Consider the following 65,121-nt stretch of genomic DNA (forward strand, 5'->3'; position numbering starts at 1 on the left):
AATAGTAATGGATGAGGCTAAATTCATTACAACACACATTACACATTTACATATTATAATGTGAAAGAACTTCCTTTTAGCTTCTCATTTATTAATATCTTAGTCTATATGACTTAGACTATCATTGAATTAAGGAGATTTCTATTATAATATAAATGTTTTTACTTAATACACAATTCCAACTATGATTTATGTATCATCCATATTTATAATTCCAAAATCATGCAATTCTTATCATTCTCAACCATCATTTTTCATACAACATAACTCATTTAATCAAAACTACAAATCAACTAAATATACTAATTAAGATTATATTTACATTTATACTATACACTTACATTTGATCCATTACAAAGACAATAGCAGAAAAAGAATATTTGTTTACCTTGAGCAAAAACAATTTTGCTTAAGTGAAAATTGATTCGCTTAAGCAAAACTTTATTTGTTCGAGCAAAAGTACAGTCAAGAATAAAAGTTCGGTTTCAATTATATTTTTCCTTGAGAAAAAAAATCCCTCACTTAAAAGAAATAAGATTAAGAAAGTTTTTGCTTTTCTTTTACTTGATCGAAAATCCTTCATTTGAGATAAAAATATTACAAAGTCAATTTCAAGTATTAGAACCAAGTTTGTTAACAAGTTTTACCCAAAAATCACTTTAATAAATATAACTTCAAACAAACTCAAAACATCAAACAACCACAATATCATCCTTCACTTATTTCATTTAAGCCTTGATAACCCAAATTGAATATATATGTTCATTCACATCAAACTCATAAACTAGTATATGAAAAAGTTATAATAAACTAACTTTATCCATCTAAACCATATTCAAATCACAGTTTAAGAACATCTTAACAAAGAGTATCATATTCAAACATATTAAAACAATCATCTATTATAACCAACAACTTAAATGATATTATCACTCAATTTTAAACCTTTAAATGGTTTTCAAACAATATAATTCATGCATGGAAATAAAACATATTGTAATTAAGTCACATTCACGTCCAAATCATCTATCATAATATTCTATAAAAAAACATAAATAACTTCTCTTGTAACTCCTTACCCCTGCAAAATCAAGCAAAAAAGATTTGGAACAATATATCCAAACATAACAAAAATTCATATAAGCTAGGCCAAGTTAAGAGAACCACTTTTCTCAATTAACATCACCAAGATTGATAACAAATTCAAAAGAAAGAAAAATAAAATAAAGAATATTCAAACCACAAAGGAGTTTACTCTAATGGAAAAATTAATCGATTAAAAATAATATATCTTAGATCTCTAACTACTTGGAGATGTGATCAAACTTTTAAAAAGATAAAGTTCAAGTGATAAGGAGAAAGGAAAGTTAAAAATAAATTATTAGAAAGATAAATGAATGAAAAATGTGTAAAGTTTATAGTATTACTAAATGTATAGAAAACACTATATAAATATTAAGAATAAAAAAGTGATATATTGTGAATATTTTAAAAAAGTTCATATAAAAATATATTTAGTTATTTGTTTTATAAGCAAAATTTTTGGATTGAATATAATTTGGAATGGATGGAGAAACATTTGTTTCAATTCTTTCTAAATTCTAATATAATATTTGTATTATTTTTTGGTTATACCTTATCATTTATATTTATCAAAATATTTTTTTAGTATTTTGTATTTTTTTTAAATGATTAGAACTTTTAACAATATTGATTTGAATTTTTATCTATCATAATGTTTTGATAGTTTTTAGACAAATGTATACTAAGTAAGTGGAATCGATAAACTTATGTTAAATCAGTCGATTTAGAATTTTGGTGTGGAATTAAATTTAAGTTTTAGTCAAATGATTGAAGTTCTTACAAGGTTAAATTTATTAATTAAGGGGAACTCAAACTTAGTTTAAATATGTTGATTTGAAATTATATTATGGAGCGATCAAGAGTTGCAGATAGAGATAATCTTGTTGTGGGGGAAGAGGCAGTCAGAGTGAACCTTCAAAAGGAGGAGTTTCAGACTAATTTTGATAGAGTAATGAAGGGAGATTGACACACAACACTATTCCAACTTTCAGAACTCAATGAAATATTTTTTTTTTGTTTTACTGCAGAACTTTTGCATTTAGTAATATTATGCTTTAGTTTTTTTTGTTAGAATGTGATACCTTATGCTTTAGTTGTTTTAGGTTAAAATGTACAATGTCACTTACTTTTTGCCTAATATTATGCACAAAGCAAATACACAACTAAAATTTGTGCTTTTGGGAATTATAAGAAAATCTTTCTTGAGAAAATTGGTTAAAGAGAAATCAAGTTTCAATAAGTGTCCTAAGATAGTACAACTAAAAAAAAAAGGAAGGAAAATTTTGGTTTAGTCCATAGTTAGATGGGATTAGGATATTAATGCTGGATAATTGGTTAAGACAATCAATTGTAACAACAAGTGATATACCAAGGAAAGAAACCAAAAACAAAACTTAGTGAGTGTGTGAATCCTTAAATAGTTTGAGAGTTTCCACTATTTGTTGTTAAGTTGGTATTGCTTGAGTTTTCATTTGGATACCATCACACTTGAAGCATGGAAATGATCAAGGTAGTTTTGTTGAATTTAAATAACTTAATGCCAAACATCCAACCTGGGAATAATCATCCTTTTGTGATAGTCCATTTGAGCCTAATTGCTTTGAATTATGCACCTTAACCTCAACTTTAACTAATATCCTTCCCCTTTGCACACTTTAGGGTTAGAGAGCATATGTGCATTTTATTCAACTTTAAAATGGGAATTGATTGGTGGAATTGTACTTAGAAAATAAAGGAGTTGAGTATTTTGTACTAGAATTCACTCCTTAGTATTGTATAGAAATGTATTTATATTAAAAAAACAAGAAAACGAAAGAAGAAAAAGAAGGAGTGAATAATGAAGGAAAAAAGAAGCATTGGGTTTTGAGGTATGGGATGAAATGAAATGAGAGTAGAAATGGAAGTGGATTTAAAGTGTAGTTATGCTCTCGTTTCTAAAGTTGAAAAACCATAATTTTTGGAAGTCCAGTCTCATTACACCCTTTAAAAGACCTTAAGATCCATGCTGATTTTATGTGTGGTTTGATTGAAAATGACTCACAATTTTAATTTGTTCAATTTCAGTGGAAAAGGAGAGAAATACATCCTTGTAAGATTCAAGAGAGAATTTCTTTGGTTAGAATCAATGGTTCTTACAATTGATTGTCTTGAAAAATTTATTGCACTTTTATACTGCTTTTATTTGACAATTGAATTCACCATTTGCTTCTGATTTTGAATCTGTAGTTTGGAATGTAGAAGTTGTCTTGTAAGGACTATGAAATTGATTTCTCAAATAATCAATTTCAAAGTTTGAGTTTTAAAAAACTGTTGGGATCTTATTAAAGACAAATAAGATGCTATATCGAGAGAGTTGATAAGTGCAAAAAAGTAATAAATTTTAATATGAAATTTTGACACTTATAATTTATTCATAACTTATACTGAATCAACAATAAAATATAAAATAAATAACATCTCATATCTCTAACAACAACATTCTCATTCTAAAACCAAAACACAACACCAAACCCATATATTCAATCTACAAACATTTATGAATATCGACGAACATAAACTCATCTTCATTGCTAACGATTTTTAATCACTAATAAACAAACATTCAACTATAATAAACTCATATTCACCATTTCTTCGATCTAACATTTTCAAATTCTTCAAATCCCTAATTTTGCAAACCAAAATAACCTAACATCAATATTTTATAATTTTAACCTAGTAAAAAAAATTAAAATTACACATTATAAACCGTGAACGATTTGATCTTATTTATTACATATTTTAAAAACTAAAGACTTAATTGAAATCAAATAAAAATTTGAAAACCTATATGAAATTTTCAAACATATGAAATATCAAAGTATTTTAACATAATTTTTTTATAAATCTCTTACCAACATATGCATGAAAATTATTTATAACAAATCTTTTTCAGTGAGTCTAAAAATCCTTTTTAAGTAATTATCTAAACGTTCTTAAATATATTTTATTTAAGATTATTGATATTTATCATCAACCAAACTGTTTAAGATGCTAATCAGTAAAATCAACATCAACATCAATATTAATATAATTTATTAAAAAATAAATATTGATTAATTAATTAACGAATAATATAAATACAGGCGTTGGAGACCAAACTCAGAGTTCCGTTCTGTCCTGTTTCCTCTTTTCTTCCTTTCTCAATTTCTTTGTTCTTCACAACCAGCACCGAGTCACAGACTCACCGATCTTCCGATCCTCTTTCGTCTTGGTTTATGAGGTATCTATCTTCTTTCTCTTTCTTCTCTTCTTCGTACTTTCTCTTTCAACGTTTCTTGTTTTGCATTTCACCGATCTAAACCACCGCATCGCGACCCCTTTATCAATTTCCCTCCTCGCCTCTTCTGGTAAAATTATTAGATCAACAATTTTCGCTGTTTTTCGTCGCGATTTTAGCAGATCCATAGCCTATTTCCGATTTCCTTTTAGGAAATTTGTATCAATTTACCTTTTCACCATTTGCCCTAACGCCGTCCGATCTACCCTCACCGATTCGATTTCTAGCCATTTTTTTTTCATTTTATTAAACTATTGTCCTTACTCTAATCTAGATAAGGATCAAAATTATTTCGGTTGCTAATTCTGATTTTTTTTTTTTGCAGCTCGAAGGAGAGACCCACTCTTGGGTGAGTTTCGTTCTTTTTTGGCTGGATTTTCTTGTTTTCTTGGTTTCTTGTTTTCTTGTTTTTTGCTTCATGTTGCATGGCTGAGATAGGTTATGTTCTTTTAATGCTGCATGGACTATACTTGTGTAGTATGTGAACTATGCTAATATGACATACCTTCAAGTAAAGGGAAATGATATTAATCTTGTAATATTCAAAATCATTTTTTTTTTTGGTTTTTCTTGCCTTCTTTTTCCTTCCCGACATCCTCAGCACGTCCTCAAAACCCTTTTGAGAGCCTGGAAGGAAAATATTTGTTGAACTAAAAGGGGGAGTTTTATTTATTTATTTTATTTTAGTGCTACCTTCACTACGTTTTGTGTTGTCTTTCAATTGATTCGGATGCTCTTGCATTTCTAATTTACCCTCTCACAGTACTGTTGCACTAAAAATGAACCACGCAATTTTTTTATTGCAAAGATGCTTTATAACTTTTGCAGCTAGCGAGGTCTTGGTTATTTTCATCTTAATAAACTGTATTTTTGTTATTTACAATGATAAGCTATTCCATGTAACACGTATTGTTTTTTTTTTTTCCCATTTTTTCAAGTCTATGTTGGGTTACTTATCCTTTTCTTGTTTATCTCCATCCCCAGTGGCACGCGGATTAAGACCCGCAAACGGAATATTGCAGCGCCCCTGGACCCTGCAGCATTCTCGGATGCAGTGGTCCAGATTTATTTGGATAATGCTGGTGATCTGGTAATGTTATAGGTGCATTTACAGTCTTCATTTGTTGTCTGTCTGCATTGCATGCACACTGTCTTGCTTTGATTTATTCATGCAACTGATGTTGTAATTTGTGCATGCAGGAACTTATTGCTAAGAGCATTGAATCTTCAGACCTTAACTTCTCAAGATACGGTGACACCTTTTTTGAGGTAAGCTTCCTAAACTAACAGAAAACCTTTGTTCTCTCATTGTTGATTTCAGTACCATGCATTCTTTTAAGCTATTTTGAAATCTTTTTACTTTGGATTTTTTTATTACAGTGAATTGTATGCATAATTCGAGGAATTATGGCATTTATTTGTTGATGATATCGGTAACTGTAATCGCGTGGCATGTTTAGATACTGTCTACTTTACGAAAACTTTCTCATTGTTTGCGCTTACACATAAATGTTACTTTATTTTTGCTTTGCTCTTTCTATGGGAAGGGAGGAGATTTGGGCTTTTGCTGCCACTGATCCAAGGCACTGTTATTATTGAATCCATGTCCTGATATTTTTATTAAATAATCTTTTGGATATTCTATTTACTAGAGCATTAATACAATCATTATATTGTTACAATGTTCTTCATGCATTCTGATTTTTTAGTGTCTGTTGATTTATTTCATATACAAATGTTCTTCATGTTTAATTTTGCATCACTTTAGGTTGTCTTCACTGGGGGTCGTACTCAACCTGGAACTACCAAGCCTGATGAAGGGGACCGCCATCCTTACTCCATAATAGAGTGTGAGCCTAAGCGTGAAGTCATCCTACCATCTGTAATCTATATACAAAAGATTTTGCGGCGAAGGCCATTTCTCATCAAGAACCTTGAAAATGTCATGCGAAGATTCCTCCAGTCCTTGGAGCTTTTCGAGGAAAATGAGAGGAAGAAGTTGGCAATCTTCACAGCCCTTGCATTCTCCCAGAAGCTGTCTGGTCTCCCACCAGAAACTGTGCTCCAACCACTACTTAAAGATAACCTTGTGGCCAAAGGGCTAGTTCTGTCATTTATGACTGACTTCTTTAAGGAGTATCTGATTGACAACAGCCTTGATGATCTTATTTCAATTCTGAAGCGGGGAAAAGTAGAGGATAATCTTTTGGACTTTTTCCCCCCTACAAAAAGATCCAATGAAGCTTTCTCTGAGCATTTCAGGTCTTATATCTATATAGAAATAATATTCTTTACAATTATTGCTTCTTACATCGCTGTTTGTGTTACTTGTACAGGCGATTGGATTCTATTCTATTTTACTTTTGGCAGTTCCAACAGCCTTGATTATCTCATTTTGTGAACAACTATTTTTGTAGAATACTAATGCACTCAGATCTAGTTACTGTTTTTGCTGAATATAATATTTTAAAGTACTGTCTTTTCATTATTGTCTTTAGTATATGACCTTAGTTAAACTTAATTCTTAAATATAATGTTAGGAAGACTTGCAACCCTTAGTAATTATCCCTGGGTTTTGTTAAACATTCAAGCTTTAGCGCAGCACATGCTGTATATTTTCTTTTTACCAGAGAAATGGAGTTGAATAGACTGCACAAGGTCTGAATTACAGCCTTATAATGCTAATGGCCAATTACCAATTTTGTTATCTGAAGTGTGTAATTATAGATCTTGAGTCTGCTGAAGCATGTTGTCATGGGTAGCGAGTTTTTTTAACCAGTTTAAAATTCTTCGAGGATTGATTGTGCTATTTTCATTTAGTTTTTCTGACATTTGGCTTGATGTTAAGATAAGCTAGTGCACTGTGTTTTATCATTCCCTAATGTTCTGTTACCTACTATGGAAACTTATATATTGTTGACAACTTTTTTAGCAAGGAAGGACTGGTGGCCTTGGTGGAATATAATGAAAAGAAAATTTTCGAGGTGAAATTGAAGGAAATGAAGGCTGCTTTAACAACACAGATAACAGAGGAGGCTGATACATCTGAAGTCATTGAGACAGTGAAGTTGCGGGTTAGGGATGCTAAATTGCCAGACATTGAAGTGGTGCGGGTAGTGTGGGATGTTTTAATGGATGCTGTTCAGTGGTCAGGGAAAAATCAGCAACAGAATGCAAACGCAGCCCTCCGACAGGTTTCCTTTAGATATTTTTTATCTATGCCAATGTTGTATTTGCATGGTTGAGAATTTTCATGTCTGTTATTTGGGACCCTGTGGACTCATGTTGATGGGGTTTTTAAAACTTGTATTATGGCGGTGCTAAACTGAATAGGTTTTTCTTTTTAGAATCTATATGTTAGTTATTTACCTCTGTTTTTTAATTTTGAACTTTCATTGTCTAGTTTCAAAGAACTGCTGATGAGCCAATGGATTTGTGTAATTACAGGGTAGCTGGGTACTGCTAAGATGTTCTTAGTATAGGATATGCTGTTATCATATAGTTTTAAGAGATGCACAGTTGGATATGTTTTAATTATATAAACTTTTATTGAGTGTATTTGACATGTATTTGCCTGATAACTCGAATTACATTTTATGCTTGACTTTATCCGAGTAAAAGTTGTTGACGACACTCTGTATTCATGAAGGTAAAAACTTGGGCAGAACTGTTGAATACATTCTGTACTAGTGGGAAACTCGAGCTGGAACTGATGTACAAAGTACAAATGCAATGCTATGAGGATGCTAAACTTATGAAGCTGTTCCCTGAGATTGTTAGATCTCTCTATGACCAGGATGTACTGGCTGAAGATACAATTCTTCATTGGTTCCGTAAAGGAACAAACCCCAAGGGCAGGTATGCAATTTTTCCGAGGACACGTATCCCGTTAAGATAGTAATTTATTGGTTCCTCCTTATGATGTCTGTAGATTTTCCTGCCACCATACGTGTTGTGTTGCTTACTACTGCTGAACTGGTACAGGCAAACCTTTGTGAAGGCGCTGGAACCCTTTGTTAATTGGCTGGAGGAGGCTGAAGAGGAGGAGTAAGTGTGATGTGGAGGTTCAGGGCCGAAGATAGTAACTTGTCTTCAGCTCTTGTACCATTAAGATATTAGCACGTATTGCCCCAAGTTCGATTCTTCGTAGTAGTACTTTTAGCCTATTTTATTTATGTTGTGTTTGACTATGCTTCATTGTACCCTTGGGGACATATCACTGTGCCTGCGCCACTCTGATATGTTATACGGGTGCATTACTGTATCTTGAGTGGTCATTTCAATAATGGGTGTACTGTCCCTGTTAACTTATCGTTTCTTCAAATCATTAATGCAGCCGTTGGACGTTGAAACTTTCTCCTGGTTGCTTATTACCTTTAATTCAACGTGAATGTGCTTTCTATTTTGTTGAAGGGAAGAAGGAAAGGCAATGTTTTAATTGATAGTAGATGGGTTTGCTATCTACTTTTTCCCGTTTGTTTGGCTGGTAGTCACGTTCTAGTTAATTGAAAGGTATTTCAACACGCAAAAAAAACATTAATATTGAGTTTGATGTGATTAATGTAATGGAATAATGGATTTTATCTTAAAGTCCCATGTCAAAATCACAGATTAAAATATTATAGGTATAAAAAAAGTTTATCGATTATAGAGATGAACAGTGGGTTTTTTAAATATATAAACAATAAGAACTTAAAAATGAGAGACAATCTTTGAATAAAGAAAAAAATAATGTAAAACAATTAATCGATCCTAGTTTCACGTACTTATAACTAGCATTTGTCCGAATTTCTACTATCAGGATCTATTTATTGTTAAATGAATTAGAAATAATAATAATAATAAAAAAAAAAAAAGGTGAAAAAGGTAGATGATGGATGCATGGTGTTGATATGTTGTATTGTGATTTGGGATGGAGGCATAGCGATTAACAGGATCCAAACACAAACATCCGCATGTTGGTCCCCGAAGTCTAAAGCCAAGCAAACGAAACAACTCACTGTTCAAATATGGCGTTGTCGTGTCTCACTCTCAGCGCAAACCCTTCTTCAATGATCTGGAAATGCAGAGCGTCCCTTCCCACCTCACCACACGCGCTCGTCGCCACCTACATCCGACGCGCCGCCCACCTCGCCGACAAATCCGCCGGCTTCACTTCCCCCCACCCTAACTTTGGCTGCGTCATCCTCTCACCCGCCGGTCACGTCGCCGGCGAGGGCTACCTCTACGCTCAGGGTACCGCAGCCGCGGAGGTCCAGGCCGTCGACGCCGCCGGCGAACGCTGCCGAGGCGCCACGGCATACCTGAACATGGAGCCCGGCGACTGCCACGGCGACCACAGTGCTGTGTCTGCTATGATCCAGGTTCTTCTTTGCCTTTCTTCTTTTTGTTACCGAACCCGCATGTGTGCCTTATATTGTTGATGTTGTTGTTGCTCACGAATACGATGTTGTCTGGGCTCTAGTTTGTGTTTTGTAGTTGATAAATGATCCTACCCTGTCTGTGAAACCAAACTAGGGAGGGGTCAAAAGAGTCGTGATTGGAATGAGGCATCCCCTGCAGCATCTCCGTGGCAATGCTGTGCGTGCACTCAGAAATCAAGGACTGCATGTTGATGTTCTTGGAGAGGATCTCACTGGTAATCTCGTTGAGGTGTGTCCATGCTTCAATACCTTGTGCTTTTTGTTTCAATCTAACAATAAAAGCGACATAGCTCGACCAAGTGTCTTAATCAACTGACACAAGTGTTCTAGCTTAGTCAATGGTATCAAGTTCAAGTTCCGAATTTGAGTCCCAAGCATGCAACCGCGTAGAAATCTTGGAAGGAGAGCTTTGTTGCTCGTAATAGTCTTATTTTGATCCAACAGGAGGACCTCTTGTGAAGAATATATGTGGTCTCATACAAAGAAAATAAAACTATTTAGGGTTTTTTGTTAGACTTGTGTGATCGATTGATTTTTTTTATTCTATGCATGCATTGTTTTGTTCCATTTGCAGGATGCACAGAAAGAGTGTCTTCTTGTCAATGCACCTTTGATTTGTAGAGCTGCTTCGCGTGTTCCCTTTTCTGTTCTCAAGTATGCTATGACCCTTGATGGTGAGATTGATTTGCCCTTACTTGACAGAAGTCAAACATTGATGCGTGTATCTGTCTGGTTAATTTTTACCCTCCTTTTGATGCTGCAGGAAAAATTGCAGCAAGCAGTGGCCATGCGTCATGGATAAGCAGCAAGCAATCTAGAAATCTGGTGTTTGAGCTGCGGGGTAGAAGCGATGCTGTTATTGTGGGAGGAAATACCGTTCGAAGGGACAGTGGGTATCATTATTATTGTCTTCAAATTTCTCTGAATTTGAATATTCATAGCTTAACTCCTTTGAAACTCAACCAGATCCAAGACTAACAGCCAGACATGGAGGAGGGCATATGCCAATGCGCATTGTGATGACCCAGACTCTTGATCTTCCTGAGGAAGCAAACCTATGGGACATGTCTGAGGTTTCTACCATAGTCGTAACACAAAGGGGTGCAAGGAGGAGTTTCCAGAAGCTGCTTGCATCTAAAGGAGTTGAGGTTGTGGAGTTTGACATATTAACTCCCCGAGAAGTTATGGAGTATTTCCATGATCGTGGTTATCTTTCAATTTTATGGGAATGTGGAGGAACATTGGCGGCTTCGGCTATTTCATCTGGAGTAATTCACAAGGTGTTGTTCATACTTTCGTTTTCTTCTTCTTTGAGAAAAATTTAAGTTCTACTTATTAGCATAGTTGGATACTTTTCAATGGTTACTACTTATTTTCTGCTATATAATAAGATTATAGGCTAAAACTAGATAGGCAACAGAAGGGTTCACTGAATGCTTTCCTATGTTTTGATCGTCAACCCAGATGATAAGTAATACCATATTTCTTGGCCTTTTGAGAGTGGGAAGTGCATAACTATTGAGCTAAAAGTAATTTTCTATATGCTTAACTTGATCATGATAGTTACTTGTTTTTCTTGCAACTGACAAAATAAAAAATAAAATTTTATTAGAATTAAAAGTACATACAAGAATGAAAAAAATCTTTGATATGGGATGACCCCCCTTCATTTCTATCTAAATTTTCTCGTTCTGTGTTGTACTTCTATAGTCATTGTTTTGTTTCTGCAAGGGGGTTTCCATTGTGAATATTCTGCTACCTTTACCAATTTTTCTATTGGTTTAGATGGATGCACTTATCGCCAATTCCTATTAGAACTTATTTGATGTGATTAGCTTATCCTGTTTTGATTATTTTTATGATATGTTGGACACTGGTGATATTTATGCTCTTCAGGTTTATGCTTTTATTGCTCCTAAAATTATTGGTGGAAAGAATGCACCATCTCCTGTGGGAGATCTTGGGATGGTTGAGATGACACAGGCTTTAAATCTAATTGATGTTTGCTACGAGCAGGTTAGTAGGAGTCATTTTGTCTTTCCCTTGTAAGTACTGGGTTTTGTCACCCTTTCAGAAGATACATGCTTTGATCTAAAGTTTACTGCGAATCTATGATATATCTAAGGAAAACTTTATGTGATATCTCTAGCATTGGATATTTTAGACAAAGTGATTTCCCAATTGAGTTGCCTTGGTCTTGATATTTAATGTATAATGTCTTTACATTTCTTTGAAGAGGTTGTTTTACTGGATACTGTAATGCAGGTTGGACCCGACATGCTTATTAGTGGATTTCTTCAGCCCTTACCCGACGTGATACCTGTAATCCCATCACGTGATGAAACTTTTGTTGTTGATCCTACTGTCTCACCATATGAGTCAAGTATCATATTTTTCTATAAAACATGGGATCTTTACGGTGCATTGTCAAATTTCTCTCCTCATCCCATTCAAATACATGATGAAGACGGTGACTGTGTGACTTGGTTGAGTGTTGAGCATTACTACCAGGTACTTGATTTTTTTTTATTAGTTCTGTTTTCCTTTGCTGTTTTGTGGTAATTCTTATACATGTAATTCAATGCGTAGGCGCACAAGTTTGTTGGGGTGGATGATACTATAGCACAAGATTGTGTTGAAAGGATTAAATCTGCAAAAAGTCCAGAAGAAGCTGCAAGAATTGGACGGTCAATGCAAAAGCAGAAACCTGATCTGGTATATTCATCTGTGGTTTTCAAACTTTTCTCAAGCTCTTAATCGGATCTTGACCTACTGGCTCATGGACTTGATTGACAACAATATTTCCTTTCTGGATTGTCACTAATCTATTCTCTCAAAAGCTTATTGTTTGGTTGGAGGGAAATGGCATGAGGGAGAGGGATTGTTAAAAGATAGCTTGATCGATTAAGATAGTTGATGGGAGAGGAGTGGAAATAAAGGGGCCAAAATCTCTCCCCTTTCACTTCTGTATTCTCTCCCAATATTGGGGAGATTTGGGAGGGAATAATACTAAAAGCTTGTAAACTTTGTTGACTAGATTATTCTTAGTTTAAATTTGTGAACTTAATGATTTTACTAGTAAATAACCACATGCATTAACTAATGTCACTGTGTCCAAATTATGTATGCTGATTTGGTTCCTTTCCCTTTTCCTTGTAAGAGGACTGAACCTTTCTTTTTTATTGGGCACACAGATAAGATCAGACTGGGAGAACATAAAGATCGATGTCATGTACAAGGCACTGAAGTGCAAGTTCTCAATCTACCCGCATTTGAAAACTTTGCTGCTATCCACTGCTGGTTCTGTTCTAGTTGAGGCTTCACCACATGATCTGTTTTGGGGTGGAGGGCGAGAGGGAGAAGGCTTAAATTATCTTGGCAGATTGTTGATGAAATTAAGATCAGAGTTTCTTGGGGAGTCTTCATCATCAAGTGAGACCCCTAGTTTAACTGTATAGTATTTTCAAAGAGAAGAGTTACAGTATTTGATATATAACTACCAAAACTGTTTGTCGTGTCACATCTTGTTAGTTTATTGATCAAGCCTTCTGTTTTTCTTAAGGGGGACTTTCATCCAAGTCTTCAACAATGTTATATGTTTTTTTTTTTGCCTCTTTTTCTGGCGTTTTCCATTTTAACCTGTCTCCCTTAATTGCACTTTTCTTACTAATCTATTTCTCAAGTTTGGTCTCTTGTTTTTTTCTCTGAAATTAGGTGTCTTCATTTCTTTCATGTCAATGTGAAACAGAGTTTTCATATGGGTATTTTCATTACATCTTAAATGTAACGAATAGGTAAAAAAAAAATGCACAACCAAAAGATTGGGAGATCAAATTTGCACATAAATAATAATTCTGCTTTTATGGGGATCACCGAATCCAAACACAGTGAAAAAGTACTATTATGCGACTTTTGGGTTTGAAGAAAATGTCTGCAATTATATATATGTGGATTATGATTGGTATTATTGGCAGCATAAGGAGGCCCTAGATGGGTCAGCCAGAGATACTGTTGAATAAAATATTTCCCAAAGTGATAGGAACATGACTTGGAAGTTTTTCAACCCTCTAAATAATTTTCTAAGTGGATCTCCTTGCCAACCATGAAAAGAACACAATTGAAGTAAACTGATTGAAAGCCATAGAACATAGTTGTTCTTTATGATGAGGGATAGATAGAGAATGACGACAATTCAGAAAGGGTAAAAAGCTGGTGTTTGTCAAAGATATTGAAGTGAAAGTACTAACTCCCATGATAACGGGGAGTGTCATTGGTTGATGTGAATGTTTACTCAATCATGGTAGTGACGAGTCTAAGCAGCAACCACTACTTCCTGCATTTATTATCCCAATCACTCAAACTTGAACCAATTTCAATCATAAAAGCCAAACTGTCCCTTTGTGTTTCAGTAGAACTAGGATCTAAATTTTCAAGCCTATAGCAGCTGCAAATTCAGCTTCTCAGATATTGAATTTTCAATCTATTTTTGTTGTTGGGGTTATAAGATCTATTCCAAATATAGTGTTTTGTATTGAGTTTTAAAGGGGATTTAACAACCTCAAACGTTATATAGTTATACTCTGATTTGTAATCACGAAATGTTTCGGTCAAAACTTCCATAGAGTTCGGCTTTTCAGAAAGTGAATTTTAAGTGGGTTTCATTATTGATGATACCAAAAATAAGTAGAAAAATTGATTTATTATAGGCTTTGATATTAGGGGTGTTAAGAGTCCATCTAATTTTACACGGATTGATTTATTACATGTTGAGTTAATTTAATGTAATTTACTTTTTAGCAAGTTAATTTTTTTGTAATTCAACTTAGTAGATGGATTTAATTAAAGATTATTTGCTCTTTCGATTTATTTTATATGTTTATTATAATATAATAAAATATATATTCACTTGATTTACTTTTTTTAATAATAATATAATTAAATTGTTCACTTATTTTATCAAACGTTATTATAAAATTGTAATGTTAAATATTTAAATTATTTAAATATTATAAAATAATATTATAAAGTTTAAAAAGATCAAGTTGTTAACATTTAATATGGTGATGAAGTAAATTTATTTATGTTGTGAAAATATAATAATATATGTTTAGATCTTGGAGAGAGTTTGTAAATTGAAGCGTGTAGAATTGTTGTTGGCGGAGGAAGACGATAGATATGTGGTTTGCAACACGTACACGTTTAAACAAAATCTTCTACCTTCTCATTTCTCCTTTCTTTGCTTTCCCTTCACATTTCCGCTCAGATCCTTCCCTCACCTTTCACAACTTCCCATATTATAATAGTAGTTTATGATTTATGTCTGATTGTGAGAATAATTATTAAAAATATTAATTATATTTATATAATTAATTTAATTGGTCTCTTTAACTCTCCATATCTCCAGTGAATTTTATGTTTAACTTAATTCTACAATACATATATACGTAAAGAAAGTAATATTTAATTCTAAATTCACTTTATTTTTAGTAAATGTGAAATTTTCAACACTTTTTCTCATGTTGAAATATATACATTTCAAATGTTAGACTAGACAATAATAATATAATAGATAATAACATAATAATAAATAATAATCAATTTATCAAATTATTAACATTTAATTATAATACGTGAATATAACTTAAATAATCATAAATTAGATTAGATTTGAAGTTTAAAAAAACTTATTAAGTCATATTTTTTAATATATCTATTAGTTCGGATAACAACATAATTTATGATACCTTATTAAATATTCACTCGGGTTTGTTAACGTATGTACGTATGTTTCAATTGGTATATTTTAACAATGTCTACCGAATTATAGTAGACAAAAATATCCTCATATATTATAGATTCTAAGTTTTAAAGTCAAGGATATTTAAATAATTTTCATTTTAAAAAAAAAAAAACAATTTCTTACAAAAAAAATGATTTTATAATGAGATTTCATTTTATAATTTTTGTCTTATATAATTTTCACAAGCATAATGACATATAAAGGAATTGGTAATTCGTCTGGAAAAAATCAGAAAGACTCGCTATTAAACAATTTCTTAAAAAAAACGATTTTATAATGAGTTTTCATTTTCTAATTTTTGTCTTATCTAATTTTCACAAGCATAACGACATCAGAAGGAATTGGTAATTGGCCTGAAAGTTTTTTAAGAGATGACGATTCAACATTTGCAGATGATGAAATTAGAGAGGTTAGTGAAGATGATGAAATTGAAGAAACCTTGAATGAACTTTTGCCTGAAGCGAATATGCCAATGACTCAACTCTTTACAAAGGTAAATTGTTTAAAGACGAGTATTTCTAATTTTTTTTTAATTGGGGCTACAATAGAGATGACAAAGAAAAGGTTGGAGTGAAACAGATGAAAAAGAAAGGATTGAGAGGAATGAGAGAGGTGAGTAAGGGTTTGTGGTTTCTTTTTTTTAGTTTTGAGAATGAAAATTATTTAAATATCTTTGACTTTAAAACTTAGAATCCATACTATATGAGAACATTTTTGTCTACTATAATGTACCAACTGAAAAATAGGCGTACGCGTGTTAACAAACCCTTTTATATATATATATATATATATATATATATATATATATATATATATTTATATTATTTGTAAGATCAAGATTTGTAATATTGTAGAACCTTTAATATTGTCATACGATAAAATAAAGTAGCTATTGTCGTTGGTTTGTGGTCATTGTCCGATTTATGAGTCCATCCATCTTAGTGCTAACATTTATGGATTTTTTTTTCTCTCTTTAGGATTAAATGTTTGTTAAAGATAAATTTTTCATATATATATATATATATATATATATATATATATATGGGAATTCTTTTAGAAAAAAAGTTACATGGGCTTTCATAATATGATTTATCTAATATTGTATTCTTAATTTCTAATAAATTTAGTTTTAGATAATTTAAAATTTTGTTTTTATTATTTTAAAAATACTTTCTGAAGATTTGTCCGAACATATTTGTAAAACCGTTGATAGCTTATTCCGTAAGTAATTTAAACCAACAATTCATAGGTAAGGAAGCATCAAACTTAACATAAAGAAGGAGAAATTGTATTTATTTTACTTCAAATTGTATTAAATAATACTCACATTTCCTCTTGTTTTGAAATTAACATTAATCCTCTTTAATATTTTTGATAAAATAATACTTACAAATGTTGTTTTTTAATACATATTTATCTTATTTTCAAAATAACTTTAATTATGCATATCTATGATGAATTTTTTACTTGATTTCTGGTTTTGAATAGCCAAATTTCGCTTTGAGGAAGCATACATACAAGTTGGATTGGAAAACTATTTTATTTCATTGATAATTTTGGTTTATAATTAAATAAAATTTTATGAAATTCAATAATTTGTTATAGTTTTGCATAATTTGTTTAAAGGGGGAAATTTCGTTCATTGAAATCTCTTTTAGAGAATAAAATGATTAGATTATTTAAGGTAAGAAATTTAGAATGATATGTTGAGTTAATTTACAATTTGTAGAATTAAACACATGAACCTATTATTAAAAGGACATGACTTTGTTTGATTAACGGTTAAATGAGATAATTAAGAAATTAGGTGGTGATAAGTAAAGGGAAGACTTCCAACATCACCATGCTTGGTTGTATGGTTATTTATGAAATGAATTTTAATAATATTTAGAATAAATAAGGTATTAATCTTAAGTAAGAAAATTTTAATACAAATCTTTCAAAAAATATTTGTTTCATATATGTTATATTATTTCCATTAAAACAAATATTTATAAATTAATACAATAACAGCTAAGAAAACTAATAGAACAAGACTTTGAAATAAATAAGACGAAGTGTGATATACCCTCAATTATAAATATTTTATATACGATTATGTATTATTTTAATGTTTGATAATTTAATATAAATAAATAATATTACCGGTGGTATGAATTCAGAATAAACATTTTTAAAAAAACATTGTAATTATAATATTTATAATGATTTTTATATTTTTAATAAAAATATTGTATTAAATTTTGTCTACATTGTATTTTAAAACAAAAAAGAATGAGTATTATTTTATTGAATTTTTATTTCAAACAAATAAATATAAATTATTTTATTAAAAATATAAAATGTGAATATTTATTTTGATAAAATATGTTTTTGATTTTTAAATTTAAACGTGAAATTGAAATTTGTATTTTAAACTTTTGATATATTTTGGTATCAAACTTTAATTAATATAATAATTTTTTAATTTATTAATTTTTTTTATTTTAAACCATGTTGAATGTTGATATTTAAGTTAATATATATCAGATAGTAAAAATAGTCTAAAAATAACTTAAAAGACAATTTGATATGTAAAAGAATTTCACACAACAATAATTATATTTATTTATTTTTAAACTAAAGGATCAATAAATTTTGTATCGATGTTTAGGGATTAAAATAGTCCTATTTTAAAATTAGAAAATTTGTGTAGCATTTGAAAGAGATAAATACAATTATCCTAAAATAATAAGTTTTATTATTATTTTTGGTCGACCGGCACAAAATAGAAAAGTAAAAGAGGGTAGGAAAACAATACATTAAAACGCCCATTTAAAACGTTTCCAATTAAACCTAATAAAATATCTGTGGGTGGGAAATTATTAAATCCTTGTTTTATTAATACAACTTTTTTGAAATTTTGACTGAATCATTTTTAAAAAGATTATTCTACAGAAAATTACATTTTACTTTCATTGGTTACATTAGAATCTAGGGGAAGTTATTCTAAGTTTATATCATAGAATAAGCTTTCCACCACCAGAAAAAAGCACTTTTATATTTGTATAAAAGTGCTTTTTTTTTCATGACCTTGTGTATAAAGTGCATTCTATTAATGATTTTTAATAATAAAAATTTATTCAATTTAGAACAACTAATCTCACCTAATTCCAACCATACTTTTTTTAAAAGTCAATTAATCATTTGTCAAAAGCCAGACAAAGTTAATTGTTTGGTTCAACATTTTTCTCAACTTCTTATTTCTAAACAAAAAGTAAAGCCGTTCTTTGTTTCTTTTAGTTGCTATATTTTTCTCACTTATAATTTATAATTCTATTCTTAAAATTTTTAAAAATGTTATATATATTGATAATATATATAAATAAGTTCTCGCATTTTAGGAAGAAAAAATTTATTTTGAAAGAAAATATCCACTAAAAATGATACCACAATATATATATATATATATATATATATATATATATATATATATATNTTTTTTTTTTTTTTTTGTTGCCTAAATCAACATCAGGTGATAAAACTAAATAAAACATTTTTTTTTTAAATAAGTGATTTTCATAAATAGACTGGTTGTTGACTGATTAAAATGTTTTCATAAAACATTTTGTCTTTTGCCTGATTTTTTTAGATATTATTGAAAGAAACGAGTAAGTGAATAATTTATCTTTATTACTATTATATTTTTTATTATTACAATTTCTATTTTTTTTCTAAATAACTATTTGATTTCGTGGAGAAAATGAAAAAGGGTTCAAAATTAACTAAAATCTCAAACTGTATTATCTAAACACGTGCTTTTATTTACAAATAAAAATATGAAGATTCTTTTTCTATATTTTGTATTAAAAATTTCAACAATTAACTTCTCTAAATATATCTAAGTCTAATTAATGATGGCTTAAAACTCATGGTATGGTATATGTAGAATACAACAAGTCTTCTATACATAGATATGCTTATTTTGAAAAATAATAAAACAATATATACATATTAAAAAATATATAAAATTCTTAAAAATTGGATAAATATATAATTTTTATTGTGTAAATGCAATCTAAAATTAAATATATTAAATGTTAACAAAATGAAAAAATTGTAAATTAACAAAATCATATATTACTTTGATAAATATTGATAAAGTATTATAAAATATCATAATACGGACGTTACACAAATGGAATAGGTTTTTACTTAGATGTATGATTATCCTATTTTTCTTGTTCGATGTATGGATGATATTTTATACTTGTATGTGATATATAAGTTGAACAAATGGATGATATTTCTCATTAATATTCTCTTAATATATAAAAAAAAAATCATAAACTTGACATGAAATTTGCTGCCAGATTTATTAAAAAAATATCGTTGGCAATTGAAATTATAAGTTACTAACAAAAGTATATGTTGGTAATACAAATTGTAATTTACTAAAGAATTTTGTTGACAAATTTTAACTACAGATTCTTTATTGAAGAAAATATTCCTTGGTAAATTAAATTGTAAAATTTGTTGAAAACTTTGAGTTTATCAATGATGGTGTAAACTTTGGTTGAAAATTTTATGTTCATTGGACTTAAGCCTCAAAAGCTCTAACATAATACTGTATTAAGTTTTAAAAGAGTTATTCAATTGTGTGACTTATTGATAAATGTACCAAGTCATTCTTGAAGACGAATTACATATTTCAAATTGAGTTTATGTATTCGAAGTTTTGTCCATACAATCTGTATGCTCCAGATTGAAGGGGAGTGTTAGAAAATAAATCATATCCCGAGATTATTGAGAGAATATATTGTTATTATTATATGTGATTTGCAATAATAATATTACATTATTATAAAATATTTATAGGGATAAAATAGCAGAATTATACATTCGCTCTCTTGTATAACAAAAAAAATTGTGTTGAAAGTCTCACATCGATGAGAGATAAGGCCAATTTATAATATATAAGTGGGGTGCAGACCTCACCTTACAAGCCGATTTTGGGGGGTTGAATTAGGCTTAAAACCCACTTCTAGCATGGTATCAAAGCTATGGTTAGAGTCTATCCTAGCGATATTTGTTGGGCATATTGTTCCACCCTCTATTGGGCTGTTATCGGACCACCCATTAATATCCAGTCTCACGCTCAATATGTATATACCTCGGCGTGAGGGGGGTGTGTTGGAAGTCCCACATCGACTAGAGATAAGGCCAATTTATAATATATAAGTGGGGTGCAGACCTCACCTTACAAGCCGATTTTGTGGGGTTGAGTTAGGCCTAAAACCCATTTCTAACAAATTGTAGTGATCTTGTTGTCCGTGGTAGATCTAGATCCATTCTTGTGGTCTAAAACCTAAAGATTTAATGTCTAATGTGATTCCTCCACTCCTAGTTGAATCAATCATTATCTTAAGTGCAAGATTTTACATCCTGCCCTCCCTTTAGATCATGTACAAACCTCTAACAAGAATGAGATGATTTAATTGCACCACAGTTTAAGACTAGTCTTTCAACTCGATTCAAACTAGTAAAATAAAGGGTTAAATATGTTTTTAGTCCCTATACTTTAGGGCGATTTTGGTTTTAGTCCCTCTTTCAAACTAAGGTACAATTTAGTCCTTCCACTTTAGAAAACTTTGATTTTAGTCCTTTTTACCAAATTTTTTAAAATTTATTTGTTGTTTCAAAGAAGGACTAAAACCAAAATCGTCCATAGAAACTAAAAACATATTTAACTCTAAAATAAAATGAGCTATTAATTCATCTAAACAATAAACACAAATAAAACAACAAACATTTGAACGAAAACATAAAAAAAAAAACAAAAAATATGAATAAAAAGAATTAAAATTAATTATATCCAACCTCAATACGAGAAAGTTCAGTTATTCATAATTGTAATACAATTCCAATAACATTTAGACATAAAATTTAAATAAGAGCATCTCTCTAGCTTTGCAACACTGTGTTACTACTCTACTAATATTTATTTACTTCTTTACTCAATGTCTAAAACTGAGACATAAGTTCTTTATTTATAAAAATTTCCATCAACACTCAACTCCATTATTTGACTGCAAAAGTTTCGAGCAAGGTTTTTTTTTTTTCTTTGCCACCTTAAGTGTTGAGTGTCATTTTCTTGTGACTCAACTATGCAGTCTATTTGACTTTTCTTTAATCGTTTTTTATTTTTCTTATTAAGTGTCTTTAGTGTTCAACACCATTTTCTTATGAACCATTTGCTAAAAGTCGTATTTTAAATACTTTTAAACAATATTTCTTTCTGTACAACAGTAAATTTTGGAAATCATTTACATCATCCTTTAATTCATTAAGAAAATAGTTTTAAATCAACAAAAAAAATCATTAATTTCAAGTTTTTCTAAATTTTAGTACCTCATTCCTTTTTTTAATTATAGGATTAAATCACCTAATTTTTTCTATCAAATTCATGCAAAAGAAAGAAGCGTACAAAATAAAAAAAATTACATAAATTAGACACTTATCAACAAACAAATTTATTACCAATAGTAATTAAGCAAATACTTATATTCTTACAGGACATGAACTTACTCGGTTTTAAAATATAATTAATTAAAATGAATTCTTAAATTCTTAACTAAGACAAGATGTAATATAATAAGAAAAAGGAAAACTAAAATAGAGAAGATAAATAAACTAGAGATAGAAAAATAATTTGAAATGTCATTAAGGTCATGTTCATTTGAGTAGATTTGAGGGAGAATAGTTGAGTGGATTTGAAGATAATTTTTTTTGTTATTTATTTGACTGAATTTGAAGGTAATTGAGAGTGGATTTGGAAGTAAATTTTTTTAATCCGTCACATAAATTAAATTATACACTAATTCTCACAAACTTTACTTTCAAATTCACTTTCGTTTACCTCCAAATTCACTCAAATAAATAAAAAAAAATGTTCAAATCTTCTCCATTCCACTCAATTACTTTCTAAAATTCACTCAAATGAATTCATGTAATTCTGCCATATTTTCCTTATTTCCCTCTCCAATCAATACCCTCACATCTCTTCATGCCTTTAATCATCCTCATATATAATAAGACACACATACATATTATATTATTTTGGAGACACACCAAAAACAACGTAAGATACCATTATCTTATCTTCACATGCTCTTTGCCACATAAGTCCATGTCAATGCAATGTTTCATGCATACTGCAAACCAAATCAAACTATCACATAATAATTCAACTTTTTATCATTGAAGAACCATCAAATTAATTACTATATATAATATGACCAACCGATGTTCACGATTCCATACGATTCGATTATTTAACTAATCTATTGAATTAAAAATTAAATTAACACTAAAAATAATTACATTATCTCTAAATTAGACAATTATTGCTTAATACTAATGAGAAGTACTAGTTACATTTAATATATATTTATTGTCGCAATCAGACTAATATTAATTAAAAATTCATTTTAAAATCTATAAATAAGATTTCGTACTATTCAAATATTGATTATATAGATTGTATATTTGTTGTCATTATTGAACTTAAAATTTAGAGATCATATAAAGAAATAAACTTAACATCGACCAAATAATAATTAATATTATAACCTAACTTTTAATTAATTTTTCAATTACATACTCAAACTGAAAAATCTGTCCAAAATAAATATTCAAGATGAAATATATTGCTGTCACCAATTTCGCACTGTTAAAGCAGAAAAACATCAATCAAACAGCTGTTGGGATCCTTATATATATATATATATATATATATATATATATATATATATATATATATATATATATGCATGACATGAAATATATTTAATATTAGAAACTATGGTCCAATTCCAATTTAATATGGCAGTACATTTTTGCTTTTTATTCATACTTCGATTTTATCTGATTTTAGGTTATAATAAGTATGTCTTTTTTTTTTCGAAACTTCTTATTAACGTATTAAAGTTATAAAAGTAATTATATAATTTAATTGATGCTTCATTATTAAAAAGATAGGAATATGCGTGCTTCACGTTTTGAATGTCAGACTCAATGTGGGCCCCTGATGCATCATCCTTCTATATTCACTAATAATGCTGCCAATTGCAAATTAATGTATAAAATATGTTAAAGTGTTCACGATTATAAGATTATAGTTAAACCTAAAATTTCTTATTTATTTTTATTACATTCTTCCTATACTAGCTATTATGTTCTTCAATAGTTTTATACAAATGAATGAACCATAAAACTATTTGAAAAAAAATTAATTTTTCATTATTATTTTTATCAACTTTTAGTCGAATCGAATGCATATATGGTTAAAAATGATAAATAAATCAAACATATTTTTAGTTAAATAAACTACTATAATTTTTGTAAACATGGACAATTTTTTTAAAATTATTATCATCAACAAATTTTATCACCAATTTTTATAATTTTAATTATTTGTAAAAATATTCATTAATAAATTTGTTAATTAAAATTTATCAATAACACCTATTATTTTATTATTGACAAATTATTCTATTTCTACCACTCATGTGTCTCTCAATAAATTTTATTAATAAATTATAATTGTTATTATTGATAGATTTTTCGGTTGATAAGTTGTCTATAAAATAAAGAGTAACACACTTAAATTTTATTAACACTTGAATTTTTTTTTTCTCGTTAGATGGTGTTTTAATACCAAACACTTAATAAAAGACAGAAGTTAATGTTATATATGTCATTAGTTAGGGAATTAATATTATCATAATATAAAATATATTGAATAATTGTTTTACTTAGCTTTGAAGTAGACAATATATTAAAAAAAAAAGTGAAGAGAATTTTTTAAAGAACATGTGTTGTACTTAAAAGACGTCAAATCACTTTCTCAACCATGTTAAGTTTCTCTTTATTTGTACATTAAATTTAATTTAACCATGTTTCCGTATTAATATACTATTTTTTTAATCTAAATTTCAAAATTCAATTTCAATGTATTTTTTAAATTAATAAATTATAACATAATCTGAAATGTTGTTAAAAAAATTAAAAATTTAAAGCATTTATACTATAAATTTTATTTATAATGTAACTTATATACTGAATAATATTTACTTATTTTATAAATATTATTTTTTATAAAAAATATTTATAATTTTAGAATATGTGTTACATTGACTACATGGAAAATCAAATTATAATATATAAGTGAAATGTAAATCTTATAAATTGATTTTGTGAGATTGAATTAGATTTAAAAATTACTTTTAACCTGATATGAAAGTTATAGTTAAAGTGTATTATTGTTTATGCTATTTTAGTGTGAAAAAAAGTATTATAAGAATATTAAAACATATTTGAGGAAGGTGGGAGTGTATGGTCTGTCCCAAACTACTCCACCAACTTCTTTGAATAATATTCACAGATTTGAAAATCTTTAATTAATTGAAACAGTTGTTATATTAAAGACAGCAAAGAAACCGTCGTCGGTTATTGTTATCCTAAGCAACTAAATTGAAAACATGATATTAAAATGTGAAAATTAAAAAACTGATAATTAAAAATAGTTAAATATATAAAAAATTACGTATACAAATTAAAAAGGGTTAAATATGTTTTTAGTCCCTATATTTTGGGGTGATTTTAGTTTTAGTCCCTCTTTCAAATTATAGTACAATTTAGTCTTTCAACTTTGGAAAACTCTGGTTTTAGTCCTTTTTACCAAATTTTTTAAACTTTATTTGCTGTTTCAAGCACCTTACATTATAGCATTTGAATTGTTTACACTGTTTGACACATTTTTTGTTCAATGTTAACTGAGAAACGCATTTGAAACAACAAATAAAGTTAAAAAAATTTGGTAAAAAAAACTAAAAACAGAGTTTTCTAAAATTAAAGGACTAAATTGTACTATAGTTTAAAAGAGAGACTAAAACCAAAATCGTCCTAAAATATAGGAACTAAAAACATATTTAACCCAATTAAAAACTCGGCCACATTCCACACACCAAAATTGAAATATTAAAGTGTAAAAATTAAAAATATGAAATTAAAACAAGGAAGTAAAACTTTGACCAAAAAATTGTCAAAATTATTTTATAAAAGAAAAGGGAATTAGAGAATAATAAAAGTATGTTGTGTAGAAATAGAAAAGTCCATATATATTGAAAGAAGATTGGTTTCTGTTTGAATATATTGAAAGAAGACAAAAATTTACACAGAAACATTGAAATGAATAAAATTTTCAATCAAAATTAAAAAATAATATGTGGTTAAGGAATTAACTAACAATTATTCAAAAGATAAGGATTCATATAACAAATGTATTAAACCTGCTTTGAAACATTTATCAGTTTTGGTATTAGTCCCTAAAAAATCTTAATTTTGTGTTTGCTTCTACGATTTATTTATTTTTTGTTATGTTGACCGAAACGATAAAAATATTAAAAATGGACATGAAAAACAAATCATAATATATACTAGTTAAGATTTAAAAAAAAAAATACAACTATATTAAAAAACGTAATCGGTTATGATTAAGAATATTATTTTATTATTTACATTTATATACAAGAATGTAATAATAATTATATTATTAATACTTTTTAATGTGTATAATATTATATATTAAATTTTAAAGAAAATAATTTTTAATATTAAAATATATATTTATAAAAAATGTGATACATCGATTATTAAATAAATATTTGTTATTTGACTAAAAATTAAAATTAATTTTTTATGCTGAAAAACAACATTAATACATGAGGCAGCATTCTAAAAATGTTATTTGGAACAATTTTTGTTGTTCTAATCTGACAACACACAATATAAAAGAAAACATAATACAAAAAGAAGAGACATTTGTAAGTTTTAAATATTAGTCTTAATCAATTTGATAGATAATATAGACAATGAGTATCTAAGATTGAACTTATAACCACAAGTCTTAATTTAGTTTTATCAAATATATGAATCTATATTCAACTAACTATTCGTATAAAAAATTATTTACGAAAGTATTTTTTTATTAAATTTTTTATAAAATTATAATCATTTTTTATCAATAATATTAATCATTTATTGTTTGATAGATGAATAGTCAAATGCATTATTCTAAACTATTAAATATTTAAAAAATATATTTATAATAAAAAATGTAATTCTTAATATTTTACTTGTTATTTTACATTTTTTTAATTATTTTTTACTATTTTCAATTTAAAATATAATAACTTATAATTTTAGTAACACAGACAAAAAAAAGTAAAAGCTAAGAGATTAATTGTTTTAAAATAATTTCTAATGTGTTTATGTTGTCATTAAATGAATATAAAACATACATTTTTTTTATTACATGAGTTTATAAACACACTAGATAGATGAATATAAAAAAAAGTTATACGAATTTAATAATATAGGACAATTCTGTTCATATGATTGGATGAATATAGGACAAAATTTGACAAGTCTAACCATGTACATTAGACGAGTCTATCGATATATTAATTATATGAGTACAATAAGAAATATTAGAAAAGTCATTTAGTTCATTGATTAAACGTATATAACAAAAATTATTGTGCAAATCTTGCAACATTAGATCAATTTGTCCATACACTGATTAGATTAATATAACAAAAAATATTAGACAAATCCAACAATGTACATCAGAGGAGTTTGTCCATATACTAATTAGAAAAATATTAAAAAAATAAAATAAAAGTCATTCCATTAATTGATTAAACAAATATAACAACTAAAATCAAACTAATTTATTCATGCACTAATTAAAACAAATCTAACAATGCACATTAAATGAGTTTGTCTACACATTAAATGGACAAGTATAACAAAAAAACCATTAAAGGAGAGATTTCATACATTGATTACACGGTACCAACAACATACAATGGTAAGATGACCTTATCAATATACATTAGAAAAGTTTATTAATATGGAAACTAGACAAGTCTATTAATATAATATAAGTCTTTTCATTAGTTAATTAAATGAGTCTTGCAATACACCTTAGACAATTCTGAATAAACACACATTAAACAACATTGTTCATAACCTGATTAAAGGAGTTTATAAAAAATCATTAGATAAACATTCCACATATTGATTAGAGGAGTTTAAGAATACTTATTAAACATACATTGATTAGACGAGTTTAAGAATACTTATTAAACATACATTGATTAAACGAGTCTATAAACAAACATAAGATCAATTTGTCCATATAGACGAGTTTAGCAAAATAAATTAAACAAGTTTTTTCATACACAGATTAAAGAAGTATATTGATACAAATTAGACGAATTTGTTTACTCACTAATCAAACGAGTCTTGCAATACATATTAGACAGATTTAAACACACACTAATTAGAGAAGGCTAATAATTCACATTATATGAGTCTGTCCACATACTTATGGGACAAGTCTAGCAATACATATTAGAAGAGTTTGTAAATACATTGATTAGTGGGGTCTAAGAATACAAATCAGACAAGTCTTTTAATACACTTATTAAAAGAGTATTGCAAAAAATATTACACGAATCTAACAATACATTTTAGACGAGACTCTAAATACACTAATTAGAAGAGCATGACAAAAATATATTAGATGAGTCAATTTCATACATTGATTAAATGAATTTAAAAATATTTTTATTAAATAAGTTGTCGATGAATTCATCAAATATCTAACAATACACATTAGACAAGTCATTTATATATTGATTAGACGAATCTAACAATATACAAATTACACAAGTATATTAATAGACAAATAGATTCATTCAAAATTTAGTTATAAACTTAAAAATATTATTAGTTTTTTCTTTCACCTCTAAATATATGTTAATATAATATACATTTAAATATATTATATGTTTACTAAGGTACACAAGTTAATTAACGCGCTTCATAATTATTCATTTAAAACTAAATGTAAAATACTAATTGAATGTTTTTTTTATAAATTCTTAAAGGACTGTTTTATAAAAATTTTCATTAACAAACAAATTGAATGGAATGTTTTTTTTTTCAACCGTTTGAGAGTCTAGAAGCATTTAAAAAAAAGGCAAATTTATTTAAATTTGATAAAATAGATGATGATGATGATGATAGTAATAATAATAATTTTCATTTAATGATTAACGTAGATAAATTTAAATTTCATAATATGATTAAAAACTAGTATAATTATGCGTAAAATGTAGAAACAATATATTGCAAAAAACCATGTTGTTATGTTTATATAAGAATCAGAAGTAAAAATATAATAATTTAAAATGTCTCAAAAGAAAAAAAGAGAGTATATTTGGCATAATTGACAAACAAACTGTTTATACTTTCTGTTAAGATAAATCTGAAACTCCAATACATAGAAATAAAGATGCGTTAAAACAGCAACAATTGACCTTCAGTAAGAATAAGAATTACTAAGTTACTTGGTCAGAAAAAATATACATTATTTTAATTTTATATGTTGTTTAACGCAATGATAGGAAAACTTGTTTTTAAAAGTGGAACAAAGAAGGCTTTGTCCAAAATTTTGCTTTGTCTATCTTCTCTTTTCTCTTCTGTGTTGGTTTTTCCTTCTCTCTCCGTTCAAGAGTGACGTCTTCCAGAGACAAGAACGGCTTTCTTTCTGCCTCTCTGCGCTCTTAGTGGTTCAGATTCTTTCCCCACTTTCAACTTGTCCGTTTCTCACTCCATTCAAAATCTCATAAACACAACTTCATCATCCATCCTACATACATGCACTCTCTCTCCTTCTTCACATTCTTCTTTTTCTACCAACCCGTTATTTTTCCTTCTTCGACATTCTAGTCCATTCAATCCCCATCGACGCCTCTGATCTAAAGCTGGGTTCGCTTGATGTTCTCGTATACTGATGTGGGTTACCTTCAAAATACCACCTTTGGGTTCATACATCTCGAGTTGCTAACTAATCCCTTTTGTTGATTTTGCAACAGAAGGCTTTTTAATAATAAAAAAAAAGGGTTGTGGCCTTTGTGGGGGATTACGCAGATCTGCATGTTATCTATTATTTGACAATAACGGAAACCAAAAAGAGGAAGAGAGAGAAAAAAAAGGAGTGTTGTTTCCTTTTTTCTGGTTCTCCTCCCATTAAAAAAAGAGACATCTTTCGTTCTCGTCTTATCCTGAATTCTCTGCCTTGGTTGATGACTGAAGTTGGTTCACTGCCATTTTAGTCATCTCAATCTGAAGTGTGCTGGTGTGATTGTTGTGGGGTTGGTGAAGAGGTTGCGAAAGTGAAAAAAAAAAAAAGCAAAAATTGAAGGTGGAGAAGTGGTGTTGGGGGATTGCGAAAGGTTTGATTTTTGTTGGTGATTCTCAAAGGGGTTGTGACGGATCCTTCAAGGGAAGAAAGTGGGTGTTCGAGTGGTTTGGAGTGCATTCTTGGCATTCTAAGGGCCCTTAAGATGGGGTCCTGCTTCTCTGCGGAAAGCAGGAGCCCTCACCCCACTTCACCCTCTACATCTTTTAGGAAGCGCAAGAGCAACGCCAAGAAGAGGCTTGGATCAAGGGCTTCTTCCTTTGAGTATTGGAGGAATGAGCCTCTCCATAGGATCCCTGGGAGGATCTTCCTCAATGGCTCCTCCCAAGTTGCATCCTTGTTCACTCAGCAAGGCAAGAAGGGTACCAACCAGGATGCCATGGTGGTTTGGGAGGTTAGATCCTTTTTCTCACTTTGCATTTTCTTATATTTGGCCAATTACCCTCTTTGTGTAGTCTTTCTTTTTCTGCATTTTGCTCACAATTCAGATCTTTTTCCATCTTAATGTCAGCGAGGTTGATTGATTAACCTCACATTGGATTTTGTACCCTGCCATATACATACGAACATGGGTTGTTTATGTTTATACATACATATATAACTACTTTTCCAAGTCTTACTTATGTTGAGCCTTGTATTTCCATTCCATGCTTCATTCGGATTTGGTTGTGACGTTTATTGATTGATCAAGTGTGTTCTATCATGGTTTCTTTGCATATGTAGTGTGCATAGTTATGATTGTTGCTGATCCTTGATTCTTTTCTACACGACTTTGGTTATGTATGACTGTTTCTGGTTTTGTGCACACTTCCTCTTTTATCTTTTTCTTGCTATTCTCTTGATTTTCTACCTTTATTTCATTAATTATGGATATGGGAGGGGGAAGCTTTTTGTAGTAGCTATTTTGAGAATAGCAACTGTGCATTTATTTTCTGCTGAACAGAGTTTTAATTGCTTCTGTTTGCCATGTATTGCAGAACTTTTGTTCTAGACAGGATACTATTTTCTGTGGAGTTTTTGATGGCCATGGTCCATATGGTCACATGGTTGCAAAAAGAGTGAGAGATTCTCTTCCTCTTAAACTGAATGCCCATTGGGAAGTTAATGTTCCCGGTGAGGAAGTCCTCAAGGAGATTAGCGTTAATGCTGCAGGAAGCATGAATATAGAAGAGACTGCCTCTGCATCTGCTGATGAGGATTCTCGGATATCTGTTGATGCTGAAGAAACAGAAAAACACCCTGAAATCTTTCAGACACTAAAGGAATCCTTTTTGACGGCATTCAAAGTTATGGATAGGGAACTGAAGACCCATCAAAGTATTGATTGTTTTTGTAGCGGAACAACAGCAGTAACTCTGATTAAGCAGGTGTTGCTCTGTTATCTTTGGAAGATTATGTTTTTAGAAACTTATAATTATCTGCGATAGAGTTATTTCTGACCATAAAGGGTTTTGGATCATTTGTAGGGCTATGATCTTATCGTTGGAAATGTGGGTGACTCTAGAGCTGTGTTGGGTACAAGAGAGAATGATGATTCTCTTGTCGCTGTCCAGTTAACTGTGGATCTGAAACCCAATCTTCCAGGTATATCTCTTGTCTGGCCATCTGGGAACAGTGGCATCAGATTGTTGAGCATCCATTTAGCTATGGAACTAATTTAAATACCAAGTTCAAATACATGTGAAATACTTGCACACATAGTCTATGGTTTATCTAATGAATTTGAATTCTCAGCTGAGTTTTTGGTGTTGTCCCTATGTTGTGTCTTCAAAATAGACTGATGTATATGATTTTGATGTTTTAAAGTATATTAAAGACTTTTTTTAATGTAACAAAATCAAGGTGTTTTGAAGACACCATAGATAGACAACACTTGAAATAACCAGTAGAGAATCTGGACTCTTAATGTACATGACAAAAGTTGAAGAAAATGTTAAAACCAGTTCTACGTCATCTTCACCTGAGAGTCCTGATTTTCCCTTTGGAAAATTTCCCTTTTAATTTTAGCAATTGAGAGTTCTCCCCCTGTCCCCAATTTCACTTTTACTTGTCATTATTGGAATGGTCTTGATCAGTTGATTCCTTGTAAATTTATGCAATTGCTGGATATCATGCATGGTCCATGCAGTATGCTAACAGTATAAGATTTTTGATACATTTGGAATATTAGTAGATAAGAAATAGGAGTCCACATACAAAATTTGTTTGAAATCTCTGGAATACACGATTCTGAGTAAGCTAATCTACACATTTACACAATAAGATTGAAATGAGCGATAAAAGGGACGCCTGCACTGGTAGAGACACTAACACCAATTTGGCCATGTAAATGGACAAAATTTTACATTCGTTGTGTTAGGTATTGTCTGTATGTCATGGCTCATCTCAAATTGAAGTTCTGCTGAAACAACCCATTCTTGGTCTTAATTTTTAAATAGATATTGCTTTACCCTGTTGATCACTTTGTATAAAGTTGACAGCTCTCCGATGCTATTTTCATGCCGTGTCATATATGTACACATTGTTCATATGTCTGACCCAGTTTATATTTCTCACTTACAGCTGAAGAAGAGAGAATTCGCAAATGTAAAGGCCGCGTTTTTGCTCTTCAGGATGAACCGGAAGTTGCTCGTGTCTGGTTGCCGAACAATGACTCGCCAGGCCTTGCCATGGCCAGGGCATTTGGTGATTTTTGTCTTAAAGATTTTGGCCTGATATCTGTTCCAGAGATGTCATACAGAAGACTCACCGAGAAAGACGAGTTCATTGTCTTAGCAACAGATGGGGTAGACGACCTAACTGGCATTGCCAATCAAGATTTCCATTTTACTTGGCCTTTTCACATTCATCTCATGTTTGTTGTTTTGTTGATGGCAGATTTGGGATGTTCTCTCAAACAAAGAAGTAGTGGACATAGTGGCAGCCACATCAAGGCGTGCCTCGGCCGCTCGAGCGCTGGTTGAGTCAGCAGTTCGCGCTTGGAGGTACAAGTATCCAACCTCCAAAGTGGATGACTGTGCTGTGGTTTGCCTCTTTTTGGACCCTGCCTCACACAAAGTATGCAGTGCTTCCATTGCCAAGTCCAAGGAGCAACCTGGTTCGGCTGTCCAAGTCCACAATGGCCACAATGGTGACAGGACCGGTCTGGCAAGGTCAGGAACATGCAGGGAGAGCGATGAAGGTGATGACACCAACAAGAATGAGGAGGAGAAAGAGACTAGGGAAGAGGAAATAGATCCTGAGTCAGAAATAGAATGGTCTGCTCTTGAAGGAGTGTCTCGTGTGAACACATTGCTAAACCTGCCAAGGTTTGAACCTGACAAAGAAGACAAGGGGATGAGAAAACAAAATTGAAAGAAAATGGTTCAAGCAAGGATCGTTGAGATGAGTTGAGATGAGATGAGATGGTCTTTTACTTTATATTCCTTTATTTTATTTTGTTTTTGTTCTGTTTTCCATCATCATGATATAGATACATACACACCCTTTTCCTTTTTTGTTCTTTTGCTCAATTTCTTTTCTGTTGAAGTATTCATGTTCCTTTCACCAATTGGTGTTCTGAGTCATATGTTTGGACTAGAGAAGATGGCCGGGCTGTTTTAGTGTGTCTGGAAATCTGCCCTTCCTCTCCTGTGCTTGAAAATTTTGTAAAATCAAACTCTTCTTACCATATATATTTTTTTTTTCTATCAAAGGCCTTATCTGCATTATGCAGTCTTTTTCTTTCATCCATGCTTTCTAATTTTATCAGTTTTTGAAATAGTTCAATGAAAATCAATTTCATGATTCTGGTAAACTAAAGATGAAATCTTTTGAAGAATTAGACAAGTGGGTCTAATATGATTATACAAGAACACACTGGTATGGTTGAAATTAGTGAGCTACGTGGTGGAAGTGGCATGGTTGATGAGTGAGTGTTAATTATTGTTGAAGTAGTTGGTGAGTGATTGATAAAGAAATTGGATAAGGTTCATAAATGAAATGCAGTGGCCAAAAATTTTTAAGCTTTTTACGTCTCTCTTTTAGGGATGGAAATTAATGTGGTGTGGTGTGGACAGGAGAAACTCGTGTTTGCTATTATTAGGAGTGTTCTGTGTCATCTCTTTCACTGCAAAATTGTCTCTCATTTAATTTTTATTCAATTATTCATACTTAAGGTCTTTTCTTCTGCTCCTCTGATCTACTTTATCAGATAATGATTTTTTTTTCAAGTTTAGTTTCATAAATTTCAAGCATAAGATTCAGATTGCTTATCTTCTAGCTAAAAAAAGTCAGAATCTTATTTCTGATGCTTGGTATCATATATATTCATGAATTAAATGAACTAAATTTATAAATTGTTAAAAATAATTTGAGTGTGAGTATAAGTTTTCTAATTATTGAATTTGTAATTATTGTGTTGCAATCTCAATTACAATACTAAGAATTTGAATAATAATAAAAACGAATTTGTACAATCGCAATTATCTTCCAAAAGAAATACATCATTTCATTTTATTAAATTTATACTAAAATAAAAATCAAACTAATCATATAGAGATGCAGATCATACTTTCATTTTTTTATTGTCCAAATTTATAAGTGTACATTTTTTTCCATACAAATTATTGAGATAAAACTTTAATTTTGGTTAGGGAAAAAGCAAATAAAACCTATAAGTATTTCAGTCCATCATATAATTTTTATGAGTTCCTTTTATTTAGGATCACAAACAAACATGGCTTTCACTTTAAATGTGCTAAATTAATTTTTAATAGCAAAGACAAATAACTCTGAAAAATATGAGTCTTTTACTATAATTTTTTTATAAAACATATTTAATCATATCAACACATAATAATAAAAAATTTACTCATCATACTAACACAAATAAGAATCAAACAATCATTATAAGAAACTAATCTTATAAGCTGCAATTATACATATGACGAGATGACCAAATTCAAAATTTTTAAAGTTTTAAAAGAAAATTTAGTATAATAATGTTGGTGTTTAAAAATCTTACATCTTTTTATAATATAAATAATATTAGTCGAATTTAAATAGAGAAACCTTTTCTTTTTTTCAAAACTTGTCATTGTAATTCTTACTTTGAATGATATGATATCCATGATTTCACTATCACTTTTAAGTTATCCAAAATATAGGTTTGTAAATACTTACTGCATTATTTTATGCTCTCATTTCTTTTTATATACTTTGCACTTCTAATGTAGATTGTGTTGTTCTTGTAGAAGTTCCTTAGGAGAGAGGTGATGTTGGTGGTGATTCTTGTGAGATTGGTCGTGGGAGTAAATACATGAAAACATGTTTTGAAATTTTCAGGTTTTTTCAAATTTAGAAATTTGATGAAGATCAAAATAAATTTTAAAATTTAGTGAAAATTTAATAAAATTTGAAATTTAATTGAATTTTTATTGATTTCGAACTAAATAGATTTTGAAATCCAAATAAAAATAATATCTAACAAATTTTAAAATTTTACTAAAATTTTATTAAATTTCAAATCTGATGAGTTTTTATCGAATTTCATTCAATCAAATTTTAAAATCCTATACGAATCCAATCAGATTTCTAAATGGTTGAATTTAATAAGTATTTTAAGAAAAATTGGAGTTTCAACCGAAAACATTGGAGACATTAAAACTCCCAAGTTGAATTCTTAGACCCTTTTTATAACTTTACGATAAAAGTATTAAATCATGTTTCATCTTTTAATCTTTTAATATATGAACATAAATTAAGAAATCTAATGTGATATTTCCTCCTAATTAACCATATATATAAACATAAAAAAAATTTTATGAATAAATGTTAAAACATTAATAATATAAGATTAATTAGAATAAATGTTTATATAAATTTAATATATAATAATAATTGATGAAAGATCTTGAATGTATTCTATAATTTTTTTAAAATCACCATTAACATTAAAAAGTTTAAAGTGATAAATATTTGCATTATTAATGCCATATTAATATCTTTCACCAACAAGTTGTCGACATTGCCAAACATTTTATGATTGAGCAGAGAAGGTGCTAGACAATGAATTAGCTTATATCTCATATGTATTAAATACCAATTATCAAGAAAAGAAAAGAGGAGAGAAAATTTTATTTTGTGATGGTTTTCTTCTCTCTCAACAAGAATGGGGACCAATATAATAATTTTGAGATATCAATTGAAATTAAAAATAACTTTAATCATTGAACATATTATTTTAAAGGAAAATATATCTCTAATAATTTTTTTTAACAATTTTTTATAATAATTGATCCATTTTAAATATATAAACTAATAAAATAATAATACATAATCTATTATTAAAAAATATTGTTAAAATATTATGATTTTAAAAGAAGATGGTATAGAATGACAATTACAAAAAAGAGAAAAGTTGATGAGATTACAAATTTGTTCCATCAATATCCTCTCTTCGAAAGGATTGATGTATGAAATTAACAAAGTACACTTAAATAATAATTAATCCATTGCACATGTAAATGTAATGTAAGTGATGTATATATTAATCACAAACTTAGGTAAAACTAGAATTAACACAGTGTGCTTATTTTTACCCCCCACATAACATCAATGCATGCATTTACTTATATTGTCTTTCCTTCCAACCAATGGCTGAAGAATTCCAATGCTTCCCGTGGTTTATATTCCGGCACGGTGTGCCCAGCTCCCTGCACCAAACCCATGTCTAAGAGACTTTCTATAGTAAAACCAGTAACAGTTTTCATTTAACTGTTTCTGCAACTTGACTTACCTTGATTGTTAAGAATGTCAGATTGTTTTCGTATTCTTGCAAGTACCTGTGTAATTCCATTTCAAATAATTGAACATAGTTTATGTTAATTAATTATACGTTCATTTATACTATTCATATAAATTCATACCCAGCAACTTGGTCGTTTGAGTTCCATGGCCTCCATTCATCCACGATCTTATATCCCAGAGATCGAGTCCAAGCCTCACTTCCAGTAAATGGTACACACATGTCATGATCACCACTGCCATGAACCATGATCATACATACATACATACATGAAACAGTGGAGGAGGTTAATTAATTGATCAAGAATTTCACAGAATAATTAATAATTAACCAAGTTCCAACACTAGAAAATTATGGTGAAATTGAAGGGTGATGATATACCTGAAAATAAGTGCCTTGTAGCCCATCTTGGTTAGGTTCTTGTGGTAGGGAATCATGCTTCCAGCATTGTGATCGTACTCTATCCTATCTGTACATAATTCCCATGCACCTGCCACACTTTCCTGTTCATGTGTATCAAAACTAATCAATTAATTAATTAATTAATCCTCATTCGTGATTATACTTTAATAACTGTTAAAATAAGCATAGTTTACCGATTCAGCATGAATGGCTTTTCTGACAGCATCGTTGTTCAGCCATGCGCTTGCTACTTCATCATTCTGCTCTTTGCCAGAGAAAAAAAAACAATTCATTTTATCATTTTATCTCAGCTATAACATGTTACCTATGTATATGGCAAGTCTGTCATGTCATTGCCTTGTTTTCGAGAAACTACTAGATTGTTTGGGACCACAAACACATGCTTCTAATCAATCTCTACGACACCACGTATTTAAATTTTTAATCTGTGAATACAAAATGATTTGTAAGACATGATTGAAAACTTACAACACAAGCGACATGCCTCGTTTGAGTCTTTTCAGCCAATTCAGGCCATAATGTGACAAGACCAGGTTTGACTGGTGCTCGAAAAGGCCATGCTCTTCCAAACATTCTCTTCCTCACTGGAAGAGGCTTCTCAGTAACTCCTAATTGCTTGAAACTTGTTGGTAAGCTTCCATTTTCTTTGGTTGTGTCAGGGAAGTGGTAGCATGGCTCGAGTATATTGTACACGTTAAGCCCATCAATGGCCTGAGAACATTAATATATATATATATATAGCACTCATGATCTTGTACTAGACAGTAATCTTAATTAGTTGCTATTGTTCATAATGAGCTGAAGAAAAAAAGAAAACCGTGGATGCTCTTTCTATATGAATGTCTCACCCTATCAACTTTTACAATGCTTTTATAACACGGATCATTTTCGTCCAAAGAGTAAGCATCGTAGTAGTTTCCTTTGCATGTAGCTTGTAAATCCTGCACATAATTGAATTCCATAAATGAAAAGTAACAGAATACGTATGTTTGTGTTGTTAAAATTCTACTGTTGTTCAGATAAGATAAAAGTCTAGCATATAATTTTCGTGATGTCTGAGATTTACTTTGTGTACATAAATGTCGTGTGATTATGCCTAAAATCTTACTTTTTAGACAGTGATCTAAGGAATTTTTCTGAAAGCATGAGATAAGCAATGAAGACAAATCGGTCATTTTCTGGTTTTCATATAATTGCTGAAAGAGGCTGATAATAACATCACGAACATGCAAAACTCTATAACAGGACATAACATCAATGGAAAACATCAAAACGTGATAGCCAAAGTGTATATAATAATTATATATACTTATTATGAAAAACCACAATGCTGCATAATTCCTGTGATATTAACTTGGAAAGTATGGTACACCTTGTATAAAAGAAATTAGATAGTAAATAAATTAAGTTGTACGAGAAATTATTATTTATTCAGCACCTCGTAGATACTGTCTGATATGAGACCCATCCCATGCACAAATGGGATGAGAGCATTGCCATCAAATCTTTCGTCCGTGACACCATTTCCAACTATGTAACCCTACACACAAAAATAAAAAACTCACGTAATTTAAGGTTTTCTTGTTTTCTACGTCAAACTATAAAAGTAATTTTCATATATAATCCCTTTATTATTTTCATATATAAGAAATTGATCTCGTTCTTAATCAGGGAAATTTCCAATATAAAGCCATCTCATAAAATATTTTATTATACCTAAAAAAGTATGTACCTTAAAATTGATCACGGGCTTTGTACCACTCTGGATTCCTGGCATGTATACACAAATAATTTAAACTCATAAATCACCGATCATGTAAAAATATATGTACATAGCAAGTTGGAATTAAAAATTTAGTGTATAGTACATTCTGAGTATGCAAATTTGTTTATACTATATGCCCTCACAGACAACAAGAGTTTAAAATTTAATTAAAACTATATAAATTCATGAAACAATGCATTGTATTGTTTACTGTAGATTTGGACTTTAGCATTGTTACCTTTAGCAACTTCAAAAGCCAGAGTAGGCACATAAACTCCAGCGTAAGACTCTCCAGCAATATAAAATGGATTAGCCTGAAATTCTGGGAATTGCTGGAACCACTGCCAATAGAAGAAGAGATCCAAAACAAAATAATATCATTAATTATCCTTGCTATTGGCAATTATGCACGATGCTTTTCGTGTATTATTGTGGCGTGCAAACTTAGAATTAATAAAGATTGGCGTGTCGTGATATACTAACTGTGTTGTAATCTCTCCTAATAATTTGTACACGTTCCAATGTTAATGTTCGTTCTGTTTCAAATGGCAATGTCTTTTATGTTGGATGTACCTTTAAGAGAAAAAGATGGGTATCAGACGCAGTTTGCAGGTCCCCAGTAGCATATTTGCTTGTGTTCTTGGAATAAGAGAGTCCAACACCAGCAGGAGAATCCAAATATATAATGTTAGAAACCTGAAATTGATTAAGATGGATAAACATGGTTACTATAAAAAGATATTAATTATTTTATTTTTTAACTCTCTAAATTGTTCTAATAGATGGAAACTAATATAGCAGCATTATTGATTTGCAGAGTGACGTTGTTAACCAAACCAACCTTTGACCAGCTGTATGGATTGATATGCAAAGTGGGTAGATTCTCTTTTGATTTTGCAGCCTCAAAGTTGAATGGTCCTGCATGCACCCACATTTCACAATCACACACATAATCAACAGAAAAAGTAATAGTAATTATAATATAATAGTAATGATTCAAGGTGAGGAAAAAACACCTCCCATGAAACAAAAATATCTAACGTTTTACCCTTTTGTGCAAGTGTTCGAACAGTTGGGGTGCGAAATTAATACAAAAACGCGTCATATTTATTAAATCTTGGTCCCCAATTTGATAAAGAAACGGCAACTTCCAACCAGACAAAAAGAAAAAAAAAAAAAAGTGAGAAAAGGTTTGAAATTTGAAAATGTTCCTAGAGTAGATGGAACATGACGAGGAGGTTAATGAGGCAGAATTAATTAACGTAGACCCCTGTCCATACCGAAACAGTTGGAGATTAAATACGATGAGACATGAAAATAAAGTAGCATGATTATTGTTCCCCAGGAATAATAAAAAAAGGGTACAATGATTAACATACCATGCTCATAAACGAAGCCATCGAAGCTTGAACACCCAGGTCCACCATTCAGCCATAGCACCACTGGGTCCTTCTCTGCACTTCTTTCTGAACTCACGAAGTAGTAGAACAGGTTCTTCCCACTCTTATAATCTCCATCAATACTTATATATCTGAATCCACACCAAATTCTCTCACTCATTTTTCCAACAAAATTAATTACAGACAACAAAAGCTTGAAATATGAACGCAAATGACGTACCCTGAATAGTGGTTGGATGGGAAACGGGAGTAGAAGCCAGGGAGCTGTGTGACGAGAGAGTGAGGAGGAGCAGCTTGAACATGGATCCAATGACCCAAGAAGAGGAAGATGAAGAGTGATAGCAAGTTTTGATTTTCCATAAGCATTGAAGTCTGGTGGGTGTTTGTGTGAATTCCTCACCCAATGGGTCTCTCAAAGTGTGTTGAGAAGAAAACAATCTGAAGGAATGAAGCAATGAGGAAATCATGATGAGTGTTTATATACATAGGAGTGTTGTGTGTGTGTGAAATGAAAGGTATTGAAAAAAGGAAAGAAAGGAATCAGTGATTAAGCTGTAGTGTAACAGTGAAGGTGGGAGAAGAAAGCATTATTCGATTAAAAAATGTGTTTTTGGAATTTATACCACAGAAATGTAAGAAAGTTAAGAAGAAAACTGGAGCATGGGCGAGTCAGAGTCACCACGTGTGTTTATTTCTCTAACAATTTCCTCTGTTTTGTTTCTGTTTCTGTTTCTGCTGCTGCCATCATATTTATAACACAAACTTCGTACTTCAGTTTTATACATTCTCGTACAAATACACCATAAGATCATGTCACAGTTACATGCTGGAAGAAATTGAGACTAAACTTGGACCATTATTTTTGGTTTCAACAATTTTCTGCATGGTTATAATTGTAGAACGTGGAATTTCGACAAAAGGAAACAAAAGAAAATCCTAGAATAAATTATGAAACGAAGAATTGGAAATAGTAACTTAGTATAGTAAGTCTCCCCACAGAAATCACGGAGGGAAAACCGGACAATACTTACATAATAAACAGATAAGAGATGCTTCTGACTTGACACGAACAAAATAAAGGAAAATGATATTTTAAGATCATTTTTTTGACACCATTGTGACACTGCACACGTGTCAAAATGTGATTGGACGATTTCAAATTAAAAAAGTTGAGACAGAGGTATATTTGGAAGAGAAAAATCAAAGTTTGTTTTTTTAATTTGAAATCGTCCAACCACATTTTGACACGTGTGTAGTATCAAAATGATGTCAAAAAATGGTGTTAAAATATCATCTTTCTCAAAATAAACAGCTATGTTACTAAATAAAACATTTATATTAATCTCTTAAAAGTTAAGGTATAAATAAGGAAAAAGTCTCTTTAACAACTTTTTTTTTTTTAAAACGCAGATGTACAGTGATTCGTTTCAAATAATTTTTTAAAATAAATTCAAACAAATCAATAAAATAATGTAAAAAAATTATTAAAATATCATTATCCTTTAAATAAATACTATTATTTTATTACACGTAAAGAAACTATTGAATGAAATAAATTCTTCTTTTTTTTCTTTCGGAGAAGAAATTCTTCATTTTGTGGTTGCTAATTCAAGTCAACAAAGGATTAAAAAATGGTGTCCGATTATTATAAGATGTTTTTTTCTTACGAATATGTGATTTAAATACCTGAGGGCGAAACGAAACCCTTTCGTGACGAATGGTGCGTAATATAATAGAATTTGATAACATAATTAATATATTACTATAACTGATTTTTTATTTTGTTTTGCTTATTATATTATAATGGTGAGATATATTCAAGGATTGGTTACAGAAAAATTTTCTATTCCTTCCATCTGTGTTTTTTATTCTTATTATTATAAACACTAGTTATAATTATCCACTTGTTTAAAAATATAGGATAAAATAATTTAATATAAGTTTGTGTGTAACTAATAAAGTTTATTGTCTTTATTATTATCCTTTCATATATTATATTGATATTAAATGAGTCTACATTGTGAAGCATTGGTTTCGACGTGAGCATTGTGCATAAGAAAATGAGTCATGGAAAAACAAAATATGCCAATGTCTTGATAAATAAAAAAGTATTTCTTAACGATAAAAAAAAAGAAAAAAAAACTTTCCTAGTAGGGTTTTATGGTAGGAGTGTGAAAAAATGTTTAATGAGAAATAGTTTTACCTGATTTTGGAAGGAAAAAATATTTGTACTATGTAATTTTGCTAATAAAAACATGTGATATGGATTCTTTGTATAAGTAGATATTTATTATTTGTAGATAATGAATAAATAATATTTTAATATTAGTTTATGAACAGTATTTTAATATTATTAGCAAAAAGTTAAAATTATATTAAGTTACATTAAATTAAAATTAATTTATATTTTATTATGTTAAATTTAATTAAAATTAATTTTTATTTAATTTAATTTATATTTTATTTTATATTTATTTTTGTAATTTTATTTTAAAAATTTATAAAATATATTTTTTTTTAAATATATATAGATATGTATACATATCTGTAAATATTTTTTAAATAAGTATCCAATAAATAATGAATGATTTTTTTTTTTGTTGAAACAAATAAATATTATTCATATATGATCCAATCTATTCTCATCTGTATTCTATTTATGTTAAAGTTATAAGAGAGGGGTGAGTGAGTTATATTGGAAAGAGAGTCTTCAATTACTTTATTTTTTATTGTTTCTTTAAGTATTTAACATAGGAGGATAACATTTTTATAAAAAAAAATTGGAAATAATTTATAATGTTATTTTTAGTAAGGAATTGAAAAAAATGCAAGTATAAAATTCTATTGAATAATTGAATTATTTAAAATTAGATTATTTTTTCAAGTAGAAATTTGAAATTTTTTTAAAATTCTAAAATCAATGTATATCTTCTTTGTGTCACCTTGTCTAAAATTGACACATTGTTAGCTTGACCAAATTAGAAGAAAGTTATTTCCAACTAATGTTAGTCAGTGTTTTTAGTTGATGTGAGTCATTTTTTTTTAACTAATATTAATTAGAGTTGTTTTAGAATCATTTAAATCAGAATTATTTCTAGGCTATAATGTTAAATATAGGATTCTTCTATCAATCTTATTAAGAGGACTAATTTTCTGTAGATATATATAAAGTTGATTTCTTGTTTATGTTAATGAGAGAAGGGGATTTTAAGCATAGTGGATGGAATAATATGTCCAACAAATAATTAATAAATATCATTAGGATAGACTTTTAAGGATGACTCTGATACTATGTAATATACTATGAATTGGTCTTATCTCTAGTCGATGTGAGACTTTCAATATTATATGTAATATCAATGAGATTATTTTTTATTATCTCTAGTCGATGTGAGACTTTCAATATTATATGTAATATCAATGAGATAATTTTTTATTATTTTTTCATATGTGTAGACTTTTTATTAATTTGTCATAGTTATATTTCTCTTCAGTTATATTTTAGGGTGATGTAATTTTGAAAATTTGCTAATGTGACTTTATGGTTTGGTGGACAATCCTTGTTTAAAAGAAAAATGGTGATAAGTTGAAGAATTGGTGAAGTAGTTCTAATTAGATAGCAGGCGTTCCACCAAAAAGTTGTGATTAAAAAAGAGCAAAAGGATGAGATATTATATGTTGGTGAAGATGAAACGTTTTGGTTGTTTTTAGTAACATGGATCACTTGAAAGAAACTTGTGAATGTCATTGCCGGCATTGATTAAAGAAACATAGAGGGTGAGAAAATTAAGGAGCCAAAACAAAACAAATTTTTGATAGAAAAATGGCAAAGTCCTATTTGGAAAAGCAATCACAAGAATCAACCTTAATTAAACAAAGACAAATCATTAGGATGGTCTTTGCTGTAATTAATAATAGCATCAGCATAAGAAGTACTTAGTTTGATGTTGCTTCCTTTGTGGAATAATGGAACACATTTTCATCTCACAGCTTCTTTCTATCAATCAATTATGCCATTCTGGCTAGCATTCTTGCACTTTTGTCTTCATCCTTCATCCTTCTCATCCTTGGACTATTGCTTTCTAATGCAATATTAACAAGATTTTATTGAAGATTTAAATATGAATATATATAACTCTTATATTAGATTGAAAAAAAAAAATCTTATAAGAGAAAATATATTCTTTTAAAATTATTATTTTTATGTTTTAGTTAAAAATAGTATATACTTTTTATTCAAGTTGTTATTTAAGATGATTGTTTTTTTATTTAGAATATTTGTGTCAAGACAACAATAAGTTTTATTGTTATAATAAAGATGAAACAAAAAAAGTTTAAAAAATTTAAAGAAAGATTATGATGTGTTTCTGATTAATTAGTAATATATAAATTTAATACATCATAATATATCAAATTTAATTAATATTGAATTTTTTTTGTTTGGGATCCTACATCGACTAAAGATAAGACTAATTCATAGTATCTAAATGAATGTAAATTTTATTTTACAAACTGATTTTATGAAATTGAGTTAGATTTAAAATCCACTTCTAAGGTTTTAGTACGATTTGTGAAGCGAAGAAGACTTTATAACTGGAAAATAAGTGGCATTGACAAAGGACACAAATGTAGTAGTTAGTGGAGATTGATGATGGCGTTGATTTGTGTGAATTATGCGTTTGTGGCCCCTTCCTTTCTCCACCTTTCATTAATTCAAACAATGGACAAACGTGGTTTCCTTTTCACAGTTTACTTTTTTTGTGAATCTCTATGTATGACTGAACTTCAGTTGGGGTGGTTCATGCAGTTGCTTTGCTACTTCATTATAAAATTGCTAAGGGCGTATTTGAATGTAAGGTCTCACCTTCCAATGCATATAAGTGTTAATTAATTTAAAAAAATATTTTTTTAACAATTTTTTTACAACCGTGTAATAATTTATGGTTCTTTTAAAATATACAAACTAATAAAATAATAATACATAATCTATTGTTAAAAAATTGTTAAATAAGTTACTTCAACTTTGTATCGACACACATTCAACACCACTTGTTCTTTCACTGTCACACAGTCTTATTCACACACTCCTTCAAATTTATTTCTAGGCTCCACAGTGTTACACAACACTTTCAACAATCAAATATGTTTGTCCAGATATTTTATATCGAATAGAAATGAAAATAAAATTCATTTTACAAATTAATTTTATAAATACTACAAAAAAAATTATATTATAAAATTATTGATGGATATTTATCAATGAATCATAATTTGTCAGTAATAATATATTATTGATAATTTATCAGCTAGTTTTGATGATTAGATTATCCATAAAAATATACGTCTTCGATTAAAAATATTTATTTAAATTGTTTGTGTTATTACCAGTGATTAAGAGTCGTTGGTAATGTTCAAAACACATTAAAAATTTGGAAACTCATTTTTTTCTTTTGCACGAAGAAGTGGAGAAGAAAATGCACAAGAAACTTGGTCGGAACCTATTTTGAAAGGTTTCATCTATATTTTCTTTAACTTAATGAGTTGAAATTGTTAGAAGTCTCACGTTAACTAGAAATAAGATTATTTCATAGTATATAAATAGGTACAAATCTTATTTTACAAATCGATTTTGTAGATTGAATTAATCTTAAAATTCACTTTTAATTCTTATATTTCTTCATTGTGTGAGAGAAGATGGATATGTACGATAACATTATAGTATTACGAAACAAAAACAAATGTAATAATGTATTTTTTCTTTCTTTCAATATTTCTCTCATTTTCCTCCCAATTACTAACATTCATTTTATTTATTACACTATTTAAAAAGGTTATACCTTTTTTTCATTTTGAAATATAAATAGAATGATGATATTTTGACAACACTTTTTGACAACTTTTTTGACAACAGGACACATGTCATCATTTTATTGGTCTATTTAAATTTATGTTTAAAAAATATTTAAAATAGACCAATCATAAACAGTTTTATCAAAAAGTTGTTAAAAAAATGTTTGTTAAAAAGATTTTTTTCTCTATAAATATTATTGTGGAAAGCGTGGCATAAATTTCCACGCCTAGTGAGTGGCTTAGGCTAAAGAGGAAAAGATGGGTAGGCAATGAGACAACCTACTTTTTTGTGCTTTAGTTTTGGTGCATATATACCATTGACTACTTGAATGCTTTATTTCCGTTGAAAACTTTTAATAAAATATATATTTTAGATAAATTAATATACAAGAATTTATATAAACCATGTTTCATTCTTTTCTTTCTATAAAAATATTTTCATTCAATCTAATTTTGTATTTCCAACAAAAACTATTAGGAATTTTTCACAGAAGACGTGTTGTTATTATTTTGTGTCTAATTTATTTGCATAAGAATTTCGGATTACTTTTTCTAGTTTGTTCTTATAGATGGTTCACATGTGAAAAAAAAAAATTTGAAAACATATTGTGAAAAGAAAGTAAAAAAAATAAATCTTTTATTTTTAAGTATGCAAGCATACTAATAATTCGTAATTGAGATATTTAGACTTATTGCTAAACTCGCTATGAATTGGTTAATCTTTCAATCAATTTTCAACTATTATAACAAATATATATCTACGAACCAACCTACTAAAATAGCCATTGCCCAATAATACATGGAAAATATTAGGTCTATCAAAGTTATAATTTTTTATTTGTTTCTTGTTTAATGAGTTTCAATTATAATATTTTTAATTAGAGTAAATTTTAAATGTCTATATAAATTATATCTCATAATAAATGTGATAGAGGTTATATTATTATCTTCAAGTTTAAGAAGATGCTAACCAATTTATTGATTTTTTTAAATTGAATTGTTTTTTTGTCATGAACAGGGACAAGCAATTTTTTATATACGTGGATAAAATTATCATGTATCGTGAATAAAATCTGTCACCATTAATTATTATTCACAAATATTTATTATATCATTTATTATATCATTAACTAATAAATAAAAAGTATTTTAATATTTATTTATAAATAGGTAAGATATTATATTATTCATATCGTGAATATTTATTATATATAAAGTAAAAATAGGTTTGGGTCGAGTTGGGTTTTAAAAAATTAAATATCTTTTATGCGGGTCAAATTTAAATCCGGTTTATTTAAACCCGGCTCATGCGGGTTGAATCTGTGGTCGGCCGATTTGGTCCGCCAACTCACCTACCTAATTTTATTTTTTAATTTATTATTTTATTTATGAAACTTATGGCATATAAGAAATTTATTTGTATGTTTTTTGTGTTTATTTTTGGATGACATTTGGATTATATTGTACTTTTTATTATTATTTTGAATTGTCTTCAGTTTAACATCATTTATTGGGAGTGAAATTTGTTTAAATTTGAGTATAGAAAGTTTGTGTTTTTTTTATTTAAAAAAAGTTGTAATTAAATGGGCTAGTGAGCCAATCTTTTTACCCACCAACCCGTAGTGGGTCGAGCCGGGTTGGATTGGCTCACTAAGTGATGAACCCATGATGAATCGAGTCGGATTACCTGTTTTGATAGTTCTAATATAAAGATTAATTTATATTTTATTAAGTTAATTTTAATTAAAACTAGAAATAATTTATATTTTATTAGGTTAAATTTAATTAAAGCTAAATTTACATTTATATTTAATTTAATTAAATTTATTTCATATTTTATAATTTTATTGTAAAATTTAATAAAATATTATTTTTTTTAAATATCTGCTAGTATTAGTTGTAAAATAGTCACAAATAAAGTATCATATAAAGATTATATATATTGGAACGGTCAACTCGAATATGAATATGTCTTACTAACTTATTCTTTCTTAAATGAAACAGACATTTTGAAAAGAATTAGAGGCAGAAAAAGAAAAAGAAAAAGAAAATAAAATTCCATAGTCTGAATCTGAATGCAGAAGTTGAGAATTTTGTTGATGCTTCCTAGATTTTGTTTTCCAGGTAACAACACTTTATGCTTTTGGAATTTTAAGTAAGGCAAATTCTAAACATTCAGATGGAAAAAGATTAAAATTTAATTAATAATTTGATTTATATGTTTAGGTTTTGATAGGTAACACTTTTAAAATAAAAACATTAACACTAATTTAATGAAAAGATTTACGTCGAGTTTTCTAATAAAATTAAAAACTCAATTAAGTTTTTTTATTAAAAAATATAAAAACTTAATTCAGTTTTTTTTAATTAAAAATTCAATTAAATAAAAAAAATATAGAGATGAAAACATGTAAAAACTTAAATATAACAACAACTAATAATGTTATTAATTCAATTAATAATGTGATTTTGATCTATCATTTAACAAATTTTTTATTTTGGAGCTTATATACTTTGTCTTTGTCTTGAAAAGATATATCAATAGATAAAGAATTATAAATGTACCTTAAATTACTCTTAATTTCAAATGTAATATTTGACTTTTGACCATTGAAACACGTTTCCCACTTTAAAATTAAAAATTTAAAACCTCTTTAGTTTTTTTTTTTTTTTTTACATGGAACAACTGGTAGTTTTTTCCAACATAGCACATTACGCATAGTATTTACCGCCGAAATATTCTGTCTTTGTTTCCATATCAGAATTTGGTATCTTATTTGTCCAATTCTTACTTTCAATGTGACGATTGTGTATAAAAAACCAGTCATTTTTTTTTTATCAAAGTAACTAAATTTTCAGCTGGATTTTTAAATATTATTTGATTGTTTAAATTGTTTAAAAAAACAAATTTCATAATACTCAAACCTTTTAAAATTGAATACTCAAACAAATTTAAAAAAACTCAAATTTTATAATACTCAAACAAATATATTTCCAAAATTAATTTAGTACGTTCTGGAAAATATAATCTAAAACAATGGGATCAAGAAGAATAAGATGTAGGAATAAACTGCTTTTCTTCATTTGTAATTTTTGTCCAGACAAAAATAAAGTGTTAAGAAGCTAGTACTATTTACACTCCCCTTTCTCATTATGTTTCAAACTATCTGCTAACCACACCCCTCCCTTCATCCCATCTCTTTCTTCCAATTTTTAACTTCTATATATATAATGAAGTTTGGGATCAATTCTTTGGCATGTAGCAAAAACGTAGTTCATAAAGAAACAAAGTATATTCAAATTATTAATTTTTAACTATTTTAAAAGTATTATAATTGCAATAAAATCTTATTTTTACATATATATTCAAATTAAAAATTAAAAAATTAAAATAATTATTTAATTTATATGAAATAACACATGATTTTTATTAACAACTTTTTGACTGTGTCATTATTTTATTAATTTATTTAAATTTATATTTAAAAAAATATTTGAAACGCATAAATCATTATATATATAATTGTAAAAAAATAGTTCTTAAAAGAAAAATGATATTTTAACACTATTTTTTGACATTATTTTGACACTACACACGTGTCAAAATGTGATTGGACGATTTGAAATTAGAAAAACAAACTTTGGTTTTTCTCTTCCAAATATACCCCTGTCTCAACTTTTTTAATTTGAAATCGTCCAACCACATTTTAACACGTGTGCAGTGTCAAAATGGTGTCAAAAAATAGTGTTAAAATATCATTTTCCGTTTTGGAAAATGATATTTTAACACCATTTTTTGACACTATTTTGACACTGCACACGTGTCAAGATGTGATTGGACGATTTCAAATTAAAAAAATTGAGACAGGGGTATGTTTGGAAGAAAAAAAACAAAGTTTGTTATTTAATTTGAAATCGTCCAATCACATCTTGACACGTGTGCAGTGTCAAAATAGTGTCAAAAAATGGTGTTAAAATATCATTTTCCAAAACAAAATTTCTTTCTAATATTGCATGCATTTGCATGGCATTTGATAAAGAAAGGCCCCACCTTATCCAGAAGTTAAGTGTAAAAAATAGTGAGAAAAAAAGAAGAGGCTCTTGTTCTCTCCATATCTGGTTTGTAATCCAAAACAACTCACCTTCCGCCACGGAATGGGGAGACATGGCTCTCACTGCCGCTCTTTCTTCTTCTCTTTCTTCCGCCGCCGGAATATTCCCTCGCCCCAATAAAACCACACCCTCTTTCCACTCCTCCACCACCTTCCACCACCATCACCACCACCACTCTTTCTTCTTGCGAGGTTTCTCTTCTTCTCTTCACTTTCTCCTACACACATCCTTTCAATCACTTCAACATATGCAATTGCTTTTGTTACACACCTTTTTCTTTCCCATCTACTTTACAAAGTTTAATTAATGATCATGCATGCATTCATCATATAAAATATCGTGAAAGATGTCAAACCAAAGTTCATAGTTCATGTAGAATTAAAAGGGTTTTTTTGATGGATCAGATCGTGTATACAGTGAGAATTGTCCTTGATTATAGTTTCATTGGTTCTTTTATGATTTTTATTGGATACATTTTATCTTTTCCTTCTCTTTTTGTTTGAGAAAAAGTTTATCAAAATAATCTTAGCATATATATGTATGAACTAATACTACTTTGGTGTTGTGCTAGTTGTGGCATATGTTGATATGTACTATTTAAGATTTTTGCAGTTGCAAATGATGCTGATAGGAGTGAAGTTTCATCTGATACTGGAACCAAGGCATCATCATATTCAGAAGCTGATAAGATTGTTGATGGTATGGACTTTGGTGAGCTTTGCAATGAGTTTGAGTGCATCAGCAGCCCCTTGGTAGAATCTACTGCAAGACAACTTGCACGAGATATACTTGAACAAAGGGAGGGAAATCGAGCACTTGGAACCTTTGCTGTTTCTGTCACATACAAGGTCTTGCTTTGGTTCTCCTTAGCACACCATATGTTCTGTATATGATCTGTGCCACGTTTTCATCAAGAAAACAACAGGCTTCATTTCTGGTAACAGTGGTTCCCCTTTGTGACAGAACAAGGGATACCAGTTTGTTTTCTTGATTGAATGTTTATGCCAATGAAGAGTCACATTATAGTAAGGGGAAACAGAAAGTTTGAAGGACTTTGGGGTTATTCAAATAATGATAATGTTTAACTAGTACATTAGGCACAATAATTTTATGTAAAACTGTAGCATACAATGTTGTTAGAGTAATATTATTATGGTTTTTTATACAAACAAATCGAATGATTTACTTTTTAATTGATATTTCTTTGGACCGTCCTCCTTAACTGAATTTTATGTCATGTCTATGATTCTGTGATCGTGTTTAGGATCCTATCAGAAGTTTTACTGGTCGTGAGAAGTATAAAAGAGCACTATGGGCTACTGGTGCACTAGACAACGCATCTGTGGTGAGCTCAATTTCTAGCATCCTTCTTCTAAAGCAGCAATTAATCCATGAAACAGGGATATTCTGTTGTTCTTCTCATGTTATAGCTTCCCTTGTTTGACAAATGCTTTGTTTTTTTTAAGTTGGTTGGCTGGAACAACACTTAGGCTACATATTACTAGTATCAATAAAGAAAATAACCACATTATATTGAGTTTTTCTTATTGCAGTCTTCATTCTTTTTAAGATAGACTCTTCCAAAGTGGCAAAATATGTAAAGAAGTGAGTGCCTTGATTTGAAGTTATTTTATCCTAATAATTTTTTTCACCTAGTAATACTAGAAAACAGATTAGAAACAAAAATTAATGTGGTGTTTATGTAAATGAAATCAAATAACCTTTCCTAAATATAAGAACAATAAGTCAGTCTTAGAGTTTCTAAAATGTTTATGTGGTGACAGACTGTGCAGGAAATGGTGATGCTGTCAACCAGTGTTTTGAGTATCAAGTGGACAATAAGAGGGAAGCCAAAATCCGTTATTGGTGGAGAGGATTTAATACTTAGAATCACTTCCAAATTTACTCTTAACCAAATTAGTGGTCAAGTCATTGAGCATGAAGAGTTTTGGGACTTATCAGCTTCATCTGCTAGTGCTCAGACATTTTTCTGGACATCACGTGCTCTTTTCTCTGCTATTGAATCTGTCAAAGACTTGGTAGACAATGCTAAGAATTTGAGTAGTAAAATTTCAACCAAAAAAGAGAACTTGGAGATGTATCCTGATCCTTCAGGAGATCCAACCAAGGTTAGTTCTTTTTCTGTTATAGATGAATTCTAAATGCCAGGCTTCAATGTCCTACCTTTTCTCATATTGGGTGCTTTTCTATTTTACTTAAATTGGTTAAATGCTTGATCAGAGTTTATACTATTTGTACCTAAATGAACAAGTGACTTTGACTTCATTTTCTAAATCTATTAAAATAGACTAAAAAGTTGTTTGAATAAGTATATAATGAGTACTTATTAAATTCCATCTCATTTTCTTCTCTTTCAGGTGTTTGTCGGTAAGTTTATCCAAATATGATCAAATTCATTATCCATTTTCTTAAACTCAACCAAAGACACCTTCATAATGAATCAATCAAATTGTTCAAATCTTAAGTTTATGCCATTGCATTCATTATAACAAGAATCTGATTATATGAAGGCCTTTCAATCTGATTAGTACACATGTCATTTTCTTTCTGAGTTGTTCATTGCTTTTACTTTTATTCAGTTCTTCCAGAGGGATGACAGTTTTCAACGAGATGCATACCAGATTGCACTATTCCTGGCAGTTATTTATTTGGTGGTACAGTTTCTAAGGACAACTTTGTAGAGACATCCTTCCTTTATACCAACTGAACTTGTATCTCTTTGTTCTCCACTAGTGTATCATTATAAAGTGTGATTATCAGCTTATACAGTCATCAGGTTGTTTTGTCAAAATTACAAGTAAATATGTATTGCTCTTATTTGTGAGTGTGTCTATAAAAATCAGACAATATTATGTTGGAACTTTTAGCAGGTTCTTCTGGTGCCACAACCTCAAAGGACCATTTGATTATTCTGCAACAAAACAGGCTAACAAATATCCAGGATGTGTGTGATACTTTGTTTTGAAACAGATATATTGTACCTTTTAACATAAAGTGGAGAAAATCTACCAAAATTGTAGCAGTAATTGGTATATGGACTATTCTTGTTTAGCACAATAGGTATAACATAACCAACCAGAATTTTTAAGGTATACTAAAATAACTTCTGAACTATTCTACATAAATATTATTATTGAAATACACTTTAAACTTCTAATTAATTGTTTTTAGATGAATTGATGAGAAGCACTCTCTTATAGAAATTGTATAAGAGTTTCATCCATAACAGTGTGAGAGATACCTACCTACTATAAATATAAAATCAAAGGTTCCTCCCATGGTTGTGGTTCGCGTGTTGATATATAAATTATATTAGAGGTTAACTCGTAGGAACGTGGTTACAAGAGTGTGGAGTTGCATTAACTTTTTTTAACAACTTTTTATAATAGACTATATGTTATTATTTTATTATTATGTATATTTAAAATGGATTGATCACGAATTACTACATAAGTATTGTAAAAAATTGTTAAAAACTCATTTTCCTTCATAGAAATTGTATGAGATTCGTCTACGTGAATGTTGAAGGCATCCCAGTACAGAAAATGAATTAAAAGTTTTATTTTGAGTTTTATTTATTTATTTTATTAGTTTTGAGTAGGAAAGAGACTGAACAATTTAGTCAACTTCATTTATGGTGATTTTAAGTAAAATGGTTAAAATTTAAAGTTTTAGATGGAAGAATTGTTTACTGGGGAATTTTTATGCAGTTGACTTTAAGGTAACAGAAGTACAAAATTACAGTTCAGAAACTATTTCATGAGGTTTGAAAAATGTCCTTCTGATAGATGGAACTCAATCATGCATTCAAGGTGTAATTAGATGTCCACTTCTTCAATCACAACAAATGACCATTACTACATTTCAAAATTTGATTAAGAAAACCAGATTCATGTTTGCAGGTCCAAATAGCAGTGTGATTTACTCAGCAAAAAATTGTGGATCTTACATGAAGAACAGTTTACAATAAACTATTTTTTAACAATTTTCCTATGCAGCAATGATGCAATATCATCACAAAAATGATATTGTGTCCTTTAGAACTTTGTGCCTTTCTCTTTAAAAAAAATTATACAAGGAGACAATTGAAAATAACTCAGAAATCCCTCCCCTATCTCACTTCTTTTTCTATGTACTCGAGAAATGGTTAATTTATTCCAGTGAAGCTTACCATCAAGGAATTATGTTACAACAAATTGAAATAAATACCACCCTCGTTTACACTGTTGATTTAAGAGTTTAGCATTGTAATAAGCATCATTAAGAGCGTTAACACACTTCCAATTATCACGGTGGAAGCTGAAGAAAGATCATGTGCGCTCACTGCATATACCTTTCCAGTTTCATCATCCTTCACTTTGATGCTGGAAGAGCCTACACAACCAACAACACAATGTTTAAGTCATCTTCTAGTACATGTCAGTTCAACAAATTTATCAGTAAAAGACTATAAAATCATGATGAATGCAGATATCATATAATAAATAGTCCTAGAACATATCAAAGGCAGGACCTGAAATTGATGGAATATGATTCTTATTAGCAAATATTGGAAGAAACAATCCTAGCTGATATCATTGGTATACCCTTAAGAAACTTAGCATATAAATAAAAGGGTACTCACAATTGTGGTCAGTCCATCCAATGGTCATGTTTTCAAGATCATATACAACTAACTTGTTTGACAGCACCAAATCTGCAATAGGAAACAATTTCATGTAAATAAATGACAGTCATCCAATGACACTAGTTTCCAAGATGATCAGAAATTCTGAATTACCATCAATGAGGTTATGTCTATAATTAAATTTTACTACAAAGAACAAGGAATGTACAAACATGAACAGCTATCATATAACAGAAACAGAGTCTTCATCTCAGCTAAAATTATATACAAGTTCTTAATTTAACATAAAAGGCAATTAAGAATAGAATGGACAAATCAAAACCATAATAACAAATAGATTAAATCATAAGTGAATTATAATTCCAAAAATTACCTCCAAGAAGAATTATCTCCTGTCCATCCTTACTTTGTGCAATACTTTTTTGCCAGCCAACACACCACATGTTTTCCTGAGGGCAATGAAAAAAGCAAAGGTAATATTAATACAACATCTGAAACACATTTTTCAAAATTGAAATTTTCTTTAAAAAAAAGGGCACATTATCGAAAGCAGATTGCACTGAAAGATAAATAAACCACTTAATTTTCAAGTCCAAAGTGTACAAAGCACCTGGTAAATTTAATTTCCAAAAGGGAGAAATCAATTCAGGCAATGGGTTAAACTTTATGGTATAGTTTCCATACTAAAATAAACTTGTATATTGTCTGACTGGTTAAACATGTAACAACCACAAAGGTTATCATTAAATTAGAATATGTATTCATGAGGAACAACCACTTGTTCAAATTCCACTCACTTTAAACAGGAATAGGTAATCATGAGGATAAGTTGTCAGAGTAAGTCCCTCATCAAAGGTAAACTTGACAATTGGAAATCCATCATCAACACTGCAAAATTACAATGGTCAACAAGTTAAGAGATGCATATGCATGAAAATAGATGTGAAATTGTTGCATTATTGAACTCATGAAAAATTCATTTTGAGAATACATTGTTTATAGAGTACCATCTGAACAATTTGTGTTCAATTACTATTCATGTATTTATAAGACTATCTCATTTGGAACAAATGTGGAAAGAAAATTTTTGTTTTATACTTCTAGTAGAGTTGAACAACCATACAAAAGAATGTTAATGATCATTTAACCAACTCTACTGCTGCTTTACTGAACAAAAAGAAAGAAAGAAAAAGGACAGAGCAATACAACTCAACAAAACCCAACAGAAAAGGAAAAGAATCAAGAAAGAACATCTTGAGGGTAGTATTTTAAGAAAGTTTCTTCAATGCATCCTTGGCTATTAAAATAGTTTATTACTAATATTATCTAAAGAGAGATAGCTAGATCTTTTTTGAAGATAAATTTTGATGACAACCTGGCGTTAACATATACTGTATGGATCTAACAGCAAAGAAAATATACCTTAGTATCTCCCATTCATAAATTATGGTAATGCAGTGCATATGTAAATTAAACAAATGACAAATCAAATAAAGAGGTCATCACACCTTTATATTGAAAAATGATACTTATTTCAAAAGAAAATTGAAGCAAAACAAAGCCACAGAGATGAGCATCATACTTATCATCAAAACGGAAACATGTAAATTGTTCTTCAACAAGATATAATTTCATTCCAGGCTGTGCAGCCAAAACCTATCACAAAGAAGAATAATCATGAGAATTCAAGTAGGAAAAATTGATTTACTTAACTGTTAAAATTACTCTTACCTTCTCTAATATTTGATCATAAACTGTGGCTGGAAGATAAGCCAGGGTTGTACCACTATCTATAATTGCTTCCCTCCCACTTGACAAATCAAATATATCTGTGGGGAGTTGTATACTATCCCCACCAACCTCCAAGTCCTTCAAATTCACATTGTAGTGTGCCCTAAAATAGTCAGTAGACTACAATTAGAACATAATTCCAGTACCAAAACTTAAACTTGATCTAAAACACACTAGAAGAATCTGATATAACATCTGCAAGATAATCAGAGCTCTCACAAAGTTTTGCTGCATTGCTTATATCAGAGATTTCACAATGAATCTATCTTCCTAAAAGATGACGGCCTTACAAGAATAAAATATGCAAAAAAGAAAACTTTATTGGATCAATTTTCACCTCAAGCGGACCACAGAAAACAAAAGGACTTTCGAAAACAATATCAATAAAAACCCGTTACATATTATTTGTGTTCCACTTATATATCTCACATTTATAGTATTTTCAATCAATTGATCAATTTTATACCATAATCATAAAGGTTTTTGCTAAATATATCAAGACAATAAAGAATTCAAAAGTCAATAATAATCTTAAAAAATATTTCCTCTATTGAAAACTCATCAGAAGTTAAATGGAAGTACCCTTATCATTCAATATATACTACAGTAATCAATCAAAGTACAATTATCAAACAACAAAACAAAACAAAACAAAAATCAAATACAGTTACAAGAAATAACATGGTATGGAAACAAAAGGCTAAGACTATTCCGCACATACATTTTTGGTACCAATGAAGTTTTGTTAAATTTTGGCTGCACTACTTCCCCTATGGCAAATACTCCTCCTGCATTATAACTGTCAAGACAGTGGGAAAATACCCTTTTCACCTTTCCAGCTGCAGCAAGTTGTGAAAGCACAGACGCATTTGATTGTCCCAAACCAATTATTCCATCAAGGGATTCCTCAGAACCTGAACTGAGTGTCCCAGATTGTTTAGCTCCACACCTATCAGCAAGTGAATATTCAGGTAGAAATAAAACATAAATGGAATGATGACTTTTTTCTTTATGTATTTACCAACCTAGGAAGAAGCAATATTATAGTTCCAAGCAAAACAGAAAACAAGAACCTAGTGCTATGAAGCACTTGCTATCCAGAGGGTCTAGGGAAGGGTAACCATGACCTTTGGCTCACTCAATTATGCATGTGTTAAATATGAAGAATTACAAATTGCACTCACCCAAAAATAACAGTGCTATTATCTGGTACAGTCTTGAGATCACCATTGGCTCGGTTGAATGTAATATAATCCTTAATATAGGACCCAGTGGTTGTACTTCCATCTCCATAAGTTATGCTGTACGGACAGGCCATGTCTTTTGAGCAGCCAGAAATAGGACCATTGTATGTGGAAGTGCAAAAGTCATCGTTACAACCAACTAAAGTTGAAGTTGTGGATTGTGCAGGGTCGTAGAGGGTTAAGTCCATCTGCAACATGATAATAATATGGTAAAACCTACATTGGTAAGTTATCAAGCATTACAAATTTTACTATGAAAAGTATGCTTCAATGTCATATACACAAGAATATATGACTAGAAGATCACATCATATTTCACCTCAACTAATCCAACTGAAAAACATGTACGACATTTCATGTTAATCCAAAATGTACGACATTTCATGTTAATCCAAAACGTACGACATTTCATGTTAATCCAAAACGTACGACATTTCATGTTAATCCAATCACTCTGGTTCATGAACAAATGGAACAAACATGTATCGTACATTCTACCATAAAAACTTTCAATTGACTTATATTTTAACCAAATGGCATGAATGTTGAAACAGTAAATTAAGCGTGGATACATACACCAAGACCACTTTTCCTGGGACATGTTGTGCAACCAACACAATTCACCCACAGAATGTCACTTCCTGTATCAACCTGCACATAGTAGTCCTTCGCGGGAGAGCCAAGCCCAATTTTTGTAAAATACAGCCTGAACAGATTACACAAACAACATCAAACAAACAAATAAAAAATGGCGACAACCTTCAGAGCATGCAACACACAAACCACACATGATTGAGCGCAAAAAAAAAAAAAAGAGAGAGAAAAGAAAAGAAAAAAGGTTTGCATGTGAAAAACAAAATGTAAAGAGAATAAAGAGTGGGGAAAACAAACCGACCCATTTGAATTGGCACGACCATTGCCACCGAGAGGGATATCAACGGCAGAGAGAAATCTTCCTCGGCGCTGAGCATCGTGATCTCTGATAGCAGCAAGGTTTTCAACGGAGCCTTTGAATTTGCGTTCAACAGGGAAAACCAAATTGGCATTGGCAACCGAAAAAAGTTGCAAAAGAAACAACCCCACAAGGAAAAACACCAATCTTTCTTTAAGATCCATTTTTTGGATAAAGGGTAGCTTCAAGAAAAAGCAACAACGAAGAACAACAACACACGGAAACAACAACGACTAATTCAAAAGCATTGCCGACCCAGATAGAAAATAAGGGTCGGTGAATGAAACAAAGAAGTGAGATAGGGGAGGTACGAAGAAACAAACTAATACAAAATGAAAGCGAGGCATCTTTGATAAACACGGACATATGAGAGAGAAAGAGAAACAAATGGAGAAAAAAGAGGGAATTTCGCGGTTTCAGTGGCAAACGACACATCTTGAACAACATATTTAGAATATATATGTTCATATTTTAAAAGGCTTAACCATAAATAAACAACGTTGTTCTTTGTCACTGTAAATTCTCTCTCTTATTTTTGGTTCCTTTTGCTTTATTCAGTTTGTCCCTTCTTCTTCCTTCCTTGTTCTTTTTCTTCTAATCCAATTTTCATGGTTACTTTTTTTCATTCCAAACAAGCCCCATTGACTCCACCTTGCCACCTACTTATACACGCCATTTTTAGAACAAAAGCTAAACATGCATCACACGCATGGATGATGCATCTTCAACTCTCATTTCGTGTTACATACATCACCATTTTTATTATTTATTATGCATTATTATGACGTATATTCTACTTCCAATATTTATTTTTTTATTGTTAAAATCATATTTATATGAACCAACTTCGATGATCACGTCATGTTTGTGGATTAATTCATACAATTCTTTTTGTTTAATCGATATTCCCAATTAGTCAAAACATTAACATCGTAATAACGCGGTTGTCTTACAAACAAAAGACGTAGCTTAACGTAAGGCACTCTTCTGCTACTAGTTTTGTGGTGGAAATGCTATTTTGGCAATATCCCATTAACTTCATATATAATTATTAAATTTATTGGAAAATGACCTAATTCAAATAGCTTTTTTCTAATAGTGACATATTGTTTTATTAAAATATATTGTTTTTTTAATAGTGACATGTTGTTTAATAAAATTTCCAGTTTTAGATTTTTTTTTTCAATATTAGTTTTCTGTATTTCCAACATATGAGAACCAGATCACTGATTATGGCATGTTGATTAATTATCTTCATATTTCGACTAAAAATAAAAGAAATATTAGTTAAGCATTTAGTAGTTTTGTAGCAAAAATATAATGAAAAATAACAAAACTAGTTCGTTAAATATCTTTGCAAAATAATACTTATAATAATGAATGTTGGGCAAGATTATTGCTAAGTATGTATCGAATTTTAATAAGTATTGTTTGGTATGGAGAAGCTTGTTGTTGAGATTGTTGACAACACAATATCTATATTATTCTGGTTTTTTATAATGACAACACATTAGCTTAATAGCACACATATGTTGTTGGTGTGTTACATGTTCTTATGCTAAATGTTTGATATATTTGTTGAACATGTTTATATGCTGGTTTGCTATGTGAATACATACATATTGAGTTTGTACTTGTTACATCATTTCTGGATGCATTGCACATGTTTTAATGCACGAAAACCACAAACACTTTTACGAACTTATAACTGTGTGACAAAGCTGCAGTAAAGTCGATTCCATCATTAATTGATTCGACTATGTTAAAGTCTTTGTACAAATTTTGAGAATCAGTGCTTTGTGAGGTTTTGAGAAGAAAAGAAATTCAAAATGATCTTACTTGTCGAAGTCAACTATGTGCGCTACATATTTGACTGCATTAGTTGTCTGATTTGAAATTATGTTATGATCTTGTACTCTAACGACTATATTTTCAAAAGTTAGTTGAGCATTGAATAGTAAGTCAACTGTATTAAATGTGTTTTTATTTTGGTTGACTGAATCCTACCAGTTTAACTGAAGTGTTATAACTGTCATAACTCAGTCGACTGTATTAGTAGCCTAAGAGAATGTCTGTTAAAACAGAAATATATAAATTGGCTGAACACGAAGATGTTCAGAGACTTTTGACGATCTAACAATTTCATTTCTGTTTCAAATTGATATCTCTGATCTTAGAGCTCCAAGAATTCTCCAAGAAGACGATGGTGATCTTTCTTGAAAGAGATTCAAAGGGAGACTAACTGTGCACACATTGTGTGACACCCGGGCACTGACGAGGGTGGGGAGTGATCGCCGGTGCAAGAAGCATGGTGTAGGGGGCACGGACAAGGAGCGGCTCCTGGCAGGCTTCGAGTGGAAAGGGCACATGGACGAATCGAACATACATCGGAATGAGAGGGATTTGGAGACTGTATAGGTATGAGACTATACAGTTGAAAGATAGCTTAAAGGAATTGATTTGGCTACCTATATCACCAAAATGCATTTACTTTTCAGTAGCCTAACCCATAAGAACTCCATGGTTAAGCGTGCTTAGCCTAGAGAAATTCTGGGATGGGTGACCTTCCGGGAAGTTTTCTCGAAAAGTGTGTGAGTTAGGATCTCATGGAAATTTAATTATTTTATTATGTCAAATGTCTTTCAGTAAATTATTACCAAAAGAAAAGAAAGTTGTATGATAAAAACATTTGGTTAAGTTTATTAAAAGAGAGATTCTTTAGAAAAATACAATATCAATTAGATCTAAACCCAAATATATAAAGAAATTATACTACTCTTAATTTAAAATTGATGGATATTCACTTTTATATAATATTTTATTTTTTTCATTTTTACGGAATGTGGAACTTAGATTCACTTGAATTCCCAATATATTTGTACTTATATAACAAGGCAAATTTCAATGATCTATCAATATATCATTTTTCACACAACATTTTAGGTCATATAGGAATCTCTTTCAACCATTATCATCATTTGACAATAAAATCAAGATATCTCAATCATGAATTTTAAATTCAATGGACAACCTAAACATCTTATCATAGTATTTCTTTATTGAAAATAACTATGTTTAGAATTCATCACATGTCATATCTCACAATCATAACATCATATACTTTCATTCATACATATACATCTAATTCCAATTTCAATGCCAACAAATTACAATTAATTATTCATTATAGTATCATAATGTTTAGTTACAAGATATTAATCAAATATAACAATACAATAAAAAATAAATTATTTTTAGCATTTAAAAACATTTACAAACTTTTTTTTAGTTTAGAAAACACTATTTTGCTTGGCTTGCCAAGTGAGTTAAGCACATTTGCAATGCATGTAACTAGCAAAACTTTTGCTTGACTAGCTAAAAATAAGTAGAAGTTTTAATAACATAATTTTCCTAATGAGGAAATATTGGCCTAGTGACCAAACCTCTCGAGAATTTTGTTTGTCCAACGATTCTGCATAATTTAGAAAATTGAGGTTTTTCTTCATTTCAACCTAACATAGACTATTTTGTTCCAAAATAACATAAACTTGAACCAATATAATTCAATTGAAATATTATGACTTTTCACTACTAAAATACACAACTTATCATCAACATTCATCTCAAGATTCAAACAATTTTAACATACTTAAACAACACCAAAATTCTTGCATAAAATCAAACATTGTGACTACATCACCTTCATATCCAAATAATATACCTTAAGGTATCATCATAACTTAACTATATTTCATTATCTGTTAATGTTTGTTTGCTCAAGCTTAAGCTTCCAACTTTACTACTCTCACATGAAATATAAACCTTAAGATTGTGATAAATGATTTGAACATACTTCTATTGTCTTAGGACAGGAGAGATCCATCTTTCCTTTATAATGTTTACATGCAAAACTTTTATACCCCTATGCATGCAAAGCTTCCCAAAATCAACTAAGAAAGGGGTAAATAGTAACTTACTATAACATAAATTTTGATCTAGTAGACTTGCTTTGTTTTCAACTAGGATTCCCAAAAAAAAGTTTGATCTAAAAACATAATAAACTTTTAAAAAAATCTAAATAAAAAGTAAAAAAGGTAAAGAGAAAGTGCTTTTAGAGACGAGTGATTTTTATGAAATAAAGTTTGAATAGTTAACTTGTTCTATTTACAAGTTTTATAATTGGAGAATAAAATATTCGTACTTCATTTCAATTATACCATCATTTATATTTTTAAACAATTTAATAAGTCTTTATAGTAATCTCATGTACTAATTTAATATTTATCAAATTTAAAGATTATTTTCATAACATTTATCTTTTAAATATAACTTGGTAGTAAATTAGTTAAAATTTAAAAATAATATTATGAATGATATTTATTAAATTTATGAGATGTTAAGAAAATAACCATTCCTAAAAATAAGAATGACATTTGATCACTTCATAATGGGCACATACATGAGTGGTATGGTAAAGTTACTCAGGTATTTTTAAGAGAAGTAATTATATGGTTAACAAAATGTTTTTATATTTTTATTGAAAAAGTTAAGTCAAACCAATCGTAGATAAAATAAAAGCCTAGAAGTAATATATAAGGGGTGGGGGAATTCCATCTCATAAACTAGTTTTGTAATATCAAAATAGACTTTTAATACAAATTATAAAATGACATTAGAATATATTTTAACAAATTTATTGAGTATATACTTCCTATTATGGTTTCGTCATATCTTTTACAAATAGTCCATATTTTAGATGTTAAACTTTTGACATGAAATAATATATTGGAAATCATGTTTTGTCTACAAATATAACTAAAATAAATTATACAAGTAAGTCCAATTTTTACTCTACAAATCAATTTTGTATAATTGAATTGTGTCTAAATATTTAAAAGTTGTGCTTGTTTTTTTGTTTTACATATTGAATGTATTTAGTATTGTAAGAGTGATGATGTGTGCAAATAGTGACTTAACAAGATGAGTTGAATGAGCAACAAAAGATATTAAAGATGTACATAATATATGAACCCTCTTAACACACATTTTTTAGGAACGAAAGTGTTTGTTGTAAGAGAAATTGCTACCTCACATCACATTCTTCCTTGAAAAGTATTTAAACTGAATGGAGGTTGTCTAACTCTACAACTCTAACAAGATTTGTTTCAACCTTGACCTTTCATTCAAGCACCCTTACCCTTCCACTAAAACATGATTACCCTTCATTAGGATTGCTACCATTTTGACCTCCTTTGAGTTTCTCCACATGTTGTGCAATTCTTATTAAAACCAACACAACAACTTGCTAAAATCTCTCAGTGAAAATAAATATAGTGAATATTGTAAACACCACATATCCTTTGACTTATACGAGGTTGAGTCTTAACTTACCAATACCTTTGACATAAGAAATGCTTGCACCATTTGAGAAATTGAGATGAATCATTAACATGTAATTTGTCGTACACAACGAAAAAGTTTGTAATATGATATAGTAGGATCAATGTATTCATTATTGTTCAACTAATGACTCTCTTATATTTCATTTTTCTTTGTGACAATAAACATTAGAGGATAAATGATTCTAGTTGGATTAGAGTTAATAAACTCCTTAACCTTACTTAATCAAAATTTATGTTAAGTTTATTTTTATTAATTTAGTAAACCAATTAAATTATAACCACAATAGAACTTGTTCAAATATTTGCTTAAGTAATTAAATAAAAATATCTTCCTCTCTTTAACTTTTAATGAATACATCACCTTAAAATAAATTAAAGTCAAACCCAAACAAATATGTGTTTAATACTTGAGTAGGAAAATTTGTATGATTCATGTTAACCCAATCTCAATCTAACAAGTTTAAAAGAGATCTAATGAATACAAATAGACTTTTATTAAACTCAAGGAATTTCTGTCTCATTTGCGTATCTTGTGCTTATCAAACAAATGTTAAGAAGAAGAAAACAACCCCTTTAAAGTTCTCCACATTCTCGAATGATTTTATTACCATTACTAAAAAATAAAATTAAAATAAAAAAATAATATAGGCAAATTAGTTTAAAAATAAAGTAAATGGATAAAAAATAAAATAATTTTCAAGAACCTGGAAATAGAATAAAAAATTAATATAGAAAAATTATTTTAAAAATAAAATAAAATAAATGGATAAAAAGTAAAATAAATTTTACGCACATATGATAAAAACA

At 29.5% G+C, this 65,121-nt stretch overlaps 6 protein-coding genes across 7 annotated transcripts; 4 read left to right on the forward strand and 2 right to left on the reverse strand.

The window, feature by feature from the left end:
* Window positions 1-4,197: 4,197 nt before the first annotated feature.
* LOC106759381 (basic leucine zipper and W2 domain-containing protein 2) lies at window positions 4,198-8,758 on the forward strand. Its single transcript, XM_014642533.2, has 8 exons — window positions 4,198-4,345; window positions 4,728-4,751; window positions 5,387-5,492; window positions 5,603-5,671; window positions 6,171-6,664; window positions 7,335-7,596; window positions 8,052-8,260; window positions 8,387-8,758. The coding sequence occupies exons 1-8, from the start codon at window positions 4,341-4,343 to the stop codon at window positions 8,451-8,453; spliced, it is 1,236 nt and encodes a 411-aa protein (XP_014498019.1). The 5' UTR covers window positions 4,198-4,340; the 3' UTR covers window positions 8,454-8,758.
* An 18-nt stretch (window positions 8,759-8,776) lies between these two features.
* Window positions 8,777-13,434, forward strand: LOC106758103 (riboflavin biosynthesis protein PYRR, chloroplastic). The gene is made up of 10 exons (XM_014641022.2): window positions 8,777-8,914; window positions 9,321-9,765; window positions 9,920-10,054; window positions 10,400-10,499; window positions 10,589-10,714; window positions 10,792-11,105; window positions 11,722-11,841; window positions 12,091-12,336; window positions 12,415-12,540; window positions 13,020-13,434. Exons 2-10 carry the CDS (start codon window positions 9,412-9,414, stop codon window positions 13,281-13,283), a joined length of 1,785 nt encoding a protein of 594 aa, XP_014496508.1. The 5' UTR covers window positions 8,777-8,914; window positions 9,321-9,411; the 3' UTR covers window positions 13,284-13,434.
* A 15,737-nt stretch (window positions 13,435-29,171) lies between these two features.
* LOC106759300 (probable protein phosphatase 2C 33) lies at window positions 29,172-33,628 on the forward strand. Its single transcript, XM_014642406.2, has 5 exons — window positions 29,172-30,333; window positions 30,917-31,306; window positions 31,406-31,523; window positions 32,502-32,725; window positions 32,817-33,628. The coding sequence occupies exons 1-5, from the start codon at window positions 30,085-30,087 to the stop codon at window positions 33,291-33,293; spliced, it is 1,458 nt and encodes a 485-aa protein (XP_014497892.1). The 5' UTR covers window positions 29,172-30,084; the 3' UTR covers window positions 33,294-33,628.
* A 2,677-nt stretch (window positions 33,629-36,305) lies between these two features.
* On the reverse strand, window positions 36,306-41,245 carry LOC106758173 (serine carboxypeptidase-like 20). The gene is made up of 15 exons (XM_014641112.2): window positions 40,938-41,245; window positions 40,535-40,752; window positions 40,294-40,445; window positions 39,756-39,832; window positions 39,488-39,610; window positions 39,153-39,255; window positions 38,882-38,919; window positions 38,588-38,689; window positions 37,998-38,090; window positions 37,618-37,860; window positions 37,323-37,388; window positions 37,108-37,229; window positions 36,848-36,961; window positions 36,718-36,763; window positions 36,306-36,634 (listed from the first exon to the last, which is right to left on the reverse strand). Exons 2-15 carry the CDS (start codon window positions 40,678-40,680, stop codon window positions 36,551-36,553), a joined length of 1,509 nt encoding a protein of 502 aa, XP_014496598.1. The 5' UTR covers window positions 40,681-40,752; window positions 40,938-41,245; the 3' UTR covers window positions 36,306-36,550.
* A 9,008-nt stretch (window positions 41,246-50,253) lies between these two features.
* On the forward strand, window positions 50,254-53,332 carry LOC106758084. 2 transcript variants are annotated; one of them, XM_014640996.2, is made up of 5 exons: window positions 50,254-50,468; window positions 50,890-51,125; window positions 51,542-51,622; window positions 52,071-52,406; window positions 52,878-53,332. In XM_014640996.2, the coding sequence occupies exons 1-5, from the start codon at window positions 50,330-50,332 to the stop codon at window positions 52,977-52,979; spliced, it is 894 nt and encodes a 297-aa protein (XP_014496482.1). In that variant the 5' UTR covers window positions 50,254-50,329; the 3' UTR covers window positions 52,980-53,332. The 2 variants fall into 2 exon arrangements, with proteins under 2 accessions (XP_014496482.1, XP_014496481.1); XM_014640995.2 differs by having other exon boundaries at window positions 50,255-50,468; window positions 52,062-52,406.
* An 861-nt stretch (window positions 53,333-54,193) lies between these two features.
* Window positions 54,194-59,469, reverse strand: LOC106758905 (aspartic proteinase-like protein 2). The gene is made up of 10 exons (XM_014641910.2): window positions 58,856-59,469; window positions 58,537-58,666; window positions 57,901-58,148; window positions 57,438-57,665; window positions 56,657-56,819; window positions 56,508-56,581; window positions 55,723-55,813; window positions 55,299-55,374; window positions 54,923-54,994; window positions 54,194-54,672 (listed from the first exon to the last, which is right to left on the reverse strand). The coding sequence occupies exons 1-10, from the start codon at window positions 59,074-59,076 to the stop codon at window positions 54,530-54,532; spliced, it is 1,446 nt and encodes a 481-aa protein (XP_014497396.1). The 5' UTR covers window positions 59,077-59,469; the 3' UTR covers window positions 54,194-54,529.
* Window positions 59,470-65,121: the final 5,652 nt, after the last annotated feature.

Source organism: Vigna radiata, chromosome 4 (assembly GCF_000741045.1).
Source record: "Vigna radiata var. radiata cultivar VC1973A chromosome 4, Vradiata_ver6, whole genome shotgun sequence".
NCBI lineage: Eukaryota > Viridiplantae > Streptophyta > Magnoliopsida > Fabales > Fabaceae > Vigna > Vigna radiata.

Excerpts from the sequence above, each read along its gene's own strand:
- LOC106758905 (XM_014641910.2), bottom strand. The coding sequence starts at position 59,076 with ATGGATCTTAAAGAAAGATTGGTGTTTTTCCTTGTGGGGTTGTTTCTT. Across the intron at positions 58,667-58,855 it reads GGTCGTGCCAATTCAAATGG|GCTGTATTTTACAAAAATTG; the intron begins GTCGGTTTGTTT and ends TAATCTGTTCAG. Across the intron at positions 54,673-54,922 it reads TGGATGGACTGACCACAATT|GCTCTTCCAGCATCAAAGTG; the intron begins GTGAGTACCCTT and ends TTGGTTGTGTAG.
- LOC106758084 (XM_014640995.2), top strand. The coding sequence starts at position 50,330 with ATGGCTCTCACTGCCGCTCTTTCTTCTTCTCTTTCTTCCGCCGCCGGA. Across the intron at positions 51,623-52,061 it reads CACTAGACAACGCATCTGTG|ACTGTGCAGGAAATGGTGAT; the intron begins GTGAGCTCAATT and ends ATGTGGTGACAG. Across the intron at positions 52,407-52,877 it reads CTTCAGGAGATCCAACCAAG|TTCTTCCAGAGGGATGACAG; the intron begins GTTAGTTCTTTT and ends ACTTTTATTCAG.
- LOC106758103 (XM_014641022.2), top strand. The coding sequence starts at position 9,412 with ATGGCGTTGTCGTGTCTCACTCTCAGCGCAAACCCTTCTTCAATGATC. Across the intron at positions 10,055-10,399 it reads TCACTGGTAATCTCGTTGAG|GATGCACAGAAAGAGTGTCT; the intron begins GTGTGTCCATGC and ends TTCCATTTGCAG. Across the intron at positions 10,715-10,791 it reads AAATACCGTTCGAAGGGACA|ATCCAAGACTAACAGCCAGA; the intron begins GTGGGTATCATT and ends AAACTCAACCAG.
- LOC106759381 (XM_014642533.2), top strand. Across the intron at positions 4,752-5,386 it reads AAGGAGAGACCCACTCTTGG|TGGCACGCGGATTAAGACCC; the intron begins GTGAGTTTCGTT and ends CTCCATCCCCAG. Across the intron at positions 6,665-7,334 it reads GCTTTCTCTGAGCATTTCAG|CAAGGAAGGACTGGTGGCCT; the intron begins GTCTTATATCTA and ends CAACTTTTTTAG.
- LOC106758173 (XM_014641112.2), bottom strand. The coding sequence starts at position 40,680 with ATGCTTATGGAAAATCAAAACTTGCTATCACTCTTCATCTTCCTCTTC. Across the intron at positions 38,920-39,152 it reads GGCTTTTGAAGTTGCTAAAG|GAATCCAGAGTGGTACAAAG; the intron begins GTAACAATGCTA and ends TATACATGCCAG. Across the intron at positions 36,962-37,107 it reads TACAAGGCACTTATTTTCAG|TGGTGATCATGACATGTGTG; the intron begins GTATATCATCAC and ends GGTTCATGGCAG.
- LOC106759300 (XM_014642406.2), top strand. The coding sequence starts at position 30,085 with ATGGGGTCCTGCTTCTCTGCGGAAAGCAGGAGCCCTCACCCCACTTCA. Across the intron at positions 30,334-30,916 it reads ATGCCATGGTGGTTTGGGAG|AACTTTTGTTCTAGACAGGA; the intron begins GTTAGATCCTTT and ends CATGTATTGCAG. Across the intron at positions 31,524-32,501 it reads TCTGAAACCCAATCTTCCAG|CTGAAGAAGAGAGAATTCGC; the intron begins GTATATCTCTTG and ends TCTCACTTACAG.